This window comes from Eumetopias jubatus, unplaced genomic scaffold (assembly GCF_037043125.1).
Source record: "Eumetopias jubatus isolate StellerSeaLion01/CBP00866 unplaced genomic scaffold, mEumJub1_p1.0 scaffold_10, whole genome shotgun sequence".
NCBI classification, from domain to species: domain Eukaryota; kingdom Metazoa; phylum Chordata; class Mammalia; order Carnivora; family Otariidae; genus Eumetopias; species Eumetopias jubatus.
This window is the reverse complement of record NW_028274816.1, coordinates 49,851,144-49,923,232: the sequence shown is the minus strand read 5'-3', so window position 1 is coordinate 49,923,232 and position 72,089 is coordinate 49,851,144. Positions and strand designations below refer to the sequence as shown.

The 72,089-nt window shown below is 39.4% G+C and overlaps 1 protein-coding gene and 2 pseudogenes across 5 annotated transcripts; all 3 read right to left on the bottom strand.

Moving 5' to 3' along the window:
• Positions 1-14,757: 14,757 nt before the first annotated feature.
• Positions 14,758-16,441, bottom strand: LOC114198987 (monofunctional C1-tetrahydrofolate synthase, mitochondrial pseudogene; annotated as a pseudogene).
• An 863-nt stretch (positions 16,442-17,304) lies between these two features.
• On the bottom strand, positions 17,305-17,740 carry LOC114198917 (ubiquitin-ribosomal protein eL40 fusion protein pseudogene; annotated as a pseudogene).
• A 15,838-nt stretch (positions 17,741-33,578) lies between these two features.
• On the bottom strand, positions 33,579-57,006 carry LOC148163212 (uncharacterized). Of its 5 annotated transcripts, none has more exons than XM_088028422.1 (6): positions 56,926-56,985; positions 54,766-54,891; positions 54,264-54,476; positions 42,894-43,020; positions 42,545-42,637; positions 33,579-40,785 (listed from the first exon to the last, which is right to left on the bottom strand). In XM_088028422.1, the coding sequence occupies exons 3-6, from the start codon at positions 54,339-54,341 to the stop codon at positions 38,450-38,452; spliced, it is 2,634 nt and encodes an 877-aa protein (XP_087884548.1). In that variant the 5' UTR covers positions 54,342-54,476; positions 54,766-54,891; positions 56,926-56,985; the 3' UTR covers positions 33,579-38,449. The 5 variants fall into 5 exon arrangements, with proteins under 5 accessions (XP_087884548.1, XP_087884547.1, XP_027946491.1 ...); XM_088028421.1 differs by lacking the exon at positions 56,926-56,985 and adding an exon at positions 56,781-56,916; XM_028090690.2 differs by lacking the exon at positions 54,766-54,891 and having other exon boundaries at positions 56,926-57,006.
• Between the last annotated feature and the right edge of the window lie 15,083 nt (positions 57,007-72,089).

The following is a 72,089-nucleotide window of genomic DNA, read 5'->3' as shown; positions in this document are numbered from 1 at the left end:
AGGTCATGATCCTGGAGTCCCAGGATCGAGTCTCACATCGGGCTCCCTGCTCAGCAGGGAGTCTGCTTCTCCCTCTGACCCTCTTCCGTCTCGTGCTCTCTGTCTCTCATTCTCTCTCTCAAATAAATAAATAAAATCTTAAAAAAAAAAGAAAACATTTGCTTAAAAAAAAAAAGTATTGCATAGGGGCGCGTGGATGGCTCAGTCATTAAGCATCTGCCTTTGGCTCAGGTCATGGTCCCAGGGTCCTGGGATCGAGCCCCGCATCGGGCTCCCTGCTCTGTGGGAAGCCTGCTTCTCCTACTCCCCCTGCTTGTGTTCCCTCTCTCGCTGTCTCTCTCTCTCTCTCTCTGTCAAATAAATAAATCTTAAAAAAAAAAAAAAAGTCTTGCATACAGGATCTTTCCACTGACTTGTTCTGTTGCCTCCACCCACACAGGCCTAAGCCCTGTCTGCTCCTGCACTGAGATTCCACATTTTGGGCAGCCCTGGGCCTTGCCTAGCACAACATCATGCCTCCAGGAGCTCCACTAAAGGCTCCTCAGGTTGGCAGATGGCTGAGTTCCAACGGAAAGCATGGAACCTCTAAGGCTTCCATGAAGTGTAGTCCAGTGCTCCAAGAATAAGGGGACAACCAGAGCTGGGTCGTCAGTCCCTCTCTTCCACAAGACTGAGCCTGAAGCAAAGAACTCCGACCCAGCCTGAAGTGCAATGCTTCATAGGTTTCAGCAACTTGCCTATTCAAGCTCAGAAGAACATATTCCATGAAATGTGAAGTTGCAGCAGCATAGCCTTCTGGAAAATGTAGTTCAGGCTATGAGTCCCAAAACAGTGGAACTGAGACACTTTCTGCCACATCTACTGTGGGAATGAAGACCATTCTCAGCAATCACACTGTCGCCATTCCAGAAAAGTCAACATCACTCTGAAGGGATGCACTGTTAACTGTAAAGGGCCCCAGAGGAACCTTGTGAGGTGACTTCAATCACATCAATGTAGAACTCAGTCTTCTTGGAAAGAAAAAGGAGACGCTCAGAGTCCGCAAGTGGTGGAGAAATAGAAAAAAACTGGCTATTTTTCCCATTATCTGGGTATAGAACATAATCAAGGCGTTACACTGGGCTTCCGTTGCAAGATGAGGTTTGCGTATGCTCACTTCCCCACGTTGTTATTCAGGAGAATGGTTCTCTTGTTGAAATTTCCTGGGTGAAAAATATTATCCACAGGTTTGGGATGAGGCCAGGTGTTGCTTGTTCTGTATTTCAAGTCCAGAAAGATGAGTTAGTTCTTTTTTTTTTTTAAAGATTTTATTTATTTGACAGAGAGAGACACAGTGAGAGAGGGAACACAAGCAGGAGGAGTGGGAGAGGGAGAAGCAGCCTTCCCGCGGAGCAGGGAGCCCGATGCGGGGCTCGATCCCAGGACCCCGGGATCATGACCCGAGCCGAAGGCAGACACCCAACGACTGAGCCACCTAGGCACCCCAAGATGAGTTAATTCTTGAAGGAAATGACACTGGACTTGCATCAAACTCAGCTGCTTTGATCAGGCTGATGAATAAGATCTAAGTTGTCCAGCTACAAAAACAGCAAGATGCCAAATGATTTTTCAGATGTATTTGTGATTTTTTTATTTTATCTTTAAATTTTTATTGTTATGTTAATCACCATACATCACATCATTAGTTTTTGTTGTAGTGTTCCATGATTCATTGTTTGTGCATAACACCCAGTGCTCCATGCAGAACGTGCCCTCTTTAATACCGATCACCAGGCTAACCCATCCCCCCACCCCCTCCCCTCTAGAACCCTCAGTTTGTTTTTCAGAGTCCATCATCTCTCATGGTTCATCTCCCCCTCCGATTTACTCCCCTTCATTCTTCCCCTCCTGCTATCTGCTTTTTTTTTTCTTCTTAATATATATTGCATTATTTGTTTCAGAGGTACAGATCTGTGATTCAACAGTCTTACACAATTCACAGCGCTCACCATAGCACATACCCTCCCCAGTGTCTATCACCCAGCCACCCCATCCCTTCCACCCCCCCACCACTCCAGCAACCCTCATTTTGTTTCCTGAGATTAAGAAGTCCTCATATCAGTGAGGTCATATGATACATGTCTTTCTCTGATTGACTTATTTCACTCAGCATAACACCCTCCAGTTCCATCCACGTCATTGCAAATGGCAAGCTCTCATTCATTTTGATGGCTGCATAATATTCCATTGTGTACATATACCACATCTTCTTTATCCATATCCGATGGACATCTTGGCTCTTTCCACAGTTTGGCTATTGTGGACATTGCTGCTATAAACATTGGGGTGCACGTACCCCTTCATATCCCTACGTTTGTATCTTTGTGGTAAATACCCAGTAGTGCAATTGCTGGACCATATGGTAGCTCTATTTTCAACTGTTTGAAGAACCTCCATACTGTTTTCCAGAGTCGTTGCACCAGCTTGCATTCCCACCAGCAGTGTAGGAGGGTTCCCCTTTCTCCGCATCCCCACCAACATCTGTCATTTCCTGACTTGTTAATTTTAGCCATTCTGACTGGTATGAGGTGGTAGCTCATTGAGGCTTTGATTTGGATTTCCCTGATGCCAAGTGATGTTGAGCACTTTTTCATGTGTCTGTTGGCCATTTGGATGTCTTCTTTGGAAAAATGTCTGTTCATGTGTTCGGCCCATTTCTTGATTGGATTATTTGTTCTTTGGGTGTTGAGTTTGATAAGTTCTTTATAGATTTTGGATACTAGCCCTTTATCTGATATGTCATTTGCAAATATTTTCTCCCATTCTGTCGGTTGCCTTTTGGTTTTGTTGACTGTTTCTTTTGCTGTGCAAATGCTTTTTATCTTGATGAAATCCCAATAGTTCATTTTTACCCTTGCTTCCCTTGCCTTTGGCAATGTGTCTAGGAAGAAGTTGCTGTGGCTGAGGTCAGAGAGGTTGCTGCCTGTGTTCTCCTTTAGGATTTTGATGGACTCCTGTCTCACATTTAGGTCTTTCAACCATATGGAGTCTATTTTTGTGTGTGGTGTAAGGAAATGGTCCAGTTTCATTCTTCTGCATGTGGCTGTCCAATTCTCCCAACACCATTTGTTGAAGAGACTGTCTTTTTTCCATTGTACATTCTTTCCTGCTTTGTCAAAGATTAGTTGACCATTGAGTTGAGGGTCCATTTCTGGGCTCTCTATTCTGTTCCATTGATCTATGTGTCTGTTTTTGTCCCAGTACCACACTGTCTTGATGATGACAGCTTTGTAATAGAGCTGGAAGTCCAGAATTGTGATGCCACCGGCTTTGCTTTTCTTTTTCAACATTCCTCTGGCTATTCGGGGTCTCTTCTGGTTCCATACAAGTTTTAGGATTATTTGTTCCATTTCTTTGAAAAAAGTGGATGGTATTTTGATGGGGATTGCACTGAATGTGTAAATTGCTCTAGGTAGCATTGACATCTTCACAATGTTTGTTCTTCCAATCCATGAGAATGGAACGTTTTTCCATTTCTTTGTGTCTTCCTCAATTTCTTTCATGAGTATTTTATAGTTTTCTGAGTACAGATCCTTTGCCTCTTTGGTTAGATTTATTCCTAGGTATCTTATGGTTTGGGTGCAATTGTAAATGGGATCCCTCCTCAATTTGTCTCTCTTCTGTTTTGTTGTTGGTGTATAGGAATGCCACTGATTTCTGTGCATTGATTTTATATCCTGCCACTTTACTGAATTCCTGTATGAGTTCTAGCAGCTTTGGGGTGGAGTCTTTTGGGTTTTCCACATAAAGTATCATATCATCTGCAAAGAGTGAGAGTTTGACTTCCTCTTTGCCGATTTGGATGCTTTTGATTTCTTTTGTTGTCTGATTGCTGTGGCTAGGACTTCTAATAATATGTGATAGTGGACATCCCTGCCGAGTTCCTGACCTTAGGGGGAAAGCTCTCAGCTTTTCCCCATTGAGAATGATATTCGCTGTAGGTTTTTCATAGATGGCTTTTATGATATTGAGGTATGTACCCTCTATCCCTATACTCTGAAGAGTTTTGATCAAGAAAGGATGCTGTACTTTGTCAAATGCTTTTTCTGCATCTATTGAGAGGATCATATGATTCTTGTTCTTTCTTTTGTTAATATATTGTATCATGTTGATTGATTTGCGGATGTAGAACCAACCTTGCAGCCCAGGGATAAATCCCACTTGGTCGTGGTGAATAATCCTTTTAATGTATTGTTGGATCCTATTGGCTAGTATTTTGGTGAGAATTTTTGCATCCATGTTCATCAAGGATATTGGTCTGTAATTCTCCTTTTTGATGGGGTCTTTGTCTGGTTTTGGGATCAAGGTAATGGTGGCCTTATAAAACGAGTTTGAAGTTTTCCTTCCATTTCTATTTTTTGGAACAGTTTCAGGAGAATAGGTATTAATTCTTCTTGAAATGTTTGGTAGAATTCCCCTGGGAAGCCATCTGGCCCTGGGCTTTTGTTTGTTGGGAGATTTTAATGACTGCTTCAATTTCCTTAGTGGTTATAGGTCTGTTCAGGTTTTCTATTTCTCCTGGTTCAATTTTGGTAGTTGATACATCTCTAGGAATGCATTCATTTCTTCCAGGTTATCTTATTTGCTGGCATAGAGTTGCTAATAATATGTTCTTATAATTGTTGGTATTTCTTTGGTGTTGGTTGTGATCTCTCCTCTTTCATTCATGATTTTGTTGATTTGGGTCATTTCTCTTTTCTTTTTGATAAGTCTGGCCAGGAGTTTATCAATCTTGTTAATTCTTTCAAAGAACCAGCTCCTAGTTTCGTTGATATGTTCTACTGTTCTTTTGGTTTCTAGTTCATTGATTTCTGCTCTGATCTTTATTATTTCTCTTCTCCTGCTGGGTTTAGGCTTTATTTGCTGTTTTTTCTCCAGCTCCTTTAGGTGTAGGGTTAGGTTGTGTATTTGAGACCTTTCTTGTTTCTTGAGAAAGGGTTGTATTGCTATATACTTTCCTCTTAGGACTGCCTTTGCTGCATCCCAAAGATTTTGAACAGTTGTGTTTTCATTTTCATTGGTTTCCATGAATTTTTTTAATTCTTCTTTAATTTCCTGGTTTACCCATTCATTCTTTAGTAGGATGCTCTTTAGCCTCCATGTATTTGAGTTCTTTCTGACTTTCCTCTTGTCATTGAGTTCTAGTTTCAAAGCATTATGGTCTGAAAATATGCAGGGAATGATCCCAATCTTTTGGTACTGGTTGAGATCTGATTTGTGACCTAGGATGTGATCTATTCTGGAGAATGGTCCATGGGCACTAGAGAAGAATGTGTATTCCGTTGCTTTGGGATGGAATGTTCTGAATATGTCTGTGAAGTCCATTTGGTCCAGTGTGTCATTTAAAGTCATTTCCTTGTTGATCTTTTGCTTAGATGATCTGTCAATTTCAGTGAGGGGGGTGTTAAAGTCCCCCACTATTATTGTATTGTTGTCAATGTGTTTCTTTGATTTTGTTATTAATTGCCTTATATAATTGGCTGCTCCTATGTTAGGGGCATAGATACTTACAATTGTTAGATCTTCTTGTTGGATAGACCCTTTAAGTAGGATATAGTGTCCTTCCTCATCTCTTATTACAGTCTTTGGTTTAAAATCTAATTTGTCTGATATAAGGATTGCCACTGAGCTTTCTTTTGGTGTCCATTAGCATGGTAAATGGTTTTCCACCCCCTCACTTTCAATGTGGGGGTGTCTTTGGGTCTAAAATGAGTCTCTTGCAGACAGCATATCGATGGGTCTTGTTTTTTAATCCAATCTGATAGCCTGTGTCTTTTGATTGGGGCATTTAGCCCATTTACATTCAGGGCAACTATTGAAAGATATGAATTTAGTGCCATTGTAGTGCCTGTAAGGTGACTGTTACTGTATATTGTCTGTGTTCCTTTCTGGTCTATGCTGCTTTTAGGCTCTCTCTTTGCTTAGAGGACCCCCTTCAATATTTCTTGTAGGGCTAGTTTCGTGTTTGCCAATTCCTTTAGTTTTTGTTTGTCCTGGAAGCTTTTTATCTCTCCTTCTATTTTCAATGACAGCCTAGCTGGATATAGTATTCTTGGCTGCATATTTTTCTCATTTAGTGCTCTGAAGATATCATGCCAGTACTTTCTGGCCTGCCAGGTCTCTGTGGATAGGTCTGTTGCCAATCTAATGTTTCTACCATTATACGTTACATATCTCTTCTCCCGAGCTGCTTTCAAGATTTTCTCTTTGTCTCTAAGACTCGTAAGTTTTACTATTAGATGTTGGGGTGTTGACCTATTTTTTGTTGATTTTGAGAGGGGTTCTCTGTGCCTCTTGGATTTTGATGCCTGTTTCCTTCCCCACACTAGAGAAGTTCTCTGTTATAATTTGCTCCAATATACCTTCTGCCCCTTTCTCTCTTTCTTCTTCTGGGATCCCAATTATTCTAATGTTGTTTCGTCTTATTGTATCGCTTATCTCTCGAATTCTGCCCTTGTGATCCTGTAGTTGTTTATCTCTCCTTTTCTCAACCTCTTCCTTTTCCATCATTTGGTCTTCTATATCGCTGATTCTCTCTTGTGCCTCATTTATCCTAGCAGTTAGTGCCCCCCTTTTTTATTGCACCTCATTAATAGCCTTTTTGATTTTGACTTGGTTAGATTTTAGTTCTTTTATTTCTCCAGGAAGGGTTTCTCTAATAACTTCCATGCTTTTTTCAAGCCCAGCTAGTATCTTTAAAATCATGATTCTGAACTCTAGGTCTGACATCGTACTAATGTCCATATTAAGTAGGTCCCTGGAAGATGGTACTACCTCTTCTTCTTTTTGTTGAGGTGATTCTTTTCGTTTTGTCATTTTGTGCAGAGGAGAATAGATGAATGAGAGAACAAAATGCTAACAGGATAACAATGTCCCCAGAAAATATACTCTAAACAAATCAGAAAAGACCTGAAACCAGGGGAAAAGAAAGGGAAAGAAAGAAAAAAGAAAGAAAAGAGAAAAATAAAAACAAACAAAAACAGAACAAAACAAAAAAACAGAATATGATCAAATATGATCAGGCTACTGCATAGATCAGTGCCACACACTAGAATTTGGGTGTATTTTGGTCTGTTAGAAGAAAGTGCCTCCTAAAATTTTAAAGAAAGAAAGACATATGTATAAAATAAGGGTTGATACAATGAAGGGATGGAATATGACTAAAAATGAAAATTATAAAAGATTTTATAAAAGGAATTGATAAGTTGTTTGAAAAAAGAAAGAAGAAGATTTAAAAAAAAAGAAAAGAAAAGGGAGAGAATGTGATCAGGCAGGAGACTAGAACAAAGCCATACACTAGTGATTTAGGGTATATTTTGATCTGTTAGAAGAAACTGTATCTCAAAATTTAAAGAGAGAACAACTTATATATATATGCCAAAAGTAAGGGTAACTACTATGAAGGGATAGAATATCACTCTAAAAATGAAAAATAAAAATGTTTTTTTAAAAAAGGGATTGATAAGATGTTGGTTGAAAAAGGGAAAAAGAAAAATAAAAAACAGTTAAAAAAACTAACTTTGAAAGACTAATAAATCATGGTAAAAAAGCCATGAATTCTATGTGCAGTATTCCCCTAGCACTGGAGTTCTGCCGTTCTCATTGATCGGTAAACTTGGTCTTGGCTAACTGTGCGTGCTGATCTTCTGGGGGCGGGGCCTGTTGCCTGGTTCCCAGATGTCTTTGCTGGAGGCGGAATTGCCCTGCCCTTGCCGGTCGGGGCTAAGTAATCTGCTCCGGTTTGCTCTCGGGAGCTTTTGTTCCATGTCAGCTCTCGGTACAGCTTTGGAGGATGAGAGTGAAAATGGTGGCCTCCCAATCTCCACCTGGAGGAGCTGAGAACTCGGGGCCCCGCTCCTCAGTGCGCCCCCAGAGAAAAGCAGTCAGTCACTCCCATCTCCCTGGTCTCCAGCCACGCTCTGTGCTCACCCGGACTGTGACCAAGAGTCTATCTCTGGCACCCGACCCCGTGTGGAGTCTCCAAACCCAGCAGATCCCTGCGGTGAGCTCCCACGCCGCTCCTCCCAGGGGAGGAAGGGGAGTCTCCCCGGCTCTGCCGCTTGTGTACCGCGGATCACAGTTTATGGCAACCCCGAGCTGAGACCCCGCACCTCCGCTCCATCTCTGCAGCCGGCTTCCCCGCTCCGATACCTGGGAGCTCTGCTGCACTCAGGCACCCCCCCGTCTTCCTGTGACCCCGAGGGTCCTGAGACCACACTGTCCCACAAGGGTTCCACCCCCTGCTTAGCCACTGAAGCGACGTCCCTCAGCGGAAACGATTTCTAAAAGTTCGGATTTTGTGCTCCGCGGCTCTATCACTTGCCAGAAGCGGCCGACAGAGGCCCCCTTCCCCGCCGTCTGTCCTCCCGAATATCGCCTCGGATTCACTTCTCTGCATGTCCTACCTTCCAGTAAGTGGTTGCTTTTCTGTTCAGAGAGTTGTTGCTATTCTTTTCTTCGATCTCCTGTTGAGTTCGTAGGTGTTCAGAATGATTTGATCCCTATTCAGCTGAATTCCTGAGACCAGACGAAATCCAGGTCTCCTACTCCTCCGCCATCTTGCTCTATTTGTGATATTTTAAAGATGCAATAAAATCTGTATTGATTTGGGGGAGAAAAAAACAACAAACTTACTTGGAGAGGGGGAGGTTGTTTTGAAACATCTCAGTGCCCAGCCTGACCTAAATGGGGGTCACCCAGCTTGTGCCAGAGACTTTGGAGAGCACTTGCTCATCCTAGGAGTGCACAGATGCATGATTTATGCTTTTGTGTGGGGCTGAGTCGGTTTCAAACAGTTTGGAGTGTGGAAGGTGAGGCCTGGGTGTATTAGAAGCAGGCCTGGCCTGGTATATGTAGGGGACGCACTGGCATTCTAGGTCATAGCTGGGGATGTGCATAGGTTTGTCCAGAGGGGATTCTGGCTATGTATGACCTAAGGTGTGATTGCAAGTGTGACATGTTTTGAGTGAAATGCTCCATGGAGGATGTGATTGTATGAGAGTGCAGAGAGAGCATGTGTGATCATTTTCTGAATGGGAGTGAGAGGGATTTGTGACCCCTGATCCTCATTTCTTCCACTGTAAAATGGTGAAAATAAAGATGTCTTTTTTTTTTTTTTAAGATTTTATTTACTTATTTGAGAGCGAGAGAGAGCACAAGCATGTGGGAGCGTGCAGAGGGGCAGAGGGAGAGTGAGAAGCAGAGAATCTCAAGCAGACTCCACGTGCTGAGTAGGGAGCCCCACACTGGGGCCTGATCTCAGGATCCTGAGACCATGACCTGAGTGGAAACCAAGAGTCTGAGGCTTAACTGACTGAGCCACCCAGGCGCCCCAATAATGGCATTTCTTCTTGGATGCCATTTTACTTGAAAATTTGGAAGACATAAAGCTAAATAATTGATCTAATTAATATAATAAATAATATTAAACAGGATTTTAATATAATTATGTAATTATAGAAGTAATTTTATATAATTATATAATAAATACTGTAAAACAGTATAAAAGATAAATTTATTATTGCATAGAATACCAAATTCATGTGGATTTTAAGTGTAGATAGGAAGAAATATTTTAAAGGAACTTGTTTTTATGGGACTCCTGTTTTTGTGTCAGACTCTCAAAGTAGGCATTTACTCTGTTGTTTAGGGAATGTTCCTGTAGCTGGTTTGAGAAGCCCTGGATTAGGGAATAATTAAGAGGCAAGATTGACTACCATAGATTAGAATTTGGGGTAAAAGATTCTAGGTGAGGCACTGTAACTGCAGTTCCTGAAGAGAAAACATTGGCTCAGAGAAATCCTGTTTTGTTTTTTTTTTTAAGATTTTATTCATTTAACAGAGAGAGAAAGAGGGAACACAAGCAGGGGGTGTGGGAGAGGGAGAAGCAGGCTTCCCGCTGAGCAGGGAGCCCAATGCGGGGCTCGATCCCAGGACCCTGAGATCAGGACCTGAGCTTAGGACCTGAGCTGAAGGCAGATGCTTAACAACTGAGCCACTCAGGTGCCCCAGAGAAATTCTGTTTAAGGAGGATTAAGCCATTCCTCAGTGACTCTAGACCAGATTCAGTCTGCTAATTTGTTCCAGTTTTCCCCAGGCCACAGTGTCTTTGGGATGTAATAAAGCACACTGCATCTCTCAAAGATCCTTCCTGTGACTATTTCACCACAGTTTCTTTGCATTTAAATTTAAATGATAAAACTATTAAGAAATTGGGTGAAGGGTGCCTGGCTGGCTCAGTTGGTAGAGCATGCAACTCTTGATCTCAGGATTGTAAATTCGAGCCCCACATTGGGTAGAGATTACTTAAAAATAAAATCTTAAAAAGGAACAGAAATTGGGTGCAAAATTAAGAAATGAATATGTACATTTAAATAAAAAAATTTAATGAAAGAAAATATCATTTAAGTAAGCAACCAATAAGATAAAATATCTTGAAACAATGTAAGAAATATGCAAAACAGTCTTGGGATATTACTACTGAAGGTCATAAAAGAAGATTTCAACAAATGGAAAGACATGCCATAACCTTGGAAAGGAAAATACCTTTCATAAAGGTACCGATTCTCCCTAAGTCATTTTATCAGTTATGTGAGATTCACATAAAAATACCAGCAACTTTTTGGGGGCACCTGGGTGGCTCAGTCATTAAGCATCTGCCTTCGGCTCAGGTCATGATCTTGGGGTCCTGGGATCGAGCCCCACATCAGGCTCTCTGCTCAGCGGGAAGCCTGCTTCTCCCTCTCCCACTCCCCCTGCTTGTGTTCCCTCTCTCGCTGTGTCTCTCTCTGTCAAATACATAAATAAAATCTTTTAAAAAAAATAGCAACTTTTAAAAATTAGTCTCTCATGCTCTCTACCATTCTCTCTCTCAATAAATAAATAAAAATCTTTAAAAAAAAAAAAAGGGCACCGGGGTGGCTCCGTTGGTTAAGCGACTGCCTTCGGCTCAGGTCATGATCCTGGAGTCCCAGGATCGAGTCCCGCATTGGGCTCCCTGCTCAGCAGGGAGTCTGCTTCTCCCTCTGACCCTCCTCTCTCTCATGCTCTCTGCCATTCTCTCTCTCTCTCTCAATAAATAAATAAAAATCTTTAAAAAAAATTAAAAAATAAAATAAAAATTAGATTATCTTAAAATTTGTACAGTAAAATAAACATATAAGAATAGAAAGTGAGGGACACCTGGGTGGCTCTGTCGGTTAAGCATCTGCCTTCAGCTCAGGTCATGATCCCAGGTTCCTGGAATTGGTGCCCCACATCGGGCTCCCTGCTCAGCAAGGAAGGAGTCTGCTTCTCCCTCTCCCTCTGCCGCTCTCCCTGCTTGTGTTCTCTCTCCCTCTCAAATAAATAAAATCTTTTTTAAAAATTAAAAAAATAATAGAAGTGAAGTCTGGGGGGAAAAAAAGGATCAGTGAGTGAGTACTAGCCCTAATTAAAAGAATAGCGTACTGATACATAATCAGACCAATGGAACAGAATGAACTGGATATATAATCTAGAAATAGATCCAAAAAATAAGGAAATTTGGTATACTTTGAAAGTGGCATCTTACAGATATTAGCAGTTTCATTGATAATTGTGGGATAACTGGTATCCATTCTTGAAATAAAGGCAGGAGGAGGAGAGGAAGAAGAGAGCCGGATGGGGGAAGGAAGTTGGATCTATATTCATTCTAGGATAAACTTCAAATGACTCAATGGTATGGATCCAAAGTAATGTTTTTAATTATTGATATCCAGTTGTTCCAATACTATTTGTTGACCCAACTACCCTGTCTCAAATGAATTATCTCTGCAAAAATTGACTTGTCCATATATGTGTGGGCCTATTTCTGGACTCTGTATTTTGTTCCATTAATTTGTCTCAAAGGCAATAACAGTCTAGATTGCTGTCACTTAGACTTTGAAGTCAGGAAATATAAGCCTTCCAACTTTGTTCATTTTCAAAGTTGTTTTCAGTGTTCTAAGTCTTTTGTTTCCATATGAATTTTGGAGTGAGTTTACCAATTTCTACAAGAAGGCTGCTGGAATTTTGATTGGGATTGTGTTGGCTATAGATCAGTTTGGGCAGAATTGACATTTTTTTTTAAGATTTTACTTATTTATTCATGAAAGACAGAGAGAGAGAGAGAGAGGCAGAGGGAGAAGCAGGCTCCCAAGAAGCAGGGAGCCCGACGCGGGACTCGATCCCAGGACCCCAGGATCACGACCTGAGCCGAAGGCAGACGCTTAATGACTGAGCCACCCAGGCGCCCATCTTAACATTTATGTCATCTAACCCTTGAATATGATGTATATATCTCCATTAGGTGTTACTTAATTTCTTTCAACCAGTGTTCTGTAGTTTTTTTGTACAAATTTTATACATTTTTGGTCAGATTTTTACACCTAGTAATTTATATATTTGATGCTATTGTAATTTTTTTTTTTTTTTAGTTTTAATTTCCAGTTGTTTGTTGTTACATTTTAGGAATACAATTGATTTGGTAGGAAATAAAATTGACTTTGCTGAACTCACTTGCTAGTAAGTTTTTTGTACATTCAATAGGATTTTCTCTGTAGAAGATTTTGCCATTTTGAAGAGAGACTGATTCTTCCTTTTTGTTCTGGTTGCTTTTTTTTTCTTTTAATTTTGCCCTATTGGATGGGTTAGTATTTACAGTATTGATTAGAAGTGGTGAGAATGGACATCTTTGCCTTGTTCCTGATTTTAGGGAGAAAGCATTCAGTTACTCACCATTATGAACAATGTTAGCTGCAGGTTTTTGGTAGATTGAGGATATCCCATTGTATTCCTCATCTCATTATTTAGAGTTATATGAGGAAAGTATGTTAGATTTTTTTCAAGTGCTTTTTCTACATTTTTTGAAATCAGCACTTTGTTTTTAATTAATATATTGAATTTGATTTTTCTGTTACCAGGAACAATTTTATTAATTTTTGAATTATAAACTAACATTACATTTCTGGAATAAAAACCCACTTGATCATGATTTCTTATACTTTTTATATATTGTTGGATTTGATTTGCTAAAATTTTGTTTAGAATTTTTGAAACTATGTTCATAAGAGATATTAGTCTTTTCCTGTAATGTCTTTGTCTGATTTTGGTATTGTGATAATGCTGACTCATAGAATGACCTGTGATGTATTCCCATTCTGGAAGAGTGAGTTTTAGAATTAGTATTATTTCTTCTATAAATGTTTAGTAAAATTTCCCAGCCATTTGTCCTTGGATTTTTGATAAAGGAAAGATTTTTTTTGTTTTGTTTTTTTAAGATTTTATTTATTAGAGAGAGCATGCGCATGAGCAGGGGGAGGGGCAGAGAGAGAGGGAGCAGCAGACTCCCCGCTGAGCGGGGCCCGATGCGGGGCTCCATCCAGGACCCTGAGATCATGACCCCAGCTGAAGGCAGACGCCCCACCGCCTGAGCCCCCCCCAGGCGCCCCCAGGCAGCCCCGGCTGTAAAGGTGAGCAGTGAAGGCCGCACGGAGCGCAGAGTATGGGAGTAGCACATCGTGGAAGCTCTTTTTAAGTCTGGTGCATTACTCTTTCATTATAGCTAATGCAAACATTCCCTCCCACTCTGTTACTGGTCTTTTGATGTTTTTCTATGTGTCCACTTCTCATGTTCAAGAGCTTAACTTTTTATGATGTCAAAATGGTCTCTTCTTTCGGGTCTCTGCATTTCACGACCGTGACATTCACACCTGCAGCGGCTGCTGACGTGTCCTACTTGTCCCTACTGCTTTTGCATCTTCTACTCAGCGCGCCCGACTGTTGTTGCTTTTCTTCTCCTCAAGGAGCCTGAAAACTCCTTTTCCTTCAGGAGTCGGAATCCATTTCCCAGGGCCACTTTGCATTGAGTGCTGCTGGTGAGAAGTCTGATGCCCACCCGGGGCTCGATCCTGAGGGACCAGCCAGGACTTTTTTGTCTGCGGCAGTTCTTTGGAATTTTGTTGCACCCTTAGTGTTGGTGTGAGTGTTACACTCATCCTGCGTGGCCCTTGTTAGAGTCTCAAATGTGCAAATTCATGTTTTCCATCAAGCCAGTGCATTTGCTTTCTGTTATTTCCCTGAACACCTTCTTGCCTCCCTTCTGTTGCTCTCACCTGGACCTCCTATGAGATGCATATTAGAACTTCTTGATAGGTTTCCCATGTCTCCGGCCTTTTTCTTTACATTTGCTACAGCTTTCCCTTTCGTACCGTGTTCAGACAGAATTCCTAGGCTTGCCCTGCCCTCTCTAATTCATTTAAGGCTTATTCTCTTATCCAGTCCACAAACTCGATTTTTATTTTCACTTCATGGTTTTCCTTCCAAGATTTTCACCTCTTTTTTTCACAGCAGGCATTTTTCCTTGTATGAAGGCTCTCTCAGTCTTCTGAGGATACCGATGGTATTCTTTGTAAAAACTCCTCCCACAGGACTTGCCATCTTCTTTTCCTTGGCCATTGTGAGCGTCCCTTTGCTGGCTTTGGTGTCACGTTTCGTGATGCACGTTTACTTTTGATGCTGGTGATGCCTGGCTTTGATCCGCATTTTTACCTGTCAGTGGCCCTGATTTCTGACGACCCCAGCTTACCTGTAGAGATCAGAGAGGGCAGGACCCAGGACTCGCCGATGTTCCATTACCAGGCCTGTGCACACTCACAGGGCCATGGCTAGTCCTTCGGATGCCATCCGCGAGGTGAGAAAAGTTTGCCCTTTCCTGCCGGGAATACCCCTTCTCTGTGGGTGCCTGCCCAATCGTTATTTTTCATAGAAATCGGTCATTTGTATCCAATACTCTCTGCCATGTGATGGTGGAGGGGTCGATGTCGAGACGGGCGAATTTACCCATTTCCTCTTCCGTCAGTGCATTTGGATCTGTCTTATTTATTCCCAGTTTTTTCAGCCGAGCAAGCTGAATGCTTGAAAACTCTCGGACACCATTCACTGAAGGAACAAGTCGATTATACAGCGCCTTATCGGTTTGAGTGTTTTCATGTAAAATCCTTGTGTCAATAGCGGCGGCCAGCAGGTTATTGGCAGCCGTGATGGCGTGGATGTCCCCGGTCAAGTGAAGGTTGAACTCCTCCATGGGGATGACCTGGGCATATCCGCCACCCGCAGCGCCTCCTTTAACTCCAAAAGTTGGTCCTTGAGAAGGCTGCCTGAGACAGGCAAAGGAGTTGATGTTCAGGTGTGCGGTCATTGCTTGTACGAGCCCAACTGTCACTGTGCTTTTCCCTTCCCCGAGAGGGGTGGGTGTGATCCCAGCTACTAAAATGTATTTTCCATCTGCTTGATCCTTTAACCTTTCCAACAGGGACAAACATACTTTGGCTTTGCCTTTGCCATAGATTTCAATTTCATCTGCAAGCAATCCTATCTCCTTGGCAAGGACATCCACAGCTTTTGGAGTCTGTGCTCTTGAAATCTCAAGATCACTTGGCACGGGGGAGAGAGGCTGGAGTTTCAAGCAGTGAAGTCTCCACCTTGCATGCTGCTGTTCACGTAGCCATCTCCTTCCACTGCTGACCATGTTCTGAATCCGCAGAGCTGCAGCAAGGAGACTCACATCATTCTCTGCAATGAGACCACTAAGATGTACCCCAAGAGAACCACCTCCAAGCTTCCCTGACAGGAAGTCATGGGAACAGTTGAGAACTGTAGTTCCTGGTTGTATCCAAGAAAGGGGAATCTCTTCTGGCTTGGGAGAGCCCAAGACCACAATATCAGCCTCATGAAGCTTGCTTTGAAGCTGAGGTGTTCCCCACTGTGAGCTCATTGTCATGGACCCTCTCCTCTGGAATAGGCATTGCAAGGCAGCTTCCAAAGACCCATGGGCTCCTATTACCAAGATCTTCTTTCCATCTAAGTTGACACCTGACTTTTCAAGAAGTTCAATCACAGCTCTGGCCACAGGTGAGATGTAACATTCATGGGCATCTCCACGGACCAGCCTCCCCAGGTTTATGTCTGTTACTCCATCCACATCTTTTTCTGGTTTCAAGGCATTGAGGACTTTGTTGCTAAACGAGTTCTCGGAGATCTGAAGGGCAAGGCCGTGTACTCTGGTGTCTTCGTTAATCTTCAAGATTTCATCTATAATCTCGGCTTCACTGCTATCCGGAGGAAGGCAAATGTGAGTGATGTTCAGACCAGCCTCCTCTGCCAAATTCTGGTTTATTTCCTGCATCAAGTTATCGTCACCTGCCTGAATAATAGCAAGCACCGGCTTAAAGGTAGGGTTTTTTTCTTGCAATAAATTCAGAACCTCTTTTGAATTCTGAATGACTTCTCTGACGATCGAGTCCCGCGCGGGGGGCGCCTGGCTGCCCTGGCCGCGGCTGCTCCCGACTTGGGAGTCCCGCAGCCGCCGCTGCTCGAGCAGGCCCTCCCCGCCGCCACAGCCGCCGCCGCCACCGCTGCTGCTGGCGCGACAGGGCGCTCGGAGGCGGAGCGGCGGGCCCGGGGGCGGCTGCAGACGGCGGAGCCCGCGCAGGAAGAGCGGCAGGCGCGCGCTCATGGCGCCGGGGCGCAGGCGGGACACGGGAGGCGGCGAGAGCGAGGGGCGGCGGGTCCTCCGTCCAGGCGGAGATGTGGCTGCGGAGCACGGAGAGGCGGCGGCGTCAGGCTCCTCCGGAGGGTGGCGGGGCGGGCGCCGGGCAGGGAATCGGCTGGCGGGTAACGGGCCTGTGTGGCAGGAAGGACCAGCACCTTCCTCCTCAGCCGGAGCGGGAGCCCCTAGGGGGCACTGCACCTAGAGGCCGTGACGCGGAGAGGGCGGGGGCCTGCGGGACGCGGGGCTGCTCCTGGTGGCCTGGCCCTCGGAGGCAGGCTTTCGGGCACTCCGTCAAAGGAAAGATTTTTTAACTGCAAATTCAATTTGATAGATATGAAGCTACTCAGATGATCGTTTTCTTCCTTTTTAATAATCATTTTATTAAAGTATGATTGACATACAAAAAGCTGTGCATATTTGAGGCACCTGGGTGGTTCAGTTGATTGAACATCCAACTCTTGATCTCAGCTCGGGTCCTGATCTCATGGTCATGAGCTCAAGCCCCACATAGGGCTCAAAGCTGTGCATATTTAATGTATGCAACTTGATAACTTTGTATATAAGTTTATACCTGTGAAACCATCACACCAATCTATGCCATGAACATGTACATCACTTCCAAAAGTTTCCTCTTGCCCTCTTTATTTATTTATTTATTTTTTTACTGCTCCAGTCAATGAAAGAGAAATTTTATTGAGGCCCAAAGGCCTTGGGGCTCAGGCAGGAGGCCACCCTGCAGGCAAAGGAGGAGCTAGCAGAGGGGCCTCATTTGAGCTTTCTTCTTGGGGGCATAAGTGGTTGGTGTGGCTGCACTTCTTGCAGCAGATAACAGTGCTGGGGTGCATGCAAGCATAACACATCTGCGGCAGATCATCTTGTTGCAGTTGTATTTCTGGGCAAGCTGGTGGAGGGAAGGCTTGATGATGCCAACCTGCAGGTATAGCACCAATTGCAGAGCGGACTCTTTCTGGATATTGTAATCTGAGAGAGTGTAGCTCTCCTCCAGCTGTTTGCTGGCAAAAATCAGACACTGCCAGTTAGGTGGGATGCCCTGCTTCTCTTGCTTTTGGCTTTGACATTCTTACTGGTGTCATTGGGCTTGACCTCAAGGGTGATGGTCTTGCTGGTCAAGGTCTTCACAAAAATCTGCATCTCTGCAAGGCCACTGCCACCAATCCGCTTGGCCACCTTGATCTGCCCTCTTGATGATGATGATGATGATGTGTGTGTGTGAGAGAGATAAAAGCACTTAACCTAAGACCTACCCTCTTGGCAAATTTTTAAGTATACAATATAGTATTTTTTTTTAAAGATTTTATTTATTTATTTGACAGAGACAGCGAGAGCGGGAACACCAGGAGGAATGGGAGAGGGAGAAGCAGGCTTCCCGCCGAGCAGGGAGCCTGATGTGGGGCTCGATCCCAGGACTCTGGGATCATGACCTGAGCCGAAGGCAGCCGCCCAACGACTGAGCCACCCAGGCGCCCTACAATACAGTATTTTTAACTACAGGCACTATGCTGTACAGTAGATCTCTGGACTTACCTTATATAATTGAAATTTTGTACTCTTTGACTAATTACTTCCCATTTCCCTATCCCCCAAGCCCCTGCCAACCACCATTCTACTCTATGCTATAAGTCTATTTTATATTCCTCACATAAGTGGTATCATGAAATATTTGTCCTGTATCTACCTTATTCACTTAGCATAATGTCATTCAGGCTCATCCATGGGCCATTTGTTGAGGGCTGCCTGCTGGTTGTTGAGAGCCCCTGGCCCTGTGTTCCTAGTTACTCCCTAGGTGATCTAGCCATGCCAGTTTCCTCTGTTTTGTGTGAGGTGTGACAGACAGAAGCAGACCTCTCAAGTAGCACCCTGAAAGGCTGGGACAGTTTGGACATTCATTTAATTTTTTGTTTACTCCCTGCAGAACTTGTAGACCAAGAGTATTTCTCTTGGTTCTGTGCTGTGCCAATTTCAGGAAGAAGTGATGTAAATAAAATTAAATTGTACTCCTTACCCTTTTCAGTATGTCTTGTCTTATTTCTTTGTTCCACTGGTGTGCTATGACCTCTCACCTGCACTCAGGAGCTCTTATGAAGGTATTTTCATGAATGGATAGTTGTTAAATTAGTGTTTCTGTTGAGGGTCAAGAGCTAGAACCTCCTATTCCAATATCTTACTGACATCACCTCATTTTCTTTGTATGTGAGCCTTAGTAATTTGTGTTTTTCAAGGAATCTGTCCATTTTATCTAAGTTTTTAATTATTAACATAGGTATGTTCTAAATACTTTTTTTGTCCTTTCAATACCTGTAGAATTAGCAGTAATGCCATCTTTCTTCTTTCTGATGGTAATTGTGTCTTCTCTTTTTCCCCAGTGGGTTAGAGCTTTATCAGTTTTTCAAAAGATGAACTTTGGAGTTTTTTCTCTAATTTTTTCTCTGTCATTGATTTCTGCTTTGATCATTATTTCTTTTCTTCTTAATACTGTGCCTTTTTTTTTTTAAGACTTTATTTTTAAGTAGTCTCTATACCCAATGTGGGGCTCGAACCCACAACCCTGAGGTAAAGAATTGCATGCTTGCAACTGAGCCAGTCAGGTGCCCCTACTATGCCCCTTTTTTAAAATTATTTTTTTATTTGTCCTTTTTAAAAATCTAGTATCTTGCTGTAAAAGCTGAGTTCACTTATTTGAGCCTTACTCCTTTTCTAATATAAACATTTAGAACTACATATTTACCTATAAATTACATATTTTCCTCTAAAAACTTTAGCTACAGATTTTAATATTGTTGTATTCATTTTCTTTCAATTACTAATCCTAATATCCTTATTTTAAAGATTTTTGTTTTATTATTTATTTTAGAGAGAGAGCGCACATGTGGGGAGAAGGGGCAGGAGAGGGAGAGAGAGAGAGTCTGAAGCAGACTCCTCACTGAGCGCAGAGCCTGATGCAGGGCTTGATCTCACGACCCTGAGATCATGACCTGAGCCAAAACCAAGAGTCGGACACTTAACTGACTGTGCCACCTAGGCACCCCCTGATATCTTTATTTTAATTTTTTAACCTATGAGCTATTTAGAATTGTATTATTTTTTTCCAAATATTTGGGGGATGTTCTAGATAGTTCTATATTTTTTATTTATAATTTAATTATTTTGTGGCCAGAGAATATAATCTGAATGACTGTGGCCAGAGAATATAATTTGTATGACTTGAATCCTTTTAAATTTAGTGAACCTTGTTTATGACCCATATTGTAATCTATCTTGGTAATTGTTTTGTGTACACCTGAAAAGACTGTATTTTCTTCTTGGGTGGAGTGGGCTACAAACATCAAGGACAAGTTGACTGGTAATGCTATTCAGGCATTTGATATCTTTACTTATTTTCTATCTACTTGTTCTATCAATCCTTGAGAAAGGAGTGTTGAAATTCCTAACTCTTAACTGGATTTGGTGTTGCACTGTTACCAACTTTGGTTTTATGAGTTTTGAAACAATCTTTTGATTAGTTTTAGCAACATATGTTCTTTTCCATACTTGTACTTTTATCCTGTTTGTGTCTTTATGTTTAGATTTGTTTCTGTAGGCAGAACATAGTTGGATCTTGCCTTTTTAAAATCCAATCTGACAATCTCTGCCTTTTTCTTGGTCTGTTAGTTTCCTATGACTGCTGTAACAAATTACCACAAAGTGGCTTAAAACAATGGGATTTTATTCTCACAATTCTAGGCCAGCATCCGAAAAGCAAGGTATTTGCAGGGCTGCACTCCCTCTGCAGACTGTAAGGAAGAATCCATTCCGTGCCTCTTCCAACTTCTGATTGCTGCAAATTCCTTGGCTTGTGGCTGCATCTTTCCAATCTTCAAGGCTAGCATCTTAAAACTGTCTCTGCTCAGTCTTCAAATGGCCTTCTCTTCTGCAGATCTATCTCATATCTCTCTCTGCACTACCCCTTTTCTCCCATCACAGACCCAAGGATCCTTGTGATTGTATTTATAGCCTACCAGATGATCCAATATATTGTCACAGTCTCACCATCTTCAATCATATTGCAAAGCCTCTGTTACCATATAAGATAATAGTTAAAGATTTCAGGGATTAGGACTTGATATCTTTGGGGTTATTATTCAGCCAACTGCACTTGCAATGTGTAAGTCATTGTTGAATGGAATTAGTGATATGGTTGGCTTTAAGCCTACCATCTTGATAGATCTACCATCTATTTATTTATTTTTTAGTCCCATTTGGTTGATGTTTGTGTACTTATTAATGCTATTTTTTAAAAGATTTACTTATTTATTTGAGAGCGAGCAAGCACAGAGGGGAGAAGCAGAGGGAGAGGGAGAGTCTCAAGCACACCCTGCACTCAGTGTGGAGCCTGGCATGGGGCTCGATCTCATGACCCTGAGATCACAACCTGTGCCGAAACTGAGAGTCATTTACTCAACTGACTGTGCCACCCAGGCGCCCCTTATTACCAGTAATGCTAATTTGATCTGTTGGTTATAGTAGTGTTCTCCAGGCTTCTGCACCATAAAGCCACTAGTTTACCACTGCAGTCATTAAGTAGCTTGTTCTGAAGACTCTGTATCTGTCCTCTTTCTCATGATACCTTCCCCTATATTTTAGGTTCCATCAACGTTTGCTGCATGCAGCAATTATTACTCTGGTATTTGCCAAATGGTGATTTGCTGTTTCCGTCATTCTTCTGATGAACAATTTGATCTGAATTTGCTTAGGTTAAACCAACTCTAAATTAAAAAAAATATTCATTCATTCATTCATTCATTCATTCATTGTAATTGAAGTATAGTTGACACTATATTCATTTTTTTTAAAAGATTTTATTTATTTATTTGACAGAGAGACACAACTAGAGAGGGAACACAAGCAGGGGGAGAGGGAGAAGCAGGCTTCCTGCAGAGCAGGGAGTCCAATGTGGGGCTCGATCCCAGGACCCTGGGATCATGACCTGAGCTGAAGGCAGACGCTTAATGACTGAGTCACCCAGGCGCCCCTACTATATTCATTTTTCATATCCTATGTCTTTGAGCGGGACTTGCTATTTCAAAGCCAGCAGTGATTTCCCTTTTGGAAAAAGGGAGAGAACCTCGGATGGGTGAAAAGCAGGATGGTGTCCAGGTGAGTGTGTTGGGAGCTATAGGAATGCATTGCAAAGAACCCAAAACTAGTCAGAGTAGTGGTGTCTTTCCTTTGAGATACTATATGAAAAGTTTCCCTCAAAGGCCCAAGATACAATTTGACAAATTTTGTGGGGGTGGGGCAGAGGAAGAGGGAGAGAGAGAATCTTAAGCAGTCTCCATGCCCAATACAGAGCCAGAGGGGTCAATCTCAGGACCCTAAGATAATGACCTAAGCAGAAATCCAGTCAGATGCCCAACCAACTGAGCCAACCAGGAGTCCCTTGACACATCTTGATGTATGTGTATATTTGTGAAACCATTACCATGATCAAGATTATAAGCATATCAATCACTCCCATTGTTTCTGATTTAAATGAGAAAGCCTTCAATATTTCACTATTGAATATGTTATTTATGTATTTTGAGTGCCCTTTATTGGAGAAAGTTCCTCTCTACTCTTTTTTTTTTTTTTAAAGGTTTTATTTATTTATTTGACAGAGAGAAACACAGCTAGAGAGGGAACACAAGCAGGGGGAGTGGCAGAGGGAGAAGCAGGCTTCCTGCGGAGCAGGGAGCCCGATGCGGGGCTCGATCCCAGGACTCTGGGATCATGACCTGAGCCAAAGGCAGATGCTTAATGACTGAGCCACCCAGGCACCCCCCTCTCTACTCTTAACTTGGTAAGAATTTTTATGAGAACTCTATTTTGATTTCATCTAAGTATGTTATGCCTTTGTTCAAGTGATCTTATTTTGCTTTTTTAATCTGTTAATGTGTTGAATTACATTAACTGATATTTAAATGTTAATTCAACTTGGATTCATGGGATAAACTCTGGATTATGCTGCATTATGTATTTTATAAATATTACTGGACTCTATTTGTTAATACTTGAAAAGGATTTTTACACTAGTGTTCATGAGGAAATCTATAGTTTTCTAATAATGCCTTTTTCCTGGTTTTAGTAGCAGGGTTAATGTTGGGTTCCTGCAGTGAGTTGGGAGCTAATTCTAAAAGATTTTGTGTAGTATTGGTATTATTTCTTGGTAGAATTTATCCATAAAATCATTAGGGCCATGTTTGTTAGGGCAATACTTTTACTATAAATTCAATTTGTATGGTAGATATACAGCCATTCATATTACATATTTTTTGAGTAATCTTTGCTAGTTGCTGTCTTTCAAGGAATGTATCCATTTATCTAGCTTGTATGAAAGGGTTCATAATATTTTCTTTAATTATTATTTACTCAAGTATTCTTTATTACTTAATTTGTATAGGTTTTGTAATTAGAAACCCTCTGTAATTTTTTTTTTTTTTAAGATTTTATTTAGGGGCGCCTGGGTGGCTCAGTCGTTAAGTGTCTGCCTTCGGCTCAGGTCATGTTCCCAGGGTCCTGGGATGGAGTCCCAAATCGGGCTCCCTGCTCAGTGGGAAGCCTGCTTCTCCCTCTCCCACTCCCCCTGCTTGTGTTCCCTCTCTCACTGTCTCTCTCTCTGTCAAATAAATAAATAAAATCTTAAAAAAAAAGATTTTATTTATTTTGGGCACCTGGGTGGCTCAGTCGCTAAGCATCTGACTTTGGCTCAGGTCATGGTCCCGGGGTCCTGGGATTGAGCCCCACATTGGGCTCCCTGCTCCGAGGGAAGCCTGCTTCTCCCTCTCCCACTCCCCCTGCTTGTGTTCCCTCTCTCGCTGTGTCTCTCTCTGTCAAATAAATAAATAAAATCTTTAAAAGAAAAGGATTTTCTTTATTTATTTGAGAGAGAGAGCGCACAAGAGGGGGGAGGGTCAGAGGGCGAAGCAGACTCCCTGCTGAGCAGGGAGCCCAATGCGGGACTCGATCCCAGGACTCCAGGATCATGACTTGAGCCAAAGGACTCCAGGATCATGACTTGAGCCAAAGGCAGTTGCTTAACCAACTGAGCCACCCAGGTGCCCCCCTCTGTTATTTCTGATATTTGTGTTTTTCTTCTTTATTTTTTCTTGGTCATTTTTGCTGAGTTTATCAAGCTTGCTGATATTTTCAACTTTGCTTTGGCTCCGTTAATTTTCTCTATTATTTGTCAGTTTTCTAATTCATTAACTTCTGTTTTTATCCTTCTTATTTTCTTTCCTTCCAGTAACTGTGGGTTTATTTTGCTTTTCTTTTTCTAGAATCTTGCAGTACAACCTTAGTTTGTTGACTTTATACTTTTCTTCTTTTGTAATATAAACATTTAAACTATAGATTTCCCTCTAAATACTATCTTAGCTACATAACATACATTTTTATATGCTACATTTTCATTATTGTTCATTTCTATATATTTTCTAATTTCCTGTATGTAGTATTTATTTTCCAATACTAGGAGTTTCCTTAGATATTTTAATGATTTCAAATTTAATTCCATTGTGGCCAAAGAACATATTCTGTATGGTTTCAATCCTTCTTAGTATCTTAAGACATTTTTGAGACCTTAAGACCAGCATATGATCTATTTTGAGTGTATATATGCACTTGAGCAGAATGTACATTAAATTAAAAATATATCTTGAGACAAAGAAAATGGACATACAGTATACCAAATGAAGCCCTAAGGTAGTAGAATGAAGGAAATAACAAAAATCAGAGTGAAAACAAATGAAATAGAGACTAAAAAACAACAGAAAGATCAATGAAACTAAGAGCTGGTTTTTTTAAAAAGATAAAACCTTTAGCTACACACACACACACACACACACACACAAGAAAAAAAAAAGAGGACTCAAATAAAATCAGAATAAAAAAGGAGGCTGTACCATAGGAATACAAAGGATTATAAGAGACTAGTGTGAACAGTTATACATCAAAAAAAAAAGGACAACCTAGAAGAAATGATGAATACCTGGAAACATATAACCTACCAATATTGAATCATAAGGAAGTAGAAGAATCTAAACAGACTGATTACTTGTAAGGTAATTGAATCAGTAGTCAAAAAACCTCCCAACAAACAAAAGTCCAGGACCAGATGGCTTCACTAGTGAATTCCACCAAACATTTCAGGAAAAATTAATACTAATCCTTCTCAAATTCTTCCTAACTAATTTTATGAGGCCAGCATTACCATGACTAAAACCAGATACATAGGTGTAATAATCTTTAACAAAGTATTAGCAAACTGAATTCAACAATACATTAAAAGGGTTATACACCATGACCAAGTGGGATTTATTCCAGGCATGCAAAGATCGTTAAACATCCACAAATCAATGTAATACACTGCATTAACAAAATTAAGGACAAAAATCATATGATCATCTCAATAGATGCGGGAAAAGCACTTTGACAAATTCAACATCCGTTAATGATAAAACTGTCAACAAAGCAGGTAGGGAAGAAATGTACCTCAACATAATAAAGCCCACAGCTAACATCATACTAAATGGTGAAAAGCTGGAAACTTTTCCTCTGAGATCAGAGACAAGGATGCCCACACTCACCACTTTTTTTCAATATAATAATATTGGAAGTCCCAGCCAAAGCAATTAGGAAAGAAAAAGAAATAAAAGACATTTGATTGGAAAAGAAGAAATAAAACTATCACTATTTGCAGATGACATGAGAGTATATATAGAAAACCCTAAAGAGTTCAGCAAAAAAAAAAACAGAACTAATAAATTCAGTAGAGTTGCAGGTCACAAAATATACAAAAGTATACAAAACTCACTTGCATTTCTATACATAATAACAAATTATCAGAAAAATTAAGAAAATCCCAATCACAGTGTTATCAAAAAGGATAAAATACCTAGGAATAAATTTAACCAAGGAAGTGGTAGACCTATATACTGAAAACTGTAAGACATTGATGAAAGAAAATGAAAAAGATGCAAATAAATGGAATGATATTCCATGTTCTTGGACTAGAAGAATTAATATTGTTAAAATTTCTATACTACCCAAAGCAATCTACAGATCCAATGCAATTCCTAACAAAAATCCAGTGGTATTTTTCACAGAAATAGAACAAATGATCCTAAAATTTGTATGGAAACAAAAGACCCCAAATAGCCAATCTTAAGAAAAACAAAGGCATCACACTTCCTGACTTCAAACTATATTACAAATCTATGTAATCAAACTGTACAAGGTATTGGCATAAAAAGAGACATATAGGTCAAAGGAACAGAATAGAAAGCCCAGAAATAAACCTACACGTAGATGGTCAGTTAATTTACAACAAAGGAGCCAAGAATATACAGTGGGTAAAGGACAGTCTCTTCAATGAATGGTGTTGGGAAAACTGGACTGCCACCTACAAAAGAATGAAACTGGACTACTTTTTTACAATATAATTCTAAAACTAACATGGAAACAGTCTCCAAATAACCAAAACAATCTTGGGAAAGAACAAAACCGGAGGCATTACACTTCCTGATTTCAAAATATATTTCAAAGCCTTCATAATTAAAACAGTATGGTCTGATAAAAAGACAGACATATAGACAGACTGTATAGACCAATGGATCAGAAGAGTGAGCCCAGAACTAAATCCACACATATAAGATCAGTTCATCTTCAACAAGGATGGCAAGAATACACAATGGGGAAAGGATAGTCCTAACAAATTGTGTTAGGAAAACTGGATATCCACATACATAGGAATGAAATTGGACCTATGTATTACACCATACACAGTAATCAACCCCCATGGATTTAAAACTTAAATGTAAGTTCTGAAACTCTAAAACTCCTAGGAATCAGAGGAAAAGCTTCACAGTGTAGATACACCACCAAAAGCACAGGCAACAAAAGCAAATACAGACCAGTGAGACTGCATCAAATTAAAAGCAAATAATGCTTTTGAGAGCAAAGCAAAAACAGAGTGAAAAGCAACCCATGGACTGGAAGAAAATATTTGCAAACGATGTCATAAAAGGAGTTAATTTCTAAAAGAAATACAAGGAACTCCTACAACTTAATAGCAAAACAAAGAAATGAAACCCATTGCATACCTCTATTTAAAAAAGGGCTAAAGATTTGAATAGACATTTCTGCAAAGAAGACATAAAAATGGCCAACAGGTATGTGAAATCTGTGCCAGCAATCTGTGGGGGTTCCAGGTTTTCCACAACCTCATCAACACTTACTATTTTCCTTTTTTTAAAATGGCTGTGTTAATGGGTACAAAGGTGGTATTTCATTGTGGTTTTGATTTGCATTTCTCTAATGATGCTGGACATTTTCCCATGGGCTATTGACCATTTGTATATCTTTGGAGAAATGTCTTCAAATTCTTTGCTTTGTTTTAGATTGGGTTATTTGTCTTTTTATTGTTGAGTTGTAAGTGTTCTTTATTCTGGAAATTAGATTCCTATCAGAGAGAGAACTTGAAAATACTGTTCCCATTCTGTGAGTTCTTTGCATCTTGATAATGTCCTCAGTCTCAAAAAAGTATTTAATTTTTTTAAAGATTTTATTTATTTATTCATGAGAGACAGAGAGAGAGAGAGAGGCAGAGGGAAAAAGCAGGCTCCCAAGGAGCAGGGAGCCCAATGCGGGACTCGGTCCCAGGACCCTGGGATCATGACCTGAGCTGAAGGCAGATGCTTAACCATCTGAGCCACCCAGGCGCCCAAAAAAGTATTTAATTTTGATGAAGTCCAATTTACCTATCTTTTGTTTGCTTGTGCTTTAGACATCACCTAAGAAACTGTTACTTAATCCAAGGTTACAAAGATTTACATCTATCTGTTCTAAGCATAGTCATGGTTTTTATCATATACAACTAAGTTTCCTTCCAGTGCCCTCCTAGTCCCTCAAAATTGATTGTCTCAGACATGTTTTTCAACTTCACTGAGTTGTCTGGGGGACCAGGAAAGATTCCTTGGATCAATCATAACGAGGCCTCTGGCAGGAGGGTATTTGTTGAAATTCTACCATCCATCCTCTCTGTTATCCCTTAGGTTCTAGACTCACACTTACTGGCTTCAGTTCCCATCTCTACCTTTTACTAAACTCTATGACTTTGAGTGAACCACTCACCTCTCTAGGTCTGTGTTCCTTACAGTGTCATCTAAGTACCAACAGTATTACCACCACCTGGTAACCTAGAGAAATTCAGATTCTTAGTTCCCAGTCCACATTTCCTGAATCAGAAACTGGTGGTGGAGCCCAGAAATTATGTAATAAAAAATCATCCAGATAATTTGGATATGAGTAGCAAGGCCCAATATCATTTTACTTAGTTATAATAATTTTAAAAAATACCCTGGAGAACCCAAAAATGCTATAATTCTTCCCGTGTGCATCCTCTTTATGCCTCTTCACAGTTTAAGCATCTTTGGGAGCTCCCTTTGGCCTCAGGATTCACTGTGCAATTTCTTTGTTTCAAATTTAATAATTCTAGGCCCTCCTACTGCTGGTGAGGGAATTCTCAGGAGGTTAAGAAACAGAAAATGTCCTTTCTTCTCTATAGCTTCCAGAACAACATGATTGCCTATGTCATGAAACAATCCATTTCCATATTGTGCCAACAAAACAGTATCAGGAGGCATTGAGCTATGGGAGTTTGATGCTCTTTTCTGGTATGTGTTACCCTTAAGCTCTGAACTGCTTCTGACCCTGGCTTTCTGCCTTCCCTGCCTCAGGAATGATGGGTCAATTCATAACTTCATTCTCCCCAGGGTGTGAATACTCGTGACTCTCCTTTGTAAAGCGGGTAGGATGACATTAGCACCTCCCTCTTTTGCACCCACATGAGGTAAAATAAGTTAAAATTATTCTGCTTAGTTTGTGTATAAGGCAGGTAGAGGAGTCCTTGATCATTAAGATTAGCTGATGATGTTGGCAATCAGCAGTGCTAGAAGAAGGCAGTCGCTATGGAATGTAGTCATTCTATGGAAGGCCTGACACGTGGACTGTCAGGAAGAGGAGATAAGCCTCCCAAGGCCTCAGCCAGCTACTCTAATTTAAAGCTGTCTCTTTTGTTTTTTTAAAAGATTTTATTTGAGGGAGAGAGAGAGAGAGAAAGAGCATGAGTGCGGGGAGGGGCAGAGGGAGAAGCAGACTCCCCACTGAGTGGGGAGCTCAATGTGGGGCTTGATCCCGGGACCCCAGAATCGTGACCTGAGCCAAAGGCGGATGCTTAACCAACTGAGCCACCCAGGTGCCTCTGTCTCTCCTGGTTTTGAATGATACTTCAAAAGAATAAAAGTGATTCTGTGGAGTCTCCAGCTTGGCCAAGAAGATAATTTATTCTTCAGTTGGAATGAGGATTTCTCCCAATCGGAATTGAGAGATACAAAGTGAGAAATACAGGGGTTTCCTGAACCAAGGGCAACACGAACTTTTCTGATGCTAAAACTGTACAATCAGAAATACTGCCTACCACCTGATGGTTGGAGTTAGCACCACAGATTTCAAAGAAAAGGAGTGTCCTTTGGAAGGTGCTACGGACTGAACTGTCCCCCTCTAAAATTCATATGTTGAAGCCTTAACCTGCAATGTGACTATTTGGCCATAGGGATTTTAGGAGGCCATTATGGCTAAATGAAGTCATAAGAATGGAGTTCTAATCCAATAGGATTGGTAATTAGTCTTGTAAGAAGAGGAAGAGGAAAGCTCACTCTTTCTCCATGCACATGCACCAAAGAAACACCATGTGAGAACACAAGGAGAAGGCAGCCAGACAGGAAGTGAGCCCTCATCAGAAGCCATCAAAGCTGTCACCTTGATTTTGGACCTTCCAAAATTCTGTTTCCCAGGGTCCATAGTCCCTCATGGTCTGTCTCCCTCTCTGATTTCTCCCCCTTCAGATTTCCCTCCCTTCCCCTATGGTCCTCCGTGCTATTGCTTATGTTCCACATATGAGTGAAACCATATGATAATTCTTTCTCTGCTTGACTTACTTCACTTAGCATAATCTCCTCCAGTTCCATCCATGTCGATGCAAATGGTGGGTATTCATCCTTTCTGATGGCTGAATAATATTCCATTCTGTATATGTACCACATCTTCTTTATCCATTCATCTGTTGAAGGGCATCTTGGCTGCTTCCACAGTTTGACTGGCCTGACTTTGAATTCCCCTGTGCTGTTTACTAGCTTTTTACCTTGGGCAAGTTCCTTTATACTTCTCTATGACACACATTCTTTATCTGTGAAATGGGAATAGTAATGAGCCCATCTTAAGCATTTTTGTGTGAACTGATTTATTAAAGTGCCTAGAACAGGGACTGGTGTACTCAGACACTTAATAAAATTTGCTGCCATCATTATCATCATCATCATCAATCACTATTAGCACTGTGTACTGGGTTCTGTCATTTAAACCTTGTAATATGTGGACTATTTCCCTCTGGTTTGCAAGATTGTTACGATTCCTAATAGTGTTATCATTTGCAATGATAATATTAACATAAATGCAAATAATCAGTGTTTCTGTGGTAGCTAGTCTCCAAGATTTCCTTTAATGAATCTTGATTCAAACCCCTTCCACAATGAATGGGTTGACCAATATAACAAATTCAGCCACCATGTTTGTGAGTACACTCAAGAGCCCTAAGTGGGGCCCATATGGTGAAGAACTAAGGCCTGCCAGTAGTCATGTGAACTGGCTTGGAATCAGATCCTGCAAGCCTCAATCAGCTTTCAGATGACTGCAACTCTGGCCAACATCTTGACTGTAACCTCATGACAGTTCCTAAACTGGAACCACCTGGCTAGCTATTCCCAGCTTTCTGGCCCTCAGAAACTGAGAGAATAAATGTTTATTGTTTTGTTCGTTTTGCTTTGTTTTTAAAGGTTTTATTTGACAGAGAGGGAGAGAACACAAGCGGGGGGGATTGGCAGGCAGAGGGAGAGGGAGAAGGAGGTTCCCCGCTGAGCAGGGAACCCGATGCCAGGACCCTGGGATCATGACCTGAGCCAAAGGCAGACGTTTAACCAACTGAGTGAGCCAGGCGCCCCATGTTTATTATTGTTTTAAGCCATTAAGTTTCTTTTTTTAAAGATTTTATTTTTTTTAAATCCAGTTTTATTTATTTTATTTATTTGAGAGAAAGAGAATGAGAGAAAGAGAGCACAAGAGGGAAGAGAGTCAGAGGGAGAAGCAGACTCCCTGCTGAGCAGGGAGCCCGATGTGGGACTCGATCCCGGGACTCCAGGATCATGACCTGAGCCGAAGGCAGTCGCTTAACCAACTGAGCCACCCAGGCGTCCCAAGATTTTATTTATTTAAGAGAGAGAGAGAGCACAAGAGAGTGAACACGAGGAGGGGGAAGGGCTGAGGGAGAGGGAGAGAGAGAAGCAGAATCCCTGCTGAGCAGGAAGCCCAACATGGGGCTTGATCCCAGCACCCTGAGATCATGAGCTGAGCCAGAGGTAGATGCTTAACCGACTGAGCCACCCAGGTGTCCTTAAGCCATTACATTTTGGGTAGCTTGTTACATAGCAATAAATACTGTAGTCAGCAATGCATTATAAACATGCCATTTTCCAGAATGCAATGGAACACACCATGGGTTCTCAGAATTGACATTAATTATAGTCCTTTTTTTTTTTAAAGATTTTATTTATTTATTTATTTGACAGCGAGAGTACAAGCGGGGGGCGCAGCAGAGGGAGAGGGAGAAGCAGACTCCCCACTGAGCAAGGAGCCCAATGCGGGGCTCGATCCCAGGACCCTGGCAGGATCATGACCTGAGCTGAAGGCAGACACTTAACCGACTGAGCCACCCAGGCACCCCTATAGTCCTATCTTTTTAAGTAATCTCTCCACCCAACATGAACCTGAAATTCATGACCCTGAGATCAAGAGTTGCATGCTCTACCAACTGAGCCAGCCAGGCACCCAATTATAGTCATAACCTTAATGTAATTCAAATGATTGTATTAAAGTAGCGCTTACATTGTCCTGTTTAACACATGGAAACAGAACACCAGTTTTTGTCTGAATAGCATTGCCCATTATAATAAATATTAAAATACTACAATCATAATATTACTAAGGGAGTAATCTAATTGAGCTCATTTCACAGAGGGGGAAAAAAACTTCACCTCTAGAAGTGGCATTATCATTGTGGTACACAGTGCAAACACCACTGACCTGAAGGTGGCAGAAAGCAGAGGGGATACAGGATTTCTTAGCATCAGAGTCTGTCTTATTCATATCTTAATAATTACAGGCATAGTATAAATAATAGCAGAAAATTTGATACATTTAATTATACTTCAATAATAGAATCAATATAATTATGAAATTAAGTAAAATGGTTAATAACTGGTATGGTATGATGTATGGCATGGAAAGTGGGGTGGGGTGTGGTTAGGGGATAATATAATATAGATAATAGTCACACCAGCACCAGTACCCCAACTGACGGCTGAGGGTGGAGGGCTCAGCCTATCCTGCTATTAGGGCAAGTGCCCATGACAATCATGGCTTTAACCTGACCTTGCCACAGGGTCAACACCTGCCACATTGTGTCATATTTATTGTCCAGCAAGGTGCCTGGAGCTGGAAAGCCTCAGCCCTGCCACCTTCCTCTTGTCCCCAGAGTTTCATATCCACTGCTGGTTCTTCTGGTGGAGGAGGCAGGGCAGACCACATGAGATCATGGGATACAGAAGTGCTGGGGTGGACGGTGACAGGATGGCCCCTGCCTATCAGTTCTCTGCTATTGTCCCTCCCCACTCTACATGCCCACTGCAACCAGGAGGCTGAGTAAGGAGACACAGCATTGACCTTGTGGACGCTGGGGAAGGATGCAGGTCAGATACACTGGGGAGGGGAAGGATGGGGTTGCTGAGGTTGGGTGAGGAAGGGTTAGGGCTTAGATGTGCTGAGGTGTGGGAAGGGGCATTAAATCTTGAATTAGAGGGCATGTAACCAACCTATCCTCCCTCCCTCATCGCCCCCCCATGAGTTTAGCTCACTTGGTGTGGGGCACTTGGTCAACCTTGATGCTATTACTATCATTCATTCTTCCATTTAACAAACTTATACAGAGGGGCGCCTGGGTGGCTCAGTCGGTTGAGCATCTGACTCTTGGTTTCAGCTCAGGGTGTGGTGGGTCATGGGATCAAGCCCCATCTCAGGCTCTGTGCTCAGTAGGGAGTCTGCTTGAAGAGTCTCTCCCTTTGTCCCTCCCCCCACTCAAGCAGGCTCTCTCTCTCTCTCATGAATAAATCTTAAAAAAAAATAACTTATACAGAGTGTCTGCTTTGTGCTAGTGCTGTGCTGGGTGCCTTGAACACAGTAGGAACAAGATAAAGTCTGGGCATCATGAAGTTGACAGTCCAGTAGGGAGAGGTAAATGATAAACCAAAAACAGAAATATTTAATATCAGGTCAGATGGTGGTACTTGCAACACAAAAATAGTACAAAATACAAAGTGATCACAAGAAGTGTTACTTCACATACAATGGTTGAGGGATAGTGGCAGGGGGCTCTCCAAAGAATGGAAAAGACAGCAAGCTGCATGGGCATTGGGGAGGCAGAATACTCTCAGAGAACACAGCTGGGCAAAGTGGAGCAAGGTTCCTTGATGTTAAGAACAGCCAGAGTTGAGCTGTTGACAAATAAAAATGTTGACCAGCTACAACTAAAGGCTCTCCAGACAATATGCTCTCTTTTATTATAGTTACAACTTTATACTATAAACATTAAATGTAAACATGTAAAAATACAAATAACTGAAGTGTTATGTGAAAGTTTGAAAAATTATAAAAATTATATAATTCAATAATCATACAATACATATTATGTATCAAAATAAGCATTTTATTATAAGGAATATACAATAAATATTATAATGTGCTATATATTGTAAATATACATTATTATATGTAATATGCACATACAAAATTATACAAACCTATTTATATTTATAATCTAATATCTAATAATTTTTTATCAAATATAATTTAACTTATCACATGATAAAACATAATACTTTTGAGATTCATCCACATTGTAGCTTGTGTCAATAAATCATTCCCTTTTATGGGTAAGTAGTATCCCACTGTATAGCTTTCCTACAATTCGTTGCATGACTCACCCACTGATATTTGGGTTGTTTCCAATCTTTTGGCAATAGTTTCTGTGAACATTTGAGTCCATATATAATTTTTCATTTCTATAGGTTAAATACCAAGGAGTGGGATTGCTGGGTCATAGGGTTAGTATATGGTTCATTTTATAAGAACTTGCCAAATTTTGGTTCAGAGTGGATAAACCACTTTACCTTTCCAACAGCAACACATGAAAGTTTCCACTGCTTTGCATCCTTGACAACTTTTGGTACTATTTAAAAAAAAATTTTAAAGCCATTCTAATAAGTATGTAGTGGTATCTCATCATGGTCTTAATTTGCATTTTTCTGACTAATGATGTTGAGCATCTTTTCATCAGCTTATTTTCTATCTGTATCTCATACAACCATATGGATGAATTTCAAATAAATCATAAAATGAGAGATGTCAGACTCAAAAGGAGATACATGCATATGTACATGCACACATACTTCTATAACATTGTGGAAAAAAAGCAAAACTATAGAGACAAGAAACAGGTCAAATCAGTGACTGCAAGAGGCTGGAAATAGGGAGAGAAACTGCCTAAAAAGGGATAGGAAAGAATTTTGGGGCATAAAGGAAATGTTCTCTGTCTTTGATTATGGTGTTGATTACATAATTGTATGCATCTGTCAAAACTCAGAATTGTATACTAAAAAGGGTAAATATTATCTATAATAATAACTCAATATATCTGACTTTAAAAATATCTCAGTACTCCAGTATCATAATACATATAAAAGAGAAATAATTGAAAGTAACTTACAATAAAATAACATGTTTCCCTCTGTGAAGTTTGGGCACAGCCATACAGATGTTGGTCAGATGCTTGTGTCAATTTATAACTAGTAATGTTATTAACAATAACAGGATACCCTCAGTGGGCTCCACTAGCCCTGCTCCCTTAATAAGCCCTGACTTACATTAAGTCACTTCATTCTCCATAATTACATTTTATAGATGAGGCAATTGAGGCCAGGAGGGAAAGTCTGCAGATCAGTGTTGGCACCAGGATTTGGATCCACATCCATAGCCTTCTCTATTCTCTATTCTGATTGCATCATGGGAAGCCAGCTTGTGGTCTTCTGATGCCCTCAGATCCTCTCTAGCCCACTCTGGGCCACTAATTCCCCAGAGGGATCTATGAAGCTAGGATCTCATCCTCAACCCTTCTCCCTCTTCCAGGTCTCCTGTCCATGCAAACAGTCAGGATGTGGAGAAGCAATGCTGGAGAACTTGCAGTAGCCACTCAGGGGCCTCATGAAGCAATGTGGGCAATGGGGAATCAGCATTATGTTAGTGGCGACCAACTGGGGAAAAGCAAATACTACCAGGATTTAATGGAGTGGTCACAGATAATGTGTTACTGGGTAATGGACATCAACAGACTTTTTGCTGATTATTAAGCGGTCCTACAGAGAAGGGGGATAGTGGAGGCTCCAAAATGCAGATGAAAATGTGGAGTTTATGGTGCATTATCAGTCAATGCCCTTACTTGTGGGGAGCGAAGCAGGTTAATGGCACTTACCAGCGTTCAGAGAAGTTATTGAGGGCATCACCACATGCTGGATTGGGAATCATTACAGACACTGCTAGGTGGGGAAATGGGAGATAATTAGTTACCGTTGTTGTGATGGACAAGTAATGGAGGGAGATCAGAAACCATCCTACTATAAGTAGAGAGAGAGTATTAAAAGATATTATTAGGGGCGCCTGGGTGGCTCAGTCGTTAAGCGTCTGCCTTTGGCTCGTGTCATGATCCCGGGGTCCTGGGATCGAGCCCTGCATCGGGCTCTCTGCTCAGCAGGAAGCCTGCTTCTCCCTCTCCCCGTGTTCCCTCCCTTGCTCTCTCTCTGTCAAATAAATAAATAAAAATCTTAAAAAAAAAGGAAGATATTATTAATAGTTGGGTGGGGGGGCAGTATATCACAGCTCCCTATTCTGAGGACTGCAGTAAGTGGTCATCTGTCACTACTTACATGAAAGTAGGAATAAATGAGGAGTATGGAGGTTACAGTAGACATTGTCACAAGTGAAGTAACAGACGTTATGCTGGAAGTAATTGTGGAGGAGGTAATGAGAAAATCTCCAGACACTATTTCCTGGAATTAAGGAGGAGTGATAAACACATAGTAGTGGAATAAAAGAGGAATAATGGGTATCTAGATACTGTGCTGGGGTAGGATAAGGGGGTCTCAAGACACTCTCTTGAGGGGTCAGCAAACACTGTCCTAAGTTGGGGCAGAATTCTGGGTTGCAAGACATTTAGAGAAGCCCCAGATACAGTACTGGATGAAGTAAAGAGGGTTAACAGTGGGTTGCCCACCATACATTGTTCAAAGATAGAAGAAGGCATATGGTAGATCATCAGATATTGGGAAAGGGTGAGGTGAAAGGGAGCTAAAGATGAATCAGACACTGATCTAAGGTGGAGTAATGGGATGTGTCACAAAATCTGAAGAGGGTAAAGGCGCAATTCCCAGGCTTGCCCCCTTGACCAGGTTCTGTCCCAATCCTCAACCACTATGCTGTTGTTCACAAAGGCGAGAGCCATCTCTGCACAACCCCACTACTTCCCATTCCCAGTTGTTACCAGTGGACTGACCTGGAGGAACCATTCTGCTGGTTCCAATTTGGCTGCCCAGCAGCTAAGTGTTCAATCAGAGGCCACTGCTGCCAGTCTTGGGTCAGACACCTAACTTCCAAAGAAGGTCTGCCCTGTTTGCTCTTAGCCCCTTCATACTATTAGCTTTGGGCCTGTCAGAGCATAAGGAGTGGGTCTATAGGTAAGGGTCCGGGGTGGGGTAAGGTTGTGCATGCTAGGGCAAAGTGAGCAGGCTATTCTGCAATGATTTTGGAGCTCACTGTGGTATTTCTGAATCATGGTAAGAAATCCTGGAACACCAAGCATCTGTGTGGGATTTCCACTGTGTCAGTTTTCCCTTCTTTCAAGTGGCTGGCATCAGACCAAAAGTTTTATGGTGATATTTCAGCTTTAGGGCCAGGAAGGAGGCACAGCCCAGGTAAAAACTAGAGATGAAAAAGCTTGGTGTTTTAGGCAAGTTTGTTCTCCCCATTGGAGCATCTTCTGCTGCAATATAGAAAAGATCAAAGGGAAGTTGTGATGAACAGGGTCAACACTCCACAATGTGCATTTATGGAATGCTTTTGTTGTTGTCAGGCACAGGTCAAGGCTCACAGTGGTGAACAAAACAGGGAAAAACATTCTAGTGTGGGAGCCATAGACAAGTAAGTAAAATATACAGGGTACCATGGCAGTAAGTGCTACGGAGAAGGATAAAGGATAGAGGGGAGGGGGCCAAAATTTCAAACCAGGCAGGAAAGCACAGGGGCCTCTGTGAAAAGGTGCCACTGGAAGACATGAAGGAGCTAACCACACAGATACGAGGAACTTTGTTCTTCAAAGAGAGTGCAAAGGCCTTGAGACAGGACCTGAACTGATGTGTGTGAGGCACATGGGAAGGGGTGCTTGTGGAGCCCATGGCATGAAGATGGACACAGAGAAGACATGAACAAATGTTGAGGTTTTTTAAATATGAGTTACTGATTTGTTATTATTATAAATGTCAGGTCATTAAGGAAGGCAAATGAGCTGGAAGAACTATGACAGCAAAAGGGAGACTGGATGAAAAGTTGACCAAAATGACCTGAAAATTCTTACCTCAGAAACTTTCCTGAGGGTAGTAGAAGTTCATAAAACACTAGGCTGGGAGCTAAATGAGATAATGGCAGTCAGCAGACACAGTGTTTAGCACTAATGCACTTATGGGTGTCAGAGGACAATGTGCTAGGGACTCATGAGGGTCAAAGACACTTTACTGGTAGATGATAAAGGCGGGTTACAAGTCATGATGCTAGAGGATAATGGGTCAACATACACTCTGAGGTTTGTGTCTGTATAGATAAAGAACTTTTTTACTGAGTTATCTCTTTCTTGACAGAAATACTCAATGGGGGTTGGATACACACAACCATGTTAGATTCAAGAGAAGTATGAAAAAACACCTAAAACTGTCAGACAATGTGTTCTGCAGCAAACATCTCACAGAACTTAGGGTTTGTCACTATTGTATATATTATGTTGTTCTACCATTCAACTTGTTGGCACTTTACCTATTCCAAACTAAACAGGATTATCATTAACACGACATAATATAAGCTTTCCTATGCAGAATTTGGTAACAATGTTCCATCATACATACATACATATATATAAATATATATATATGTATGTTGTCTTTGTTTTTGTTTTTTTTTAAGTAGGCTCCATGTCCAGTTTGGAGCCCAATGCAGGGCTCAAACTCACAACCATGAGATCAAGACCTAAGCCGAGATCAAGAACTGGATGCTCAACCGACAGAACCACCCAGGCGTCCCTGTTCCATCATATTTTTCGTGAGAAGCCTTCTTCTAATCTGTCAAATTGACAAAATTTTTTCTTCCAGTATGAATGCCTCAAGGCTTAATGAAGGTAGTGACAATGTGGGAAGGGCCCCCTTCACTCAAGGCCCTCTTCTGTACAGTAATGTGTGACATTTTGATGGGGTATTTCTACTTATGATAATATGTATATTTTTCTGCACAAATTCAATGATGTAAAATCAGACCTGATCTCACTGAGGTTTTCTCATACCATTCCTCTCAAGTGTGAATACTCTGATGGACATTGAGCACAGATTTCTGGACGAAGCCTTTCCCACAGACTACACACTTATAAGGTTTGTCTCCAGTGTGTGTTGTCTGGTGTTTATTCAAATTTGACCTATCTGTGAAAGCCTTCCCACACTCAGCACATACATAAGGCTTTTCTCCTGTGTGAATTCGCTGATGCACTTGGAGTTGTGATTTCTTAGTGAAAGATTTGCCACAGTCATTGCATTCATAAGGTTTCTCTCCAGTGTGAATTCTATGGTGTATAATCAACTCTGACTTCTGTCTGAAGGTCTTCCCACATTCAGAACAGATGTAGGGCTTTTCTCCAGTATGAGTTTTCTGGTGTTTACTGAGATTTGACCTGCCACTAAAGGCTTTCCCACACACACCACACACATATGGTTTTTCTCCTGTGTGAATTGGCTGATGCACGAGGAGCTGAGATTTGGAGGTGAAGGATTTCCCACAATCACTGCATTCATAAGGTTTCTCTCCAGTATGAATTCTCTGATGAGTAATGAAGTTTGATTTCCGGATGAAAGCTCTTCCACATTCACTGCATACATAAGGTTTCTCTCCTGTATGAATTTTCTGATGCACAATGAGTATTGACTTCTGGTTAAAGGCTTTCCCACATTCATGGCATTCATACTGTCTTTCTCCAGTATGAATTTTCTGGTGTATATTGAGGTGTGACTTTTGGGTAAAGGCTTTTCCACAGGTACCACATTCGTAAGGTTTCTCTCCAGTATGAATTCTCTGATGCGTAATCAAATCTGACCTTTGCGTGAACGCCTTTCCACATTTGGGACATATATAGGATTTCTCTCCTGTATGAGTTTTCTGATGTGTAATAAGATTTGACCTGTTGGTGAATGCCTTCCCACATTTAGTGCACATATAAGGTTTCTCTCCTGTGTGAATTCGTTTATGTACATGGAGTTGTGACTTGGAAGTAAAGGATTTCCCACAGTGGCCACATTTATAAGGTTTCTCTCCTGTGTGAATTATTTGATGGGCAATCAAGTGAGCCTTCTGGATGAAGGCTAGTCCACATTTCATGCACACATATGATTTTTCTCCTGTATGAATTCTCTGGTGCACTGTGAGTGCTGACTTCTGAGTAAAGGCTTTTCCACAATCACTGCATTCATAAGGTTTTTCCCCAGTGTGAATTCTCTGATGTATAATCAGTTCTGACCTGTATGTAAAGGCCTTACCACATTCAGTACATATGGAAGATTTCTCTCTAATTTGAACTTTCTTATGTGTAATGAGGTTGGAACTATTGTTAAACATTTTCCCATATTCAGTATATACAAAGGGTTTCATTCTTGTGTGAATTCGCTGATGTACCTGGAGTTGTGACTTAGAAATGAAGGACTTCCCACAGTTATTGCATTCATATGGTTTTTCTCCAGTATGAATTCTTCGGTGTGCAATCAAGTGCGTCTTCTGGATGAAGGCCTGTCCACATTCAATACATATATAGGATCGCTCACCTGTATGAATCTTCTGATGCATCTTGAGTGTGGACTTTTGTGTAAATGCTTTGCCACAATCACTGCATTCATGGTGTCTCTCTCCAGTATGAATTTTTTGATGTATACTGAGATCGGAGTTATAAGAGAATCCTTTTCCACATTCACTGCATTCATAAAGTTTTTCTCCAGTATGAATTCTCTGGTGCCTTAAGAGAGAAGATACTTGGAAAAAAGCTTTTCCACATTCACTGCATTTATAGGGCTTCTCTCTAGTATGGGTTCTCTGATGTGTAATGAATTCTGGCTTCTTTACAAAAGCCTTCCCACAGTCGATGCACACATAAAGTTTTTCTCCTGTATGAACTTTCAGATGTACCCTGAGCTGTGACTTCTGGGTGAAGATCTTTCCAAATTCAGCACATTCATAAGATTTTTCCCCAGTATGAATCTTCTGATGTTGAGAGGGTGCTTGTTTATAGCTGAGGATTTTTCCACATTGATTATGGTCCCATAACTTCTCTCCTGTTGGAGAACACTCAGGGTCTGTACAGGAAGAAATTTTACTATCTTCAGTAATCTTATTAATGTTCTTTGATGCACTGTTTCTATAATGACTGTGTAAATCTAAATTATGCTTCAAAGCATTTCCAAATGAGTCACATTGATGGGGTCTTTTTGGTGAAAGAATGTTTTGGCTCACATGAATTATTTTTCTAATATCCTTATATTCATAATCCTTCTTTGTAGTCAAAATTTTCTTGATGAAAGCAACATCTCTTAAAGATTTGTTTTCTCTTTGCTGATAGCTCTCTATCTGGTCACCCATCTGCCACAATTCTTCTAGAATGAAATACAACAAAATATCACTTGTAGCATCACCTTCCTTCTCAATGTAGAAAGAAGCTTTTTCAGAAATTTTCTGCTGTGACGTTTGAAACCTAAACTCTCCTCAAAGGAGAATGATGTTTTAGCTCAAAGACCAGTTGGCAGAGGCTAGAGGGGAGGGTCATATGGCTCATCCATGTTGAACAGAGGAAAGGGTGAGGGTGATTCATTTGATGAAGAGGCTAGTGACAGTGGCAATAGGAAACATTCTAGGATATAATTCACTGGTTAGAGTAAATAAACATTATGAACATAATGCACCATGGACAGAAGTGGAAAAAGTAAGGCAAAGAACAAGATATACAGCACAGCAACATTTATATAAATGAATAATCCCTGTCACTTTAAATTTTAAAATATCCATGCATTAAAAAATATGTTTCCATCATATAAAACAATTGCCTATGGTCAGAAGTGAGATGGGTGTGGGGAAAAAGAAATGGTAATAAACAAAAAATAAAATAGAGGAGTTCCCCCCTTATCTGAAGGAGACATGTTCCAAAACCCTCAGCGGATGCCTGAGTCCTCAGACAGTACTGAACCTGATTTTTTTTTCCTAGTCAAGAACTTTCAGCTTTTCACTTAAAGGATGCACTTTATGGCTTCTCTTTGGCATATCGGAATTGCCACCATCACTATTCTTGTGCTTTGGGGTCACTGTTAAGTAAAATAAGGGTTACTTAAACAGAAGCACTGCAATATCATGAGAGTCAATTTGACAACCAAGATACCTACTAACTGACTAGTGGTCAGGTAGCATTTATAGGATGGATACGCTGGACAAAGGGATGATTCAACTCCCAGGCAGGATGGAGTGGGATGGCAAGAGATTTCATAATGCTACTCAGAAAGGCACACGATTTAAAACTTATGAATTGTTTATTTCTGGAATTTTCCTTTTAATATTTTCAGACCATGGGTGACTTATGGGTAACTGTAACTGCATAAAGTGAAATTGTGGATAAGGTCTAACTACTGTAATAGAGAATCTTTACCCAGACTGATGATGGCAGTGTGCCCTGAATGAGGACCATGATTAAACTCAAACTCATCATGTGAAGTATAGAAATAAAACAATTACAAAAATCAGCCAATGAGGCAGAGAGACCCCAGTTAGTGTGAAGTCAACCAACATTGGAAGGGAATATCAAAAAAGTCCTCCTAAAGATTAAGAGACAATTACCCCTAAGTCATCAGTTGGGTGAAAGGCATGGGGAATGAGGAAATGAGAAATCTTATGTTAGTGCCTATGGAGAAAAAAGGAAGACAGGCTGCTGGGAGTTAACGTTCTAGAGCATCCCGTAGTGGAAAGAAAGAAGTGACAGGGGACTAGCAGGACTGGGAGTGTGGGACTCACAGTAACTTTGAAAGAAAGCAGATCCACGAAGGCCTGAATGCATAGACTCTCGGACAATGGGGAAGGCAGAAAGAAAAAGAATGTCTGAGAAAAGGAGCATAATCAAGAAGAAAAGAAAACCTTTAATGAGGCAGACTGGCATGTGATCCAGATTCTAAAAAGCCAAAGAAGATGATTAGACATGATGAAGGCATTTAGTCATTTGAGAGGCCAATGTCAAGGGTCTTCAAGCAATACAAAAAAAGTTAAAGCCTTCCAAAAGAGTCCTCTTCATAGCATTTCAAAGATGCCAGTTTTTCTCAAGACAGCTGAGATTTGCTCCCCTTTCTCCCATCTGTCTGAGTCACAGTCACTCACCTGGACAGCTCTGATGTGGGCTCTCACCCTGCAATGCCCATGGCTCCTTTCCTTGCTCCAACATGAAAACTTCTGGTTGGGGAACTTCATACCCTGTTCGTAAGAAATGATAAAGGACTGGATCAGCTAATTATGTTTCAAAGCACAATCAATAAAGTCTTGTTCAATGAAGTTTTGTTCTTCAGGAATGTAACCATGTATTTCCGGGAACAGAGTAATAATCAGAATGCCCAAGGGGATAAAGAATCCTAGACAAATCAAGGACAAAACCATCATACTTCAGATGTCTGACAGCATTCAGCAACTAAGAATGGAAACACTCTGTGTGGACCCAAGTGACTGTGCTTACCTACAGAGAGCAGGTGACTGTAGGTCTCCAGCATCACATCCCGGTACAGGTTTCTCTGAGCAAGGTCTAGATGCTGCCACTCCTCTCTGCTGAAATCTACAGCCACATCCCTGAAGGACACCGATCCCTGTAAGGGCACATTCCTGTTCAATGTGAATAATTAGCTTTGGGGGATGGAGAGACTATAGGTAGGAATATGGAATGTGGGTTTTGTTGTTATTTCCTCTTTTTTTTAATTTTAAAAGATATATTTTATTTATTTTATTTTTTTAAGATTTTATTTATTTGACAGAGAGAGCACAAGCAGAGGGAGAGAGAGGGAGAAGCAGGCTCCCTGCTGAGCAAGGAGCCCGATGTGGGACTCGATCCCAGGACCCCATGGGATCATGACCTGGGCCGAAGGCAGCCGCTTAACCGACTGAGCCACCCAGGCGTCCCAAGATACATTTATTTTAGACAGAGAGAGCGCACAAGAGTGGGAGGGTCAGAGGGAGAGAGAATCTCAAGCAGACTCCATGCTGAGTGCAGAGCCCAACGTGGGGCTCGAGTTCATGACACTGGGATCATGACCTGAGCCGACACCAAGAGTTGGATGCCCAACCGACTGTACCATCCAAGTGCCCCTACTTCCTCTTTTTAAAAACTCACCTCCCATTTCCCTAACGTTTTATTATGGAAAATTTTGAACATACAGAAAATTTTAAAGAATCTGCACAGTGAAAATCTGTATACCCACCACTCAGGATCTATCATTAACATTTTATTTGTTTTATCACACATTTATCCATCCATCAATCCATCTTACTTTTATACAGTTCAGAGTAAACTGTAAATGCCAGTATACTTTGTCCTAAATATTTGAGAATGCAAATCATTAACCAGAGTGTAATATTTGTTCACCTTTCTGAAGGTAAAATTTACTCACAATGAAATGTACAAATCCACGATATACCATTTGAAATTTTGATAAATACATATACCTGTTTAATACAGGAACTTTTAAAAATGGTATTTTATACAGAGTGCATATTGCATATCTAGTTTTACACAATATTTTGTGGAAGAAAGAAATCCAATAAAGAATTTCTGCCATTTTTTCTATACTATAGTTAATTACTTTTCAAAACTGAAAAATGAAATAGGCTCTTTTAGTCTTCTAGCAAGTGGATGAATAAATAATCTGTGATACAGTTTCTGAGCAATTTAGGACCAGTCATTATGCTAATCCTGGGAAAAAAGAAATGAATTATTTGTTTCTAATCTTCTAGCAACTTAAAAGTCCTAAGATTTAAAAGAAGACAAAAAGAAGACACAAGTTCACTGAAGTGTCAAAAAGTCAATCTCTTTAGAACACACTGAGGACTCAAAAAAGGAAAAGGTGTATTTGACATGGGGCAATAAGTTTTTATTACTTGAATTTAAGTTGAAAGATGATAAGTGTAGGACGCCTGGGTGGCTCACTAAGTTAAGCATCTTCTTTTGGTTCAGATCATGATCCCAGGGTCCTGGGATCGAGTCCTGTATTGGGCTCCCTGCTCAGTGGGGAGTCTGCTTCTCCCTCTGCGCCAACCCCAGTTTGTGTGTGTACTCTTGCTCTCTCTTGCAAAAGTAAATAAATAAAATCTTAAAAAAAAAAAAAAAGATGATAAATGTAATACAAAATGGAGGGTAGGGAAGAAGGTCATTTCCCAGAGAAGACAAACGTGAGGAGATAGGAAAATACATGATGAGTTTCGGGAACACTAAATAGTAATAGAGAGAAGTCTGCATGTCATGTCAGGAAGGTAGTTATGGAAAAAACAGTTTGATCACAGAACAAGTAAGGATTTTTTACTTTCAGTAAAGGTAATTAATTAGATTTATATTAATTTTTTTCATATAAGATCCCTATTGCAGGATAACCAAATAAATGATGAGGAAAAGTTTCTTACAGAATGATTCTAGCTAATAAATGAAGACATTAGAACAGAATTGGAATATCATAATTTTGTAATTCCTATGAAATAATGAATTTATTCAGTAATCATTAATGATTGCTTAACTGTTTCAAGTGAAAGGCTGAGGAGAAGTTTACAACGGATGGACCAGCTAATAACATCTACATCCAACGATCAATTTTAACATTACAAAAGAGAGAACCAAAAATTATGTGCCTCCTAAAATGATACAGTAATTGATTTCATTATACCATCCATTAAGTAGTCTTATCAAAGAAAATGAAAAATCCAACCTGAATCTTCTAACCCTCCAGATCAAACAAATCATCCACAGATAAAACGAAAGAAAGAAGAACATATGGAACAATATAAGACTGAAATGTCAGCTAAATCCAGAAGGTAGCAAATGGCCCATTTCTTCAAAAAAATAAATTACAACAGAAAAGATAGTGGAAGGGAATCTTTTCTTTATTAAAAGAGACTTTAAGGGGTGCCTGGCTGGCTCAGTTGGTAGAGCAGGTGATGCTTGATCTCAGGGTAGTGAGTCTTGAGTCCCACACTGGGTGTAGAGATTACTTAAAAATAAAATCTTAAAAAAAAAAAGAATCAAGTGTCATACCAACTAAATGCAACTTGTAGACTTTGGCCCTTCACTAAAACAAACTGACATTAAAAAGACATTTATGACATATTTAAAGAACTCAATAACCAGGTACTAGATGATATCTAGGAATTACCGTTGTTTTAGGTGTGATAATGACATACTAGTTATATTAAACAAAAAGGAAGAAAAAAAGAACTCTCACCTTTAGAGATACATTGTCAAAGTATTTGCAGATAAGATAGGTGTTTGGGATTTGCTTTAAAATAATCCAGCAGCTAAGGGGGCAGGAGGGTTGTTTTAGATGGAATTAGAATGGCAGAGTATTGACAACTTCTAACATTAGGTGGTAAGCAAAACAGATACAAGGGCTCCTTAAACTACTCTCTTTACTTTTGTATACCTTGACTTCTTTTCATAATAAAATATTTTTTAAAAACATGATCCTCCATATTAAAAAAATTTAATCTGTAAATGCATAATTGAAGGAACTCTTACCTAGAGTGATAAACATTTATTTTTAAATATTTTATTTATTTGACAGACACACAACGAGAAGGAACACAAGTAGGGGGAGTGGGAGAGGGAGAAGCAGGCTTCCCGTGGAGTGGGGAGCCCAATGTGGGGCTCAACCCCAGGACCCTGGGATCATGACCTGAGCCAAAGGCAGACACTTAACAACTGAGCCACCCAGGTGCCCCGAGTCATACATTTAAAAAATAAAAGGATTATAGGAGGGGCGCCTAGGTGGCTCAATCAGTTGAGCGTCTGAGTCTTGGTTTCAGCTCAGGTCATGATCTTGTGGTTTATGAGATGGCATCCCATGTTGACTCTGTGCTCAGTGGGGAGACTGCTTGGGGGTTCTCTCCCTCTGCCCCTCGCCCCACTCACCCACACATTCCCTCTCTCTCAAATAAATAAATAAATCTTTAAAAAAAGATTATAGGGAGCTGAATACCCACACTCAGCAATTTATAGAAACAGCAGATAGGAAATAATGATATAGAAGAACAAACAATAGGATCTAATTATTATTTATAGACTACTCCAACTAACAACAGTGAAGTACACATTCTTTTCAAGCACCCATAGAACAATGACCAAGACAGACCATAACCTAGCCTGTGAAACAAATCGCAACCAATTTAAAAGAACTGAAATAATACATAGCATCTCTGACCATAATGGAATCAAATTAAAGATCAGTAACAAAGACAACAGAAAAATCTGCAAAGGAATTATATTACAAAATAGTAACAAAAACTATCTGGAAAGCTACAAAACATTTGAAAATTAAACACACATTTCTAAATAACCTGTAAGTCAAAGGGGAATTCTCAAAAGAAAATTCAGAAAATACACAGAACTGAAAGTGAAAATACAGTGTATCAAAACCTTTGGGATGTACATAAAGCAATGCTGAAAGAGAAATTATAGCACTAAATGCTTTCATTAGAAAAGGGGAAACAATCCAATTAAAAAATGGGCAGAGATGAATAGACATTTTTCCAAAAACATAGAGGAAGCCAACAGGTACATGAAAAGGTGCTCAATATCACTAAACATTAGGGAAATGCATATCAAAACCATAATGAGATACCTTATATCTGTCAGAAAGACTATTACCAAAACAAAACAAAAAACAAGTAACAATTACTGATGAGGAAGTAGAGAAAAGGGAAGCCTCGTGCACTGTAGGTAAAAATGTAACTTGCGCAGGGGGGGCACGCTCAGTTGGTTAAGCGACCAACTCTTGACCTCAACTCAGGTCTTCATTGCAGGGTCATGAGTTCAAACCCCATGTTGGGCTCCATGCTGGGTGTGGAGCCTACTTAAAAAAAAAAAAAAAGTAAATTGGTGCAACCACTATAGGAAACAGTATAGAGGTTCCTCTAAAAACTAAAACTAGAACTACCATATGATCCAGCAATTCCATGTCTGGGTATTTATCAAAAAGAAAATGAAAACAAACACAAAAAGATAGATGCCTGGGTGGCCCAGTCGGTTAAGCATCTGACTCTTGGTTTTGGCTCAGGTTATGATCTCATAGGTTTTTTTGGGTTATGAGATCAAGCCCTGCATCAGGGTCTGTGCTCGGCATGGAATCTGCTTGGGATTCTCTCTCCCTCCCTTAAGTAAATAAATCAAAAAAGATATATGCACCCCCATGTTTACTGCAGCACTGTTCATAATAGCCAAGACATGGAAGCAACGTGTGTCCATTAACTGATGAATGGATAAAGAAAACGTGATACACACACACACACACACACAGGAATATTATTCAGCGATAAAAAAGGAAACAAGTCTTGCCATTTGTGACAGCATGGAAGGACCTTGAGGATATTATGCTAAGAGAAATAAGTCAGAGAAGTACAATTAGCTTATGATCTCATTTATATGTGAATCTCAAAACTAAAGAGAACAAAATAAAAAAACAAAAGTCACAGCCATAGAGAACAGATTAGCGGTTACCAGAGGTGGGAGATGGGTAGTTGGCAAAATGGGTGAAGACAGTCAAAAAGTAAACTTCCAGTTATAAAATAAATATGTCATGGGGCTATAATGTTGCAGCATGATGACTATAGTTAGTAATATACTGTAATGTATAAAGTTGCTAAGAGTAGCTTAATCTTAAAAATTTTCATCACTCACACAAAAAATTATAACTATATGTGGTGATGAATGTTAATTAGTCTTATTGTGGTGATCATTTCACAATATATACAAATATCATATTATGTTATATACCTGAAACTAATATAATGTTATATGTCAAGCATAAATCAATAAAATAAAGGGGAAAACTGTTAAATAACTAAACTAAATTCCTACCTCAAGAAACTAGAAAAAGAGCAAAACAGACTCAAAGCAAGCAGAAGAAAGAAAATAATAAAGAGCAGGTATCAATGAAATTGAAAACAAAATTAAAAAAAATACAAGAAAAATGAATAAAACACAATCCAGTTATTTGACAAAAATCAATAAAATTGATAAGCTTTCTTGATTGACCTAACAGTCAACAGACTGGCAAAAATAACAAGATGATACAAATGTCAGTAATGTCAGTAATGTCAGTAATGAAATAAATATCAATACAGATCCAGGGGTGCCTAGGTGGCTCAGTCGGTTAAGCATCCAACTCTTGGTTTCGGCTCAGGTCATGATCTCAGGGTCCTGGGATCGAGCCCTGCATCAGGCTCCGCACTCAACACAGAGTCTGCTTGTCCCTCTCCCCCCATTTCTCTGCTCTTTCCCCCACTCATGCTCTCTCTCTCTCAAAATAAATAAATAAAACCTTAAAAAAAATACAGATCCAGGGCGCCTGGGTGGCTCAGTTGGTTAAGCGACTGCCTTCGGCTCAGGTCATGATCCTGGAGTCCCGGGATCGAGTCCCGCATCGGGCTCCCTGCTCGGCAGGGAGTCTGCTTCTCCCTCTGACCCTCTTCCCTCTTGTGCTCTCTGTCTCTCATTCTCTCCCTCTCAAATAAATAAATAAAATCTTAAAAAAAAAAAAATACAGATCCAGCAGCCATTTAAAGGAAAATAAGAGACTGTAAAAACTCTATGCTAATAGACCCAAAAATGTAGAAGAAATGTACCACTTCTTCAAAAACCACAAACTACCAGAAGTCAACTATTAAGGAACAGAAAAGATGATGATCCTATAACCATTAAATTAAATTCTTAATTTAAAAGTTCCTGAAAAAAAGAAATCTCCAGGCCCAGATAGTTTAACTAGAGAATTCTACTAAATATTTAAAGAAGCATTAGTCTCATTTTTACACAGTCTCATCTAGAAAATAAAAGAGAACACTTCCCAACTAATTTTGTGAGGCCAGCATTACTCTGATATCAAAATTAGACAATGACAGCACAAAATAGAATACTACAGGACTATATATCTCATGAACTTCGATGCAAACATCCTCAACAAAATATTAACAAGTTACAACCAGTAATGAACAAAAAGAATTATGCACCACCACTATATCTTGCAATGCCCTTTGAGGATCTATAATTGTTTCAAAATAAATAAAAAGATTTAAAAAATATACTGAAGAAGGTATATTCTCAAAACACAACATTTCAGAATAGGCATGAGTGGAAAGTCAGTCATGAGGCCCCTGCACAATTCACGTGAGACAGTATCAATTTCTTACTTACCTAAAGTTAAGGCTGGAGTAGTAATGCTATTGAAGGGATTGATATTAAGGAGATAAAACCGGTATCAGGTGTGAAGGTGAGAAAAAGGGACTCAATTATCAGTTATTCAGTACAACCGTTGATTTGTACATATTGAAATTTAGGTGATAAAATATACACGAGGATGGACACTAAGTAGTTGAATAGAGCTAACATGGAGATGAAGATTCGAGAGTTGTACGCACGGCGCAGGCCACTGTACTCAGGGGAGGGAAAGAGCATCCAGGGAGGACAAGGACGGACAAAGTATATCTGTATCTGTGGGAAGTCTATCTTAGATATCTGCGGTTTTTAATGCCTAAAATTACTATTTTTTTTCTTCATTTAATTGTGGTCACAGATGATAGTTTGCTTTTTTTTTTTTAAAGATTTATTTATTTATTTTGAGAGAGAGAATGAGAGAGAGAGAGAGTACATGAGAGGGGGGAGGGTTAGAGGGAGAAGCAGGCTCCTCGCTGAGCAGGGAGCCCGATGCGGAACTCGATCCCGGGACTCCAGGATCATGACCTGAGACGAAGGCAGTCGCTTAACCAACTGAGCCACCCAGGCGCCCGATAGTTTGCTTCTTTCTGATGTGTTGATTCTGTTTATGGGGCTTAAAACATTGTCATTTCTGGGCACCTGGGTGGCTCAGTCGTTAGCGTCTGCCTTCAGCTCAGGTTGTGATCCTAGAGTCCTGGGATCGAGCCCCATGTTGGGCTCCCTGCTCCGCGGGAAGCCTGCTTCTCCCTCTCCCACCCCCCTGCTTGTGTTCCTGCTCTCACTGTCTCTCTCTGTCAAATAAATAAATAAAATCTTTAAAAAAAAATTGTCATTTCTTTGAAAAATGTTCCGTATATACTTGCAAAGAATACATGAGCTCCAATTTTTCTCTTTGACACACGTGGATACTGATACCCTACATATACCAAAACCCCAGTCCTCAAACCCAATGTCATCAGAATTTAATGGGGAACAAAGAAGATGTCATATTAGTAGCTTTGACTCCTTACCAAATGAGCTTCTTATAAACAGTTTGTCCAGGAAAAAATCTCCTCATTCAAAGATAATAATAAACATTTCCTGATGTACAAAGATACTATAGCAAAAAGAATGAGAGAAAAAAAGAAATTAAAAGGAACATGCTAGAAATAAATTACCACAATATAGAAGAAAACACATTCACCATGATTTCAAGGAATTCACTAAAACAATTAACTACCTAAAATAAACAGGAATCTAAGAGTCCAAGGAAGAAATAATGGGCAAACAGGCTAAAGAAAATGGTTATGTAGGGTGCCTGGGTGGCTCAGTCGTTAAGCGTCTGCCTTCGGCTCAGGTCATGATCCCAGGGTCCTGGGATCGAGTCCCACATCGGGATCCCTGCTCCACGGGAAGCCTCCTTCTCCCTCTCCCGCTTCCCCTGCTTGTGTTCCTGCTCTCGCTATCTCTGTCTCTGTCAAATAAATAAATAAATAAATAAATAACTTAAAAAAAAAAAAAAAGAAAATGGTTATGTAAATTAAAAAAATAAATTGGCAGAACTCAGTAAAGAAGTGAAAATGAACAAGCAATACAGAAATGGGAGGTCCCTCTGAAAGCAATAAAACACCATGTGAAAACACAAAAAGTGGCAAGGAGCAGATTAAGACAAGTGAGCAACATGAAATGGAAATAAGGACTTTTAAAGGAAAACAGAAAAAAAATAGAGTTCAATAAAAAACATCTAACAAACAAAAGAATCCTTGAAGTGGAAGCATAGAACTTTTATCATTAGTCACAGTATAAATTTAATAGTTATTGTCTAAAACAAGAGATTAAAAGATTTAGTTAAAAAAAAGAGAGAGGCAAACGATAAGAGACTCTTAACTATAGAGAATAAACTGAGGGTTGCTGGAGGGGAGGTTGGCAGGGGATGGGCTAGATGGGGGATTAAGGAGGCACTTGTGATGAACACTGGGTGTTATATGTAAGTGATAAATCACTGAATTCTGCTCCTGAAACTAATATTACACTATATGTTAACTAACTAGAATTTAGATAAAAACTTGAAATACTAAGAAAAAAAAAAAGATTGAGTTCAAAATGTTAATGTGACAAAGATCACATTAAAAGAACCAACCATACAGAAAAGAATCCAAACCTTCCAAATTACCGGAAGGGACATAGAACCAAAGTTAAGAATACAGAGTATAAGGTGAAAGATATATAAAAGAAGTATCTTTATCAGAAATGTATGGAAAATACATCTTTCCAAACTGCTGTACAGAAAAAGTGCACAAGGGCTCCGAAGGATGACAGTAAAAGGATGAGCAAAAGACGTATCTGGAAATGCCAACAGAAAAGAAACAAGAAACTCCATCTCAATATCAGATAGAGCCGAATTCTAGGGAAAAATTATTAAATATAACAAGGACACAATCCAAAATTAATTTCAGATGTCATTACTATCACCACACCAAATTTCATAGCATCGAAGTTTATGAACAGAAACTACAGATAAATATAGACAGAAATATATTTGTGGTGGGAAACAGTATCTCTCAGCTCCAACAGATAAGGTAAAAACAAAACAAAAAACACACTGTACAAACCTCATAACTATATAAGATGGCTTATTGATAAGACAGCAAATTCTGTATCTTAAAAAATTCATGTGCCTATATAACATTCAGAAATATTAAACATAAAATTTGCACACACACACACACTTTACACAAAACTTAACATTTCAGAATAAAATCAGTACAAATTAATCTCTCCAAAGCTGCATCCTAATTTTATCAAAAGTAGAATTAGCTTAAATAAAAATCTTAATACCTAAAAGTGAAAATGTGGTAAATAGTAATTAAAGATTTGGTGAGAAATTTAATATGTTCCTAGAAATTCATCCACTCCATCTAGATTTTTATATTTATTTGCATAAGACAAATTATTTTCCTAAATTATTTCTGAACACTGTTTTGCTGTATATCTTATCTTTTGATATATAGCATTTTTATTATTTTTGAGATACTCTGTTATTTTAAATTTGGAGTGGACTGCTAAATGAGGAAATAATGTCTCTTTCACACATGTCCCTATGATAAACCCTATTTGGCTATTGTTTTCAGGTACTCTTGAATTCATTTATGACTTCTGCATCTATGTTCATTGTTTTCATGTACTCTTGAATACATTTATGACTTCTGCATCTATGTTCATAATTTCTAGTTCTTTTACTGTTCTTGACAGGTTGGGCATCAAGATTCATATATAAACAAAATAAAACAAACACCACAAACAAGGTTGGGAATAATTTTAGATTATCATCTTTACCCAAAACTTTGGCATAAAGATCAACTATTAATCCACATGATGTTTTCCATCATATTTGACTGTGTAGGAAATGTTTGATAAACATTTTAATTTCCTCAAGGGATTCTGAACCATCTGTATTTACCAATTTTGACATTTATTTTTTGTAAAACTGTATCCCTATTGTTTAGGTTTTCATATTTTTCTATGATTTTGTGTAATATTCATTCAAATTGTTTTAATCTTTGATAAAGCAGTAACCATCTCTCCTGTTTTGTTACATACTTCCAGTGTATCTTTACTCCCTGGTTCTTGATCACCACATTCAGAAGCCACTTATGCTTCTGTCAGACATCTTCATCAATTATGTTTGACTCTATGTGACTAATTTCTTCCCTTATTTTATTGTTATTTTCTAGTCCTTATTATTTTATATTTATTGAATTCTTTTTCTAACTTCTTCAGTTCTAAGTGTTACTCATACCTTAGGTCTTTTCTCCCCGAAACTTCCAGGATTCCTTAAAAAGGCATTAAATTTATATTTTTTCCCTCAATCTATAGTTTAGCTTTGCACACAAACTTTAAAATGTAGTTCTTTATTTAATTGAAACTAAACTCAAGGAATTTTCTAAGATCCTCTATGGTTTTTCCTTTAAAGAATATTTATATAGGAAAAAAGTTTAAAGTTTTCAGATATGAGGGTTTCTTTTGCTAGCCTTTTACTTTTTTAAACTTTTTTTAATTGTAGTAAAATGTACATAAAATTTACCATTTTAAAATGTATAGTTCAGATATTAAGTCTATTCCCAAAGTTGTGCAAGTCTTTTACTTCGTATTTCTAATTTAATGCTCTTGGTTAGAGAGTAAAATCAACATTATAGCAAAGTTTCATATTTTTTGTCTGCCTGAATTAATGTTTTTGGAAGTAGTTCATAAAATAGATCAGCGGAGAACCAATATCTAAAAAACAAATTTAAAAAAAAGAGGAGAAATATTTATGTGGGGAGAAACAGTTTAAGAAGAAATAGAGAAATACTTTGAAAATTACACACAAAAACAATTTCTAATCAGGAATCTTATCCTCAGCCAAAGATCAGCACAGCATGAGGACAAAATAAAAGGCAGTTTTGGACATTCCACTTCTCCACTGTCAAACAGTTGGCCTCTAGATGTGGAGACACCCATGTGTTGCTCATTCTTGGCAGAAGAGATCAAGATTTGCTTTAGGGAAGTAAAGGAGTCTGGTTGCTTCCTGTGACCAACCTGCCGCTGCCCAGAGGTTCTGGTGACATATCACAGGTATCTATTCCCAGGATGAATTCCCTACCCCCTGGGATTCTTCCTTCTTACCTCGTATGAATTATCACATTCCTCTGGAACCAGGACCAGGGATTTCTGGGGAGAGGTCCGATTAGCTGACATGATCATGGTGGGACTCAAACTTTATTCTCTCAGGAGCCTAAAGCTTTGTAGACATCTGTAAACTCAAGCAGAGCTGCTGGAGAGAGGCAGGCTGGAGTCTGGAAGATCTAACCCAGGAGCTCCCGAGAGACACCAAAAAACCTAGAACGACAATGTGACACAGTCAGATACTAGATATTCATCACACAAACCTTTCCTGTGAACACCAAGGTGAAGTTCCCTGAGCTAGACACACAGAGCAGAGGCTCTCAAACTTGAGTGTGGATTCAAAACACTTGGGACTTCTTAGAATACAGTTAAAATTCCTCAACCTCACTGCCAGTTTCTGATTTAATAGGCCTCAGGTAGCAACTGTATTAGTCTAGTCAGGCTGCTATAATAAAGTACCACACACTGGGTAGCTTATAAACAACAGAAATTTATTGCTCACAGTTCTGGAGGCTGGAAAGTCCAAGATCAAAGAGACAGTATGGTTGCATTTTAGTCAGGGGCCTCTTCCTGATTCATAGCCAGCAGCTTCTCATTGTGTCTTCACATGGTAAAAGGGGCTCAGGAGCTATGTGGGATGTTTTATAATAGCACTAATCATTTATGAGTGCCCCACTTCCATGACCTAATCAGTTCCCAAAAGCCTCACCAACTAATAGGGTATTTCTGGAGATTAAGATTTCAACATAAAAATTCTGGGGGAACACAAACATCCAGACCATAGCAGGGTCCAAGAATTTGCATTTCTAAGTAGTGCCCAGGTGCTGTTGATGCTGCTAGTCCAGGGACCACACTTGAGAACCAGTGCTGTGGAGAATATAAAGCTTAATGAAAGCTGTGATGGATATTAGTCATGAGATATGGAGTAATATTACTTAAAATTTGAACTGTAGCTCTTATATCTTTCAACTATGAGAATATGAAGAAGTTCCTTCCATTTTAGTTTCAAGAATAAGGATGAAAGTATCTATTGCATAGAGTTATAAAAATTAAATGAGATGATGCTCATAAAGTATTCAACATCTCCCTGGCACACAAGAAGCATATAATAAATATCAGCAATTACCATTCTCTATTAGATATTAAAACTAAATATAAAAACAATGTAATCAGAGAAAATAAGAGCTCAGATAATACTGACTTATACATGTAACAAAAATGGCATTCAATGAGTATGCACAGGACATTTATTGTGTAAGTGGCACTGACATAATTGACCATCCACCTGGAAAAAAAAAACAAACTATATCCCTATCACACATTATACATTAGACTGAATTCCAGCAGGACTAAACATTTAAGTATATGTATTTTATAAACCCCAAAAGATATTTAAATAAATTTTAGTAGTATATGTTTGCATGAACATTGTAGTGGGGTGGGAGAGATCCTTATTACACATATGAGAAAACCCAGATGATATAAAAGAAAAAAACATATTTCTGGTTAGAGGATATTTCTTAATTATATATTAAAATACACTTTAAAGATAAAAATGAAGATATATATAAAATTTCAATATGTAACAAGTTATCTCTAAATTAAAAAAAAAAATCTAGCAATCAATATGGAAAAAAAAAAGCACAGAAAAAAACCCTGAACAGAGGATATGAAAATTCACAGAAAAGGAAATTTAAATAGTAATTAACTAAAAAGATGCCAATTTTACTAACAGGAAAGCACAGTACAGCAATTACATATAATTTCTCCTAAGAATAGTAAAAACTTATTAATTTAATTTTTTAAGTAGGCTCAAAGCCCAGCAAGGAGCCCAACGCAGGGTTTGAGCTCACCACCCTGTGATCAAGAGTCGGTCGCCCAACCAACTGAGCCACCAAGGTACCCAGTAAAAACTTACTTTAAAAAATCCAGTGCTGGAAAGCATTTGGGAAAATGACCCGTTTTATAAATTATTGGTGGGAACCTGAATTGTTATGATATCTTTTGAGTTATTTAGTCATATCTATTATTAAAAATAAGCAATTGTTCCTAATAATAGTTTCAAATATACAGAGCGGATACTGACAGAAAGAAGGCCAAGTGGACAAATCACTCCAGTGAGTTTACCTTTCTCTGTAATTAAGCAGACAAGATAAACAGAATATATATGAAACAATACAATGAGAACACACATTGTTTTGATGTAATAGATGTGACATTTATGAAAACCGACCAAGAACTAACGGTAAAAAAAAATTTTAAGCTCGAGCATTACATGAAATAGACAACGCACTTCTAAATAACTCATGGATGAAAGAAAAAACCTGAAATTTTTAAAAAGCCAGTACTTAGATTTGAACAATAAAATGCTACGCATCAAAACTTATGAATGTTTAGAAAGCAAACTCATCATAGACCCCACCGACCCCCGTAACTGACTCCACAGCTCAGTGACCACTGACTCCCATCACTGAGCCCACAAATCCCATACTCATCTCAAAGATCCCCATCACTGACCCGAGAGACTCCCATCACTGCTCTCACAGCAACGGACGCCACAGACTCTTCACCACTGAGCCCAGAAACCACCATCACTCACTCTAAGGACAACACCTCCATCATCGACCCCACAGAATCCCTAATCACGACCAACCAAAATCACCTGAGACCTCTCGGAATTAAAATGCGGAGAAACGCCTGACATCAGCGGCGAAAAACCTTTCGAGGACCACTTCCGCTTCCGGTCTGGCCTCTAGCACCTCCTTTAATGAACTGTTGTTAGTGCGCATGCTCTGAGTTACCTTGGAAGCCGCACATGCCAACAGTTAACATGGTGCGGTTCTCGTAAGAGACGCGGTCGAACCGAGAACATGGCCTCGCCCAATGGTGCTTCTGCGCGCGAGCCGCCATCTTTGAGGCGTGTCCGTTCCGTACAGCGGAGGAAGAGGCCTCCCGCCGGTTTTCATAGAGCGAGACCGGGATTGCCACATAGAATGCAGGGGTGAGGCCCTGGTCGAGGTAGGCTTCTGTGAGGGAGAAGGTATTGGCGATGGGGTCTGGTACTCTGTGTCATATTTAGAAAAGCTAGTTTGCCTCTAGGGTTACGGCGCTTGGCTGAGAGCAATTAATCTGCTGGGAGAAACCACCAGGAATGAAGGGAGCCAGGGAGGAAAAATCACCAAGGGAGAAGGACAAACGTTTTATATGTTACGGCTGAATCCAGGGAGGAGTCATCAGGGGATGAGGGGAGAAGTTAGGACAGTACAGTCTACTTTTTGGAGAAACCGCTTAGGAAGAATGTGGAGAGGTCAGAACGGGAGCCCCATCCTGGATGAAACCACCCGACAAGATAGATGTCAGAATGGGCTGCACGCAGGGTAGTTTAGCCTTTTACGGGAGGAACCACCTGGGGAAATAGGGTACAAGTCGTGGTGGTCCAGACCTCTCCTGAAGGATACCACCAGGGCAAGATGGCACCTTCTGAAGGGCTGGTGGAGGGAAAGGGAGCCTTGAATCCCCATCAATCTCCATTAGTAGGCAACAATTATAAAAATAACAATGGTTTTTAATATGGTCAACGTGTGAAAAAGGCACTTAAGGAAAACTGCTATTTTTGTTTTAATTTACAAATTTAGTTTGTAAATTAAAATCTGAGTAATAACAACGCCCTTGGGTTGTAAATGAAGCCTAAAGTCTGGTGTGTGTGTGTGTGTGTGAAGACACAATTCCTTTCATCCGGTGAACTCCTAAACATTCTTCAAAACCCCGATAAATATTGCCTCTGCCAGGAAGTTCTTCTACCTGACAGTGGTAGGAGGTTCTATGACCTACTGAAATTCTGTGTCAATCCCAGAAGTGGGGAAAGTGTTTTGAGGGAACTGGACCTAGGCTCTGGTGTGGGACTGCTAGGTACCTTCAGGCTAGTTATGTCCCTCTCTGGGATTCAGTTTAAAAATAGGGCCAGTTAGAGGGTTGGACTATGCTTACATCAGGTTCTCCTTCTCCCAAAGCCTGGTTGAAGGAAAAAATCTGTGGAAGTCTATCAGTAAACACACATTTTTATCAGAGGTCTAAGAATAACTGTTAATTTTGTTGGTAGTGTGATTATGTTAGAAAGAAGACTTATCTTTTAGAGATTTATATAGAAATACTAACGAGCAAAATGTTAGCTTAAAAAACATCACTGAGGAGGGGTAGATGGATAAAACAAAAATAACAGAATGTTGGTAAATGTTGAAAGCAGGTGATAGGTACATAAAGTTTATTATAATGTTTTCTTCAGTATTTGTGTGAAAATTTCACAGTAAAAATTTAAAAAGAAAAGGAGTATAAAAATCATTTACAACGGAATATTATCAAGAAGAAAGCAGGTGTGTTGATAGTATTAGATTATACAGATTTCAAAGCAAACAATATTAACGGAGATGTTCCAAATTTTAATAAGATGCAGCTACCAAGAGAATACAACACTAGTAACATTTATCTAACAATATAGCTCTGAAATATATAGCAAAAACTGGTAAAATAGGGAAATTTTGAGGAACTCACAATCACAGTAACAAACTAACATCTTTCAGAAACAGATCAAATAGAAGAAAGGTAGGTATAAAGCTATATTGGGATAACATAAGTAATTTGCTTGATATATATCTACACTTTATTTTATTTTTAACCAGAACAAGAACATTTTTTCAAATATACATGGAACACTCATAAAAATTCTCCAAAAAGTAGGACATAAAAGACAGTATAAAGCCCCCAAACTGATATCACATATGCCGTACTCTCAGACTACATAAAAATGAAAATAGAAACCAAGAGACAATAAAATATATAAAATGTTCCAAATGCGTGTACATTAAAATACACACATCTGGGGGCGCCTGGGTGGCTCAGTCATTAAGCGTCTGCCTTCGGCTCAGGTCATGATCCCAGGGTTCTGGGATTGAGCCCCGCATCGGGCTCCCTGCTCCACGGGAAGCCTGCTTCTCCCTTTCCCGCTCCCCCTGCTTGTGTTCCCTCTCTCGCTGTGTCTCTCTCTGTCAAATAAAGAAATAAAATCTTTAAAAAAATAAAATAAAATAAAATACACACATCTGAATAATCCTGGGGTTAAGGACAACATAACACTGGCTATTGCAAACTATTTAGAATGAAGAGGAAAATGATAGATAGTACTTGCATATGAAAAATCTAAGGGATGGGCCAAAATGATACCCAGAGGAAAATCTCACCTAAAATTAGGAAACTAGAAAGAGTGAAAACAAATTAATTAAGCTTTAATTCAATCACATTCTACTAAAGTCCTATTAAATACTCCCAAAGAAATTGGAAAGGAGGAATTAATGTGATAAACAGATGTTAATAAAATAAGTAGGGAAAAAATCCTAGTAGATATGTTTAATAAAACCATGAGCTGGTTCTCTGTAAAAGAGTGCAGTCAGTTTCTAAGAAAGATTTAAAAAATAGAGAAGATATATGCAAGCAACGTTAGAAAGAAAATGGGACATTCCTATAGAAAGAAAATTTGAAACTCAAGAGAATTCTATTGTTATTTTGAGTAATGTGTTTAAAAGCCTTTCTAAGAAAACCTAGAGAAAGAAATTGCCACATGAAGGAAAACTGGATAGGCCAAAAACCATAAAGGAAATGGAATTGGCACCATATGCAAAAACCAACCCTTGAAGGATTAATGATTCAAATGCCAAAACATATCTTTAATAAAACTGTTAGTAAAAAAAAAAAATCAGCAAATATTTTTTAGACTTCATGGTTAAAGATTTCTTAAACAGACACAAAAGAAATATAAAAGTGATAAATTTGACTATATTAAAATCAGCACTTTTGTTCATCAAATGACAGTAAAAAAAAATGAAAAGAAGTTATAAACTGGAACAGATAAACAGAACAAGAGCCTACAGGAGACTGGTAGCAGGAACAACTCCAAATCATTAAGTAAAGCATAACAAACCCAATACATATATGGCAAGAGATACGAAGAGGCATTTCATAGAAGAAGAAACTCATGTAGCCAATAACATATTATATGAATAATGTGAATATTTAGGGAGAGAGTGTCCAGAAAGAAGGAACTGCAGAGGCAAAGATTTCTAGGAATATCAAGGAATTCAGTGTAGTGGGAGTAAAGTGAGCCAGGAAAAAAGTGATACGGAGATGAGGTCAAAGGTGACGAGGGGGGCTGGTTGCAGACGTTGGAGACAATTCTAAAGACATCAGATTTTACTGTGAGTAAGACCCATAGGAGGGTTTTGAGAAGAGGAGTGACATCATCTGATTCATTTTTTAACAGGATCCCTTTTGCTGCTTTTTGGGAATTGTTGAGAGGAAGGCAAGGGAAAAAGGGAGAAGATCATTTGGGAAGATTCTGCAATAGCCCACAGAGCCTACAGCCACCTCTACCTCCACTGTGCACAGGTACCACAGTGTATTGCTAACAGAGTTATGGGAGGTAGCAATTAGGACCATGGCTTCTAGTGCATCTCTTTGACACTCATCAGAATCAATTCCATGTATGTCTTTATTCTCCACATCATTCTTCTTTGAGTTAAGGGTACCTTACTTTGAGGGGAGTTTCTAGTTAGGAACTTTGGGAGGTAGGTCTCATAATGTAGCAAACCCCCAGAATATAGGGTGGGAAAAATATGCCAGGAAGCCAGAAAGCATGGCAAATGCCCAATACAGTCCATCCCTTGTTGCCCAGCATCAGCATGCACTCTCCTTCTCAACAAAACAAACAAGCAAACAAACAAAAATGCTCCCTTAAATAATGCAGCCGTAACTTGTACAAGTCAAAATACGCTGTCTCCAGAAGAGTGAATCCAAGGTAACATTAGTGAATGCATCTAACTTCACATTTAGAATTTCTAGGTGAAGTTCATTCATTTTCTGTTTCTGTCACAATCCCTTCTTGATGTCTTATATCTTGTGGAATAATTGGTAAAGACATCTATGAACAGTATGCCCCTTATAAAATAACAGAGGGATGGGTGACAGGGAATAAAAAAATTTCTAATATATTATGAATCTATATAAGACAAAGTAAGAAAGAAAATATAGGTAGCCAACAACCTTTTAAAAGCTCCACCTGGGGCACTTGGGTGGCTCAGTCTGTTGGACAACTGATTCTTGGTTTCGGCACAGGTTGTGTTCTTGGGGTCCTGGGATCGAGCCCTCAGCTCGGGCTCCACACTCAGCGGGGAGTCTACTTGAGATTCTTTCTCCCTCTCTCTCTGCCTCTGCCCACCCCTCTCAAATAAATAAGTCAAATCTTTTAAAAAAATAAAAATAAATAAAACTTCACCTGGAAAATCTGTTACCTGCCTTTTGAGTAGCAGGAACCTTATTTCCTTGTGCAAATCAGAATTAATCATTAAATACAGAACCCTTTTTATATCACGTTATTTAGTGATTTGAGGAATACAAAAATGGCTATGTGGCACTCTCAATTTCTAATTCAGTGGAATAAATTTGGTGGAATAGTTTCTCCCTGAACATTAAGACCTCCAAACCAGCAAAGCCCAGAGATGGTAATTTTTTAAATAGGAGGGAAAAAATATTTTGATAGTAGATCATTATGTGTAATACTAATAGGTGCTATCCCAGTCTCCATTTTGGTACCCAGACCCTAAAAAACTATCATATATTGGTTCTGATGAGACCATGTACTAGATGTGAGGACAATACCCAGCTTTACAAGGTATGGTCTTCCAGATGGTACTCTCGTTTGGTTTTTAACAGTTTTAGAACACTATAGAGTTCTAAAATGTCTGAACTTTGTGGGTAATAAGGTATAGAATAAGACCAGCAAATCTCAAGAGCATCAGGCCACTGCTTTACAAAATATTTTGTTAAGTTTAACTACGGACTAAAAAATAATGTCTGTTTAATGCATGTCTTTTTTAAAAGGTAGAACTAACATTCTTTATCTGTGCTGTCCAATATAGTGGCCACTAGCAATGTGTGGCTGTTATAATTGTGCACTTAAGACATGGCTAGTCCAAACTGTGATGTCCTGTAAGTATAAAAAGCATATCTGATTTTGAGAACTTAACAGAATATCTTATTAACAATCTTATATTAATTACATGTTGAAATGATAATATTTTGGACATGTATTAAAGTATATTATTAAAATTTATTTCACCTGTTTCTTTTAACTTTTCAAATATCTCCACAAAAAACTTTAAAATCACCTGTGGCTCACATTATATTTTCATTGGAGCACTTTTAGACACTGACAATTTGGAGAGGGTGTTCAGAAGGTAGTTAAAGCACACTCAAGCTCTTGACTTCTTTATTTGGGAGGAGGATAAATATACTGAATATCATTACGTGTTGTTAGAAATTTTCATGATTAATTTTGCAGGTCAGAAATATAACAGCAATCAGGGGCGCCTGGGTGGCTTAGTCGTTAAGCGTCTGCCTTGGGCCCAGGTCATGATCCCAGGGTCCTGGGGTTGAGCCCTGCATCGGGCTCCCTGCTCCGCGGGAAGCCTGTTTCTCCCTCTCCCACTCCCCCTGCTTGTGTTCCCTCTCTCACTGTGTCTCTCTCTGTCAAATAAATAAATAAAATCTTAAAAAAAAAAAGAAATACAATAGCAATTATTAAAATTCAGTGGGGGCAATATTGCTTCCTATGGGGTGTTTTGGAAATTTATGGAATGTTTCTAGCTATATATACTTTTTAAAGATTGTTTTTATTTATTTACTTACTTATTTATTTATTTTAGAGAGAAAGCATGTGAGTGAGTGGGGGCAGGGGCAGAGGGGGAGGGAGAAGGAGAGAATCTCAAGCAGACTCTGCCCTGAGTGCAGAGCCCAGTGTGGGGCTCAATCTCACAACCCGGATATCATGACTTGAGGCAAAACCAAGAGTCAGACACCCAACCAACTGAGCCACCTAGGCGCCCCTCTAGCTGTAATATTGATATTGGACATGCTACTGGCATTTAGTGGGTGGGATGCCAGAAGTCTGCTAAACATGGAAGAATTGTGCTATGTCCTGAATGTCTTTTGAATACATTACTGAACATTCATGAAGGTCAGGGATTCTCAATGAAGGTGAAACCACTCCAAGGGTAGGGAGCTGGACACTTGTGGGACAACTGCTGGCATTAAATATGTGGGGGCCACAAATGCTGATGTCCTGAAATGCAAAAAATAGCCCTCTACAGTGAAGAACTGTTTCCCACCACCACCATTTTTTAATATCGTGCTGGATATTTAAATAGGTGAAAATCCTGCTAATGAATACCTGAGCCTATAGCCTGTTTTACATATGAACACAAAGTTTTTTAGATGGTTCTAATACATACCAAATTTTCCAGGGATGCAACTGTCAAGGCAATTGAGGCAGAATTGCACTTTATATTCAGAACTTTATAATGAGCTTTGTCATTTTGGAAAAATCACATCAACAGTGGCAACCCTGCTTACAGTATTCATATTACCAACATATGTGTGGAAGTCTGCACTTGTAGCTGTCATGTTTCTGGTAACTGTATATATAGGTGTAAGAACATGTTAGTCGTTTGGGGCATTTTTATATTATAATTTTCTTTCCTTTAATGTTCCTATTTATGTCAAGTTAGGGCATTATACTGAGTTTTAAAACATGAGGGGTGCCTGGGTGGCTGAGTTGGTTAAGCATCTGTCTTTGGCTCAGGTTCTGATCTCTGGGTCCTGGGATCGAGCCCCATGTCAGGCTCCCTGCTCAGCATGGAGTCTGCTTCTCCCTCTCCCTCTGACCCTCCCCCCACTCATCTCTCTCTCTCTCTCAAATAAATAAATAAAATCTTTTAAAAAAACATTATGAATGGTGAGAGATCATACTACGTGTATATTTAATTTTAGGAAATCAAGAGTTGTAATAAAGGGGCACCTGGGTGGCTCAGTCATTAAGCGTCTGCCTTCGGCTCAGGTCATGATCTCTAGGTCTTGGGATCCAGTCCTGCATCAGGCACCTGCTCGGCAGGAAGCCTGCTTCTCCCTCTCCCACTCCCCCGGCTTGTGTTCCTGCTCTCACTGTCTGTCTCTCTCTGTCAAATAAATAAATAAAATCTTTAAAAAAAAGAGTTGTAATAAAATATTTGTTGTGAAAAGGAGACTGTCTAATATGATTGAGAATCTGTACTTGAAATAATCAATAGCTTATAAAGGAGTAGATTTTTAGGGACGCCTGGGTGGCTCAGTTGTTTGAGTGCCTGCCTTCAGCTCGGGTCGTGATCCCGGGGTCCTGGGATCAAGTGCCTTATTGGGCTCCTTGCTTAGAAGGGCCTTCTTCTCCCTCTGCCTGCTACTCCCCCTGCTTGTGCTCTCTCTCTCTCTGACAAATAAATTTAAAAAAATTTTTTTAAAAAGGAGTAGATTTTTGAAAAGGTACAAGAGAAAATATTATCAACTCATAAAAGACAAAAGAGAACAAATGAAACAAGAAAGGTGTTAAAGGGAAAACAAAAAACAAGATGATAGAAATAATTCAAATATCAATAATTACAAGAAATTAGAGATTAATCTTATTAAAAGACACAGATTATAGAATGGGTGACAAAACAAAATCTAGGTATATAGTGCTTATAAGAGATAAACCTTAAGAAAGGATTGAAAAAAAAAAGGACTGAAAATAAAGGAAAAATTGTCCCGTGCAAACTCTAAGCAAAATAAAGTAAATATGGCAATGTTAATACCACTCAAAATAGTACATTAGACCAAGCACATTTATAGGGATGAAGAATGAATACTATAAATTTTTTTTTAAGATTTTATTTATTTGCGAGAGAGAGAATGAGAGACAGAGAGCATGAGAGGGAGGAGGGTCAGAGGGAGAAGCAGACTCCCCGCCGAGCAGGGAGCCCGACGCGGGACTCGATCCAGGGACTCCAGGATCATGACCTGATCCTAAGGCAGTCGCTTAACCAACTGAGCCACCCAGGCGCCCTCTTGAAGAATGAATACTATATAATAATAATAAAAAAATAATGCCATGAAGATTTAACAGTGAAGAACCTGTATGGTTCTAATAATACAGTCTCAAAATATGTAAGTTACAACTTGAGGGAATTAGAAGGAAAAGTTAAATCTACAATCATAGACTTTTTTATTTAACATAACCGATACCTAAATTGACACATTAGTAAGAAACAGTAAGAAAATAATAAAATTTAACAATACAGCTATCTTGATTTATAAGCTATATATTGAAAGCTTCTCTGCAAAAATACTTTTTTTATACTTTACAAGCACAAACGAATATTTCCCTGAAATTGCCCATACTTCAAAGATCAAATATTCTACAGTCTACCTGCCGGACTACAAGGTAATTAAATTACAAGCAATAAATAAATAAATAAATAAATAAATAAATAAATAAAATAAAAGCATATATCTGTAGACCCAAAACAATTTTAAATATTGCATAGGTTAAAAAACAATTATAATGGAAATCAGGAAACATTTAAAACTAAAAAATAAGGAACTTTATATCAAAATGGGGATCTAAAAATAATAGCTTTAAATGCATTAACTACAAGAAAAATTGAAAATAAAGCAGTTTTCTATTCAGTTTCAGAAAATGAACTCAAAGAAAGAAGAAATGAAATAAACATCAGACTTTAATGAAATAAGTAGCAAGCAAAAATACCAAAGATACATTTATAACAGTGAAAACTGGTTTTAGGGAGAAACAAAGTAAAAATTTTTTTAAAGATTTTATTTATTTATCTGAGAAAGAAAGAGAGAGAGAGAGTGAGCATGAGTGGGGGGAGGGGGAGAGGGAGAGGGAGAAGCAGGCTCCAGATGCAGGGCTCTATCCCAGGACCCCGAGATCATAACCTGAGCCGAAGGCAGACGCTTAACCCAGGTGCCCCTGAACAAAACTTTAATATAATTCATCAAGAAAAAGGAAAAGTATAAAAATTAGGACTATCAGAGATTTAACTTTAGATACAGTAGGCATTAAAAATCAGTAAATAGATTTAATGCTAACTACCTAGATTAAATTATCAACTTTTTTGAATTACCAAAATTTTCTTGAGAAGAAACAGAAAATGTCAATAGACCATTAGCCCTTAAAGAAAAGTAATAAAAGGGGTGCCTGGGTGGCTCAGTTGGTTAAGCATCTACCTTCCCGTGTTGGGCTCCCTGCTCAGCAGAGAGTCTGCTTCTCCCTCTCCCTCTGCCACTCCCCCTGCTCCTTCTCTAAAATGAATAAATAAAATCTTAAAAAAATTATTAATAGTCTAAGAACTCTCCAGCCAAAAGATACTTTGAACAAATGACTATAAGGATTTTTTTAAAGATATTATTTGTTTTATTTTTATTTTTTTAAGATTTTATTTATTTATTTGACAGAGCGAGCAAGAGCACAAGCAGGGGGAACAGCAGAGGGAGAGGGAGAAGCAGGCTTCCCACTGATCAGGGAGCCCAACACAGGGCTCAATCCCAGGACCCTGGGATCATGACCCGAGCCGAAGACAGACGCTTAACCATCTGAGCCACCCAGGTACCCCTAAGATTTTATTTTTAAGTAATCTCTATACCCAACGTGGGGCTCAAACCCACAACCCAGAGAACAAGAGTAGCATGCTCCATGGACTGAGCCAGCCAGGGACCCTAATTATAAGTAAGTTTTTAACCTTCAAGGAAAAGATAATTTATATCTTACAAAAACTGTTTCAGTGACTAGAAAAAGAAGGCTACTAAATGTACTTTGAGATTACTGTAACCATAAGAGCTAAACAAAGAAAATCCAAGGAACAAAGAATTATACACTGATCTCATTTTTTATCAGATAAGCAAAAATCCTACATAAAATGTTAAGAAATAAATTATAGGGCGCCTGGGTGGCTCAGATGGTTAAGCGTCTGCCTTCGGCTCAGGTCATGATTCCGGGGTCCTGGGATCGAGTCCCGCATCGGGCTCCCTGCTCCTTGTGAGCCTGCTTCTCCCTCCTTCTCTCTCTCTCTGTCTCTCATGAATAAATAAATAAAATCTTAAAAAAAGAGAGATAAATTATAGCTGTAAGTTAAAAGAAGACATATTATGACAAAGTGGTGTTTATTCCAGAAATGCAAAGATAAATTTAATATCAGGAAAGATATCAGCTGAATAAGCTATACTATTAGATTAATGAAGACAAATCATATATCTCAGCAAAAGGAGAAAAAATAATAAAATTCAAGATTACTTCAAGATTAAAGTGGGGAAAGCCCCTCTTGGATAACTGGGAATAGGTGACAACTTTTTAATTTCATAAAAGCTACTTAACAAAACCCATTAGAAACATCTTTCTTAATAAGGAAACACTAGAAGGCACACCAGTGACATAGGAAAAGCATTTGAAGCTAATATTATACTGTATGTTAACTAACTGAAATTTAAATAAAAACTTTTAAAAAAGCATTTGATAATAGTAAACATAACTTCCTAATTTGAAAACAAAACAAAAAATTTAGCCAATCATGGGGTGCCTGGGTGGCTCAGTCGGTTAAGCATCTGATTCTTGATCTCAGCTCAGGGCTTGATCTCAGGGTTGTGCGTTTAGGCCCTCCACTGGGCGTGGAGCCTACTTAAAAAAAAAAAAAGAAAAAATTTAGCCAACCTGATACAGAAGAGAACATTTTTAACCTGCTAAAACATTTCTTTTTTTTTTTGTATTATATACTTTAGGATAAAACACCAGAGGTGTTCACATTTAAGTCTGGACAAGACAAGGATGGCCCCCAAAACAGTCCACATTCAACTGGAGTTTCTAGTTAAGTGCTAGACTAGGCTAACCTTTAAGACCACCAAATTATTCCAGGTTAGGCAGAAACATAGAACACTCCCAGTTCATTTTATGAAAATAATTTTAGTCCTAAAGTATGATAAAAATAAGTTTTAAAATAGGAAAAAATCCACATTTATACAGCAATTTCACTTACATATAAAGATGCAAAAATTCTAACTATTATCACATGATGTATAGGTTATTAAAATATTCATATGTGTAGATGCAGAGAGTTATAATTTCACATTTTCTTAATATAGAACTCTAGTCCTTTCTTAGTTTCTAGTTCTACTAGACATATATATACATTATATAGATGTGTGTTATATATGTATATATATATATATTATTATACACATACATGTTATTTTTGTTTCAGTCTCAGCTGAAGCTGGAGTTGAAGAATGTGAGCTTCTAAATAACAGTCAGTGTTGTGAGCAATGAGATTCTGAGCAATTCATAAACACTTTTTTGCAAAAGCTGGAGCCTAAGAATATTAAAATGTCAAATTGGAGATAAAACAAAACAAAGAACCCCAGTTATCAGATTCTACTTGTGATTGTATTTGGCAAACCGTCTGGTACACTTTTCTAATTATATATTGTGATATCATGGGTAAACATTCTCTTGTACATGCCTGGTTTCCAACAGTTCAATGTTATCTCCTGAGCAAGAGAGCTGTCAGTCTCCACTGCTGTTTTCTGCAATGGAACTGCCATAACCCAAGCTATAAATAGCTGGATTTTCCTAGACATGCAGAAAGGTTTCAGATTTATTACATCCTCAACTTTGCCCTTCAATCAAAATGCTAAAAATTAACTCTACAAGAGTCTTTTTTTTTTTTTTTTAAGATTTTATCCATTTGACAGAGAGAGACACACAGCGAGAAAGGGAAACACAAGCAGGGGGAGCGGGAGAGGGAGAAGCAGGCTTCCCGCTGAGCAGGGAGCCCAACGCAGCGCTCGATCCCAGGATCCTGGGATCATGACCTGAGCCAAAGGCAGACGCTCAACGACTGAGCCACCCAGGCGCCCCACTCTACAAGAGTCTTTGTCTTGAAACTTAACACATGGGATATTTTGCTTTCATACTATAGCAAAATAGAATTTATGTTGTAATAAAGCATATTGTAATACCAGGAAATACTTTATTACTCAGTAAGTTAAAGGATAAAAATTATATGATTACCTCCAAAAGGCATGATAAACTTAGTTGTCATTTCTAATAAAATTAATATAAGGATAGAAAGGCCAAACTTTACTATGACCAAAGCTGTCTACCAAACCCCATGGGTAATATGCTCTTCATTGAAATACTGAAGTCATATCCGTTTATATCAGGAAAGAGATGAGGACATGTACACTTATTGAAGTTATTTAACATGGTTTTAGAAATGTATGGGGCGCCTGGGTGGCTCAGTCGCTAAGCGTCTGCCTTCGGCTCAGGTCATGATCCCGGGGTCCTGGGATCAAGCCCCGCCATCAGGCTCCCAGCTCCGCGGGAGGCCTGCTTCTCCCTCTCCCACTCCCCCTGACTGTGTTCCTTCTCTCACTGTCTCTCTCTCTGTCAAAAAATAAATAAAATCTTTAAAAAGAAAAAAAAGAAATGTAAACCAATCAACAGGGCTAGAAAATAATTGATGTGAACACTGGAAAGGTAGAGTCAGAATTATTTCTATTTAAATCATATATTTGTACATCTGGATAAGCGAAGACACTCAAGGAAAACATTTGGTATGATGGATATAAGACACAGATATAAAAATTAACACTATTTTCTATATTAGCTGTAACCAGTTAAAAATGAATAAAAAATATATATCTAGTCCCAAAGTCATGAAACACAAGAATAAATCTGAACAAAGGGCACTTGGCTGGCTCAGTCAGTAGAGCACATGGATCTTTTTTTTTCTTTCAATCTTTAATTTTTTAATTTTTCAAATTTATTTTTTAAAATTTTATTTTATTATGTTATATTAGTCACCATGCAATACATCATTAGTTTTTGATGTAGTGATCCACGATTCATTGTTTTCATATAACACCCAGTGCTCCATGCAGTAAGTGCCCTCCTTAATACACATCACCGGGCTAACCTATCCCACCACCCCCTCCCCTCTAAAACCCTCAGTTTGTTTCTCCATAGTCTCTCATGGTTCATCTCTCCCTCTGATTCCCCCCCTTCATTTTTCCCTTCCTTCTCCTAATGTCCTCCCTGCTATTCCTTATGTTCCACAAATAAGTGAAACCATATAATTGTCTTTCTCTGTTTGACTTATTTCACTTAGCATAATCTCCTCCAGTCCCATCCATGTTGATGTAAAAGTTGGGTATTCATCCTTTCTGATGGCTGAGTAATATTCCATTGTATATATGGACCACATCTTCTTTATCCATTCACCTGTTGAGCAGATGCTCAACGACAGCCACCCAGGTGCCCCCAAAACAAAATCTTTAAAAAAAAGAATAAATCAGAACAAGAAAGCAATGAGATTCATATGCAATACTACAAAATTTTATTAAAGGGAATATAATAAGAAAAATCAGTGTGAAAGACCATGTTCCTTGATGGAAAGTTTTAATAGAATAAAAATTCAATTAATAGAAATAGTTGATATAATTCTAAGCAATAGGAGAACAAATACATGGGAGTAGGCAGAAAAAGAGAAAACTGTGGTGGGGGACTTGGCTTACCAGATTTAAAAATACTATATATTCTAGGATTGCCTGGGTGGCTCAGTCGTTGAGCGTCTGCCTTCGGCTCAGGTCACGATCCCAGGGTTCTGGGATCGAGCCCCACATCGGGCTCCCTGCTCAGCAGGAAGCCTGCTTCTCCCTCTCCCACTCCCCCTGCTTGTGTTCCTTCTCTTGCTGTGTCTCTCTCTGTTAAATAAATAAATAAAATCTTTAAAAAAGAAAAAGAAAAATATTGTATATTCTAGTTATTGTAATACTTCAAAATTTGAGTTTAAATTGTGCAAGTAAACATACATTGCAACTCTTTAGACCATATAAATATACAATAGCTGAATCCAGAAGTTGGGGCTGTATCATGCCTTTTGAAAATTATTGTGTTTTCTTGAATTTGGGAATATACAGAGCCTGGATATATCATTAATTGAAAGCAGGTTAGGTCTTGGACAATTTGAGTAAATTATCTTATATGGTAGTAATACTCTAATACAGTGTTAGGTTTGATTTCTTAATTAGGATTTTTATATCTCTTTACAAATAAAGACGTAAAACTCCTTTACATTGGCTTTTAATGTTCATTATGTACTCTGTATTAGCTTGCTAGGGTTGCCATAACAAATATCACACACTGGGTAACTTAACAGAAATTTATTTGATCATAGTTATGGAGGCTAGAAGTCCAAGATCAAGGTTTGGTTTCTTCCGAGACTAGGTCTTCACGTGGTCTTTTCGTTTGTGTATGTGTAGTCCTGGTGTCTCTTTGTGTGTCCAAATTTCCTCTTATAAGGACACCGGTCAGATTGGATTAGGTTCCATGCTAAGGGACTCATTGTAATTTAATCATCTCTTTAATAGCCCTGTCTCCAAACAGTCACATTTTGAGGTATTGGGGGTTTGGGCCTCAACATGAATTCTGGGGGGACATAATTCAAACCATAACATATTCTTGTCCCATTTAAGTATCAAAGTTTTAGTAACCTCTTATGTAAGTTGGTAAGCATTCTATTTTTACCCCCCAGGCTCTGGAAGAATTTATATAATATATAAATTATCTATTACTTGAAGGACTGGCACACTGTATTCTTTTTTTTTTTTTAAGATTTATTCATTCATTTGAGAGAGAGAAAGAGTACATGCAAATGGGGGGCAGGGCAGAGGGGGAGGAAGAGGGACAAGAAGACTCCACACTGAGTACAGACTCCACGCTGAATAGGAGCCTGACTCAGGGCTAGAGGTGGGCCCAACCCCAGGACCCGGAGATCACAACCTGAGCTGAAACCCAGAGTTGGTCTTCCGATCAACTGCACCACACAGGCACCCCAGCATGCCGTGTTCTTAAAAACACCT

Bases quoted from the DNA above. Each gene is read 5' to 3' on its own strand.
- LOC148163212 (XM_028090690.2), bottom strand. From the start codon at position 54,341: ATGATCATGTCAGCTAATCGGACCTCTCCCCAGAAATCCCTGGTCCTG. The intron at 43,021-54,263 runs GTAAGAAGGAAG...GTGCCCTTACAG, and splicing joins AATGTGATAATTCATACGAG to GGATCGGTGTCCTTCAGGGA. The intron at 40,786-42,544 runs GTGAGTGACTGT...ATTTCATTCTAG, and splicing joins CCCACATCAGAGCTGTCCAG to AAGAATTGTGGCAGATGGGT.